General features: G+C 37.8%; 4 protein-coding genes across 9 annotated transcripts in view; 3 read left to right on the forward strand and 1 right to left on the reverse strand.

Annotated features, from left to right (window-relative positions):
- Positions 1 to 13,609: 13,609 nt before the first annotated feature.
- BTF3 (basic transcription factor 3) lies at positions 13,610 to 20,393 on the forward strand. The gene is made up of 6 exons (XM_058168974.1): positions 13,610 to 13,764; positions 14,181 to 14,249; positions 17,320 to 17,433; positions 17,571 to 17,772; positions 19,098 to 19,154; positions 20,114 to 20,393. The coding sequence occupies exons 2-6, from the start codon at positions 14,181 to 14,183 to the stop codon at positions 20,158 to 20,160; spliced, it is 489 nt and encodes a 162-aa protein (XP_058024957.1). The 5' UTR covers positions 13,610 to 13,764; the 3' UTR covers positions 20,161 to 20,393.
- Positions 20,394 to 22,361: 1,968 nt separating this feature from the next.
- On the reverse strand, positions 22,362 to 35,937 carry ANKRA2 (ankyrin repeat family A member 2). 2 transcript variants are annotated; one of them, XM_058168972.1, is made up of 9 exons: positions 35,438 to 35,936; positions 33,836 to 34,210; positions 31,984 to 32,142; positions 30,215 to 30,280; positions 29,236 to 29,333; positions 26,349 to 26,474; positions 25,258 to 25,324; positions 24,963 to 25,043; positions 22,362 to 23,815 (listed from the first exon to the last, which is right to left on the reverse strand). In XM_058168972.1, exons 2-9 carry the CDS (start codon positions 34,122 to 34,124, stop codon positions 23,760 to 23,762), a joined length of 942 nt encoding a protein of 313 aa, XP_058024955.1. In that variant the 5' UTR covers positions 34,125 to 34,210; positions 35,438 to 35,936; the 3' UTR covers positions 22,362 to 23,759. The 2 variants fall into 2 exon arrangements, with proteins under 2 accessions (XP_058024955.1, XP_058024956.1); XM_058168973.1 differs by lacking the exon at positions 26,349 to 26,474 and having other exon boundaries at positions 35,438 to 35,937.
- Positions 35,938 to 36,345: 408 nt separating this feature from the next.
- Positions 36,346 to 53,212, forward strand: UTP15 (UTP15 small subunit processome component). The gene is made up of 13 exons (XM_058168970.1): positions 36,346 to 36,501; positions 37,555 to 37,728; positions 39,027 to 39,119; positions 40,587 to 40,771; positions 41,798 to 41,976; positions 42,925 to 43,050; positions 43,454 to 43,589; positions 44,676 to 44,760; positions 48,463 to 48,609; positions 49,565 to 49,666; positions 51,190 to 51,323; positions 51,853 to 51,911; positions 52,466 to 53,212. The coding sequence occupies exons 2-13, from the start codon at positions 37,639 to 37,641 to the stop codon at positions 52,657 to 52,659; spliced, it is 1,530 nt and encodes a 509-aa protein (XP_058024953.1). The 5' UTR covers positions 36,346 to 36,501; positions 37,555 to 37,638; the 3' UTR covers positions 52,660 to 53,212.
- Positions 53,213 to 64,073: 10,861 nt separating this feature from the next.
- ARHGEF28 (Rho guanine nucleotide exchange factor 28) overlaps positions 64,074 to 71,899 on the forward strand; it is a 176,263-nt gene continuing 168,437 nt past the window's right edge. For 3 of the 5 annotated variants that reach the window (XR_009153436.1, XM_058168968.1, XM_058168969.1), the window contains exon 1: positions 64,074 to 64,385. Coding sequence is in view for 4 of the 5 variants with exons in the window: in XM_058168968.1 (XP_058024951.1) it covers positions 64,379 to 64,385 (7 nt within the window). In the remaining variant the exon portion in view is untranslated. The remainder of the gene's footprint in view (positions 64,386 to 71,899) is intronic. The other 2 variants (XM_058168965.1, XM_058168964.1) reach the window with 1 other exon arrangement.

The following is a 71,899-nucleotide window of genomic DNA, read 5'->3' on the forward strand; positions in this document are numbered from 1 at the left end:
AGAAAAGGGTTGCTGCACTGATGTTTTCAATTGTAGAGAAAGCCTTTGATAATTTGAATTGGATTTTTTGTCTATAATATATAAACCTTGGATATAAATTTATTAAATGAATAAGTTTGATTTCTATTTCTCAGAAAAAAAACTGTTAATGGAGAACTAACAAAACCATGCCTGATTTAAGAAGGGACAAGACAAAGATGTCCGCCGTCTCCACTTTTGCTCATTTTAGTTCTTGAAGTACTAAATAGAGACATAAGATGAGAGAGTTATGGGATTTAAGATTAAAAAACAAACTTATAAGAGCATTTGTGGATGTTAATTTTGAAAGATCCACTAGAGAGAGTAGAAACATTAATGCGAAAACTAAAGGACTTTGGTTTTAAGATTAATAATAATCAGAAGACAAGGATAACAAAAATATGAAAGTAGAAGACTAAATACAATTAATGGGGAATTAAGGGGAATTTACTTTTGAGAAAGAAGTAAAATGCTTGGGTATTACTATGATAAATATGAATTGTGTGTTATTTCAAAATAAATATATTAATATATGAAATAAAATTAAGACGAACATATGGAGATGGGAGGAATTAAAATTAATGTTTTTGAACTAATTAGAATTAGAATCTTTGTTGTAAAAATGAATGTTTTGCCAAGAAAGTTTTTGTTTGAGACAGTACCTATTCTGACAACTGATATTCCATTCAAATAATGGCAAAAAGACACATCTCAATTTATAAGGCAAGGAAAAAAAACATGAGATAAATATAAAGTGTTAAGAGATTCAAAGGAAAGAGAAGAATTGGATTTACTGTATTCTGCTGCTTGTTATTTGGTCTGGATGAAAGGATGAATGTTGCTGAGAAGCATGAGATTTTGTACAGTTTGAAGATCATGAGTGGCAATGATATTTATGGTAAAATAAACTTGAATTAATGTAGAGTTTAAAATCAATTTTACATGTGCCATATTGAGAATACGGAGTAAATATAAACCTGAGTCGTATTCAAAAACATGTTTATGGATCTTAACTCAAGTAGCTTTTCATAGAAGATAAACAGACAAGAATGAATGGTTGAAGTACTGGGATTTATTGGCAAACCATCAAGGAGATTTAAAATCAAATCAAAAGTGCAATTAACAGCAGAAGAATATAGTTTTCATTGGTTTTCCCATTTAGTTATCAGAAAGATTCAAAATGGACAGAATGACCCATGGCATGGAGCAACGCAGGACAGAATGTGAAATACAATTGTATTGATAATGAACGTGTAATTGCTAAAATGTATACACTTTTGTTGAAATTTGAAACAGAGGAAAAACAGGTTAAATAATGTATGATAAAGTGGACTAAGAATTTTGATTATAATATACAGATAGATCAATGTGATTAAAAGGATGGAAATTTATGTGTTATAATCCCAAACAGAATTTTTATAAAATGACGTATTGTTGGTACGATTTCAGAGAAGTAATCTAGAATGTATAAAGATACTTGAAAAGTATGTTAGAAATGTGAACAAAAAGAAAGGACAATTCCTTATGTTTGGTGGACATGTAGAAAAGCTTTAAAAATTGGTTTCAAATACATACTTGATACAGAGGATTTCAAAGATTAATATTCAATTGCAGTGAAAATTTTTCCTTTTAGAACTGCAGTAATGGATAAACAGTTAGAAAAAAGCCACAGAATATTATTTCAATGTATGATTACCATGGTGAGGTTACTACATTACAAGGATAGAAAGATCCATTGCTAACTACTATGGAGAAATTGTGAAATTGACAGATTCTGCTGACATAGAAAAATTGATTATATTTATTGGTGATTGGAAGCCTCTAATAGATGTAAATGAACTTGTGATTTATGCCTTTTATGACTAGACAGGACAAATTATATTAAGAATAGTATTATGAAGGAACTTTCTAGAGAGAGGTTAAAATATAATTATACCTACAGTTGTTGTGAATTATTATTATGGTTAATCTTGAATTCGATTCAGTCTGGGACTGGTAAAAAAATTAACAGTTCAAGTGCTAACTAAGGACCTAATAGCTGTTAAGGTAGCATCTGCGTATATAGGCAGTTCCGAGGAGGGTGGGTTTTTTTTGCAAAGTCAGGATATTCAGGTCTAATAAGTTCAAACTTTCCATGTAACTAGGCCAGTGGTTCTCAACCTTTATAATGCTGCGACCCCTTTAATACAATTCCCCACGATATGGCGACCCCTTTAATACAATTCCCCACGATGTGGCGACCCCAACCATAAAATTATTTTCGTTTTGAATTTATTGTGCCTGAAGCCGTATTGGCTAGCGATCTGAACTGCTTGCGATTGCCTTGAGGACGGAGGCATTAAATCGGAGACTCCTCCCCTATTAAGTTTATCGTGCCTGAAGCCAGATTAGGCTAGCGATTGGGAGTGATTGCAGCTGGCTTGAGAGGGAGACATCAGAGCAAAGATTTCTCTCTTTTTTAATTTATCGCGCCTGAAGCCGAATTCGGCTAGCGATTTGAAGAGCCTGCAGCTTGCTTGTGGAGTCAACCATTGGAGCGCGATTCTTCGACTCACAAGTATACTTCCCATATTTCCGATGGTCTTAGGCGACCCCTGGCAAATCGTCATTCGACCCCCAACGGGGTCCCGACCCACAGGTTGAGAACCGCTGATCTAGGCAGTCAGGGGCTTCTATTATTACTGGTGTAACCATTGATTTCTTCATCCATAATTGCTCAACTTCAATTTGCAGAACTCAGTATTTTGTTATTTTTTCTGGCTATTTCTCCTCAATTTGTGCATCACCTGGTATTACAATATCAATGATCCAGACTTTTTTCTTTTCCATAATAGTGAGGTTAGGCATGTTGTGGGTCAGGTGTCTGTCTGTTTGGATCTGAAAATCCCTCAAGATCTTGGCCTGTTCATTTTCAAGATCTTGGTCAATTTGGTGTTCCCAGTAATTTTTGCTGCATTCAAACCCAACTTCTGGCAAAACTGCCAATGTATGGTTTTGGTAACTTAATCATGATGTTGTAGATAATCAGTCTGTGAGGTTTTGCTACAACTACTAATAAGGTGATCTACTGTTTCATCTTTCTCATTGCATAAGCAGCATTTGCTGTTGTTACTGACATGCTGAATTTTTGCTTTCATGGAATTGATCTGCAAGACTTGTTCTTGGGCAGCCAAAATGAAGTCTTCAGTTTCTTTCAAGGGCTCAATTCAGCTTTTGTTTTTCTAAACAGTTTTAAATCATCTATGTAGAGCAAATGGGAAATTTTCAATCCTTTTTAGCCAATTCGTAGCAACAATTTGTTTTGATTAAAATGCTGTTAGTGATGCCATCAAAAATACAAATAATAGCGGTGACAATGAATTGCTTTGGAAGATTCCTTGTTTGATTATTATTAGCATATGGTGAGACTACAATACAATCGCACAATAGTAATTTAGCTGCCTGTTTACCAGCTCTGTCAGGTATACATTTGCACACTTCCAATGGTGCACCACAACAAGGCTAGTTGGTTTCACACCAGGAAGAAAGACAAGTGGCTCTTCTTCCCTCCCTCCCCTCCCTCCCCAGAGTAGCCTTACAAAAAAGTGCATTATCTGGGTTCAGAGGACAGGAATCTGACTGCCTGCACAGAACACCAGCTCATCTCCCCACTAAAGTGGTACCTATTCATCTACTCACATAGAACATGCTTTTGAATGGTTAGGTGGACAGAAGCTGATGGCAGCTCACCCTAACACACAGTGCTAGGATCCAAACTGCTGGAGCAGAAACCAACTTGAGCATCATTAAGCCATTGAGCCATTGTGCCTCTATTGCTATGAAGACTATCAGAAGCTATTTCTTTGTATTTTTCCTTACTTTTGTTTTTTTTTAAATCTTTTTCTTCCACTTCTTGCTTTCTTCTTGCTTTGTTTCCTTTTCATTTTTCTCCCTTAACTTTATATTTTTTTGTATTAGTTTTTATCTTCTTTTTTAAAGGATGCAATAAAAGTAATATTTTAAAAAAGAGTCATAAGGATGACTGATGATAATGATTTATGATGATAATACAAAATATTCTCCAGGATATTCGCAAGTGTGGAAACAGAGGTTTCATTATTTATCCTTAAATGTGAACTCTAGGCAGTTCCTTGCAAATAGGATCACCTTTAGGATTCTAGTTTACCTTAAACGTAAATCCTCACCAGCTATAAGGGGGTCTAGAAATAAATTGACCTGAAATAAATATTCTGCCTCAATTTCAGAGCCATTTTATTATTATTATTATTTATTATATTTGTATACCACCCATCTCCTGAAGGACTCAGGGCGGTTCACAGCCAATAAAACAACAGAAAACATATAATACATATAAAACAGCAAAAAGTATAGACAATTAAATTCAGTTGATGCCTTAAAACTTTTAAATACAAATTTAAAACCCATTTAAACCCCTGATTTAAAAACCCCAATTTAAAACTACGTTCAAGCTAGTTCAGCAACGTCTTCAGCTCGCGGCGAAAGGACCTGAGATCAGGGAGTTGACGAAGCCCCAGAGGGAGCTTGTTCCAGAGGGTAGGGGCCCCCACAGAGAAGGCCCTCCCCCTGGAGGTCGCCAGCCGACATTGTTTAGCTGACGGTATCCGGAGGAGGCCCTCTCTGTGAGAGCGCACTGGTCGGTGAGAGGCTAATGGTGGCAGTAGGCGGTCCCGTAAATATCCTGGCCCTAGGCCATGGAGCGTTTTAAAGGTGATAACAAGAACCTTGAAATGAACCCGGAAGACCACCGGGAGCCAGTGCAGATTACGCAGGAGGGGTGTTACACGGGAGCCACAAGGTGCTCCCTCTATCACCCGCGCATTCTGGACCAGTTGGAGTCTCCGGGTACCCTTCAAGGGGAGCCCCATGTAGAGAGCATTACAGTAGTCCAGGCGGGATGTAACAAGGGCATGAGCGACCGTGCATAAGGAAGCCCGATCCAGAAAGGGGCGTAACTGGCGTATCAGGCGAACCTGATGAAAAGCTCCCCTGGCGACGGCCATCATATGATCTTCTAAAGACAGCCGTGCATCCAGGAGGACGCCCAGATTACGGGCCCTTTCCGTGGGGGCCAATAGTTCGCCCCCAATGGTCAGTGATGGAATTAGCTGACTGTACCGGGCCGCCGGCATCCATAGCCACTCGGTCTTGGTGGGATTGAGTCTGAGTCTGTTCCTCCCCATCCAGACCCGTACGGCCTCCAGGCACTGGGACATCACTTCAACAGCCTCGTTGGGGTGGTTAGGGGTGGAAATATAGAGCTGAGTATCATCAGCGTATAGATGACAACTCACCCCAAGACCACGGATGATCTCACCCAGCGGCTTCATATAGATGTTGAACAGAAGAGGCGAGAGAACCGACCCCTGCGGCACCCCACATAAGAGGCGCCTTGGGGTTGATCTCTGTCCCCCCGTCAACACTGTCTGCAACCGGTTGGAAAGGTAGGAGGAGAACCACCGATGAACAGTGCCCCTCACTCCAAGTCCCCCGAGTCGGCGCAGCAGGATACCATGATCGATGGTATCAAAAGCCGCTGAGAGATCTAATAGGACCAGGATAGAGGAACAACCTGTCCCGAGCCCTCAAGAGATCATCAACCAGCGCGACCAAGGCTGTTTCCGTGCTGTGACCAGGCCAGAAACCGGACTGGAATGGATCAAGATAGACAGTTTCATCCAGGTACTGGGGCAACTGTCGTGCCACAAAGCGAAGGTTTGAGACCGGGCGATAATTTGCTAAAATAGCTGGGTCCAGGGAAGGCTTCTTGAGGAGGGGCCTCACCACCGCCTCTTTCAAGGCGGCAGGGAAAACACCCTCCATCAAAGAAGCGTTCACAATTTTCTGGAGCCAGCCTCGTGTCACCTCCCGGGTGGCCAGTACCAACCAGGAGGGACACGGGTCCAATAAACATGTGGTCGCATTCAATCTCCCCATTAACCTGTCCATGTCCTCAGAAGCCACAGGATCAAACTCATCCCAGATAATAACATCAAGACCTGCCTCCCCCACCCGTCCGGATCCACCCAATCTGTGTCCAACCCTTCCCGAATCTGAGCGATTTTATCAAACAGATATTGTCCAAATTCCTCAGCTCGACCCTTTAAGGGATCCTCTACCGCTCCCTGATGAAGGAGCGAGCGGGTCACCCTAAACAGGGCGGCTGGGCGGTTATCTGCTGATGCAATGAGGTTGGAAAAATACTCCCGTTTTGCCAGCCTCATCGCCACTAGATAGGTCTGAATTTGAGACCTAACTAGTGTCCGGTCAGATTCAGAGCGGCTGGCCCTCCAGATACTCTCTAGGCGTCTTTTCCGGCGCTTCATCTCCCTCAGCCCCTCGGAGTACCAAGGGGCTAAACGAGATCGGCACCGGGTCAGAGGCCGCAAAGGCACGACTCGATCTAGAGCACCAGCCGCCGCCCGATCCCAGGCGGCGACCAGAGCTTCAGCCGAGTCGTGGGCTAAATCCTCAGGGAATAGCCCAAGCTCCATCTGGAACCCTTCAGGGTCCATCAAGCGCCTGGGACGGAACCAGCGAGTCGGTTCCGTCTCCCTGCGGCGGGGGTCGGCGGTTCGAAAGTCTAGCTGAAGGAGTGAATGATCTGACCATGACAAGGGTCTGATAACTAACTCCCCTAATTCCAGATCCTTCAACCACTGTCCAGAGACAAAAATCAAATCCAGAGTGTTTCCCCCGATGTGAGTGGGGTCGTTCACTAACTGGGTCAGGTTCAAGGCCGTCATGGAAGCCATGAACTCCTGAGCCGATGTGGATGCTATCCCCACCGACGGCAAATTGAAATCCCCCATGACCATAAGCCTGGGGATCTCCACTGCCGTCCCGGCGACCACCTCCAACAGGTCAGGCAGGGTCTCTGTCACGCAGCAAGGAGCTAGGTACGTGATAAGTAAACCCACCTGAACCCCACGGCCCCACTTCACAAGGAGGGACTCACATCCGGTTATCTGTGGTACAGTGATCTCACTCGGCTCAAGACTCTCGTTGATAATAACCGCCACTCCCCCACCCCTACCCTGGGCCCTGGCCTGATGGAACGCACGGAAACCCGGTGGGCACATCTCTATCAGGGGAACCCCCCCTTCCGTGCCCAACCAGGTCTCCGAAATGCCAATCAGGTCCGCACCCCCCTCCTGTATAAGATCGGAGATGAGGGGGGCTTTATTTATAACGGACCTGGCATTGCATAACATCAGGTGAAGGTCCAGCTTCTGAGGATTTAAGCCACTCGGGGAACGGGAAACTATCAGGGGACCGGAGTGCGCAATCGCTCGTAAATAGCGCGGGCGCACTCCCCGAACCCGATATGGGCCCCCGCGTCCGCCATACCTGCCCCTCCCACCTACCGTGCAGATAGAGCTACCCTCAAGACCATGAGCTCTAGCCTCTTCTTCTACCTCAGAATCGATGTTTATGCCGAGAGCCGGCACAGGATCTAACAATGGCTCCGATAGGTATCCCCCTGAACCTAACTTCGCCGTCCCACCCTTCCCCCTGGATAACTTATATAAGAATTTATTATAACACCTAGTTAAAAAACCCCTAAGCCTCCTCTTAGAAGCATGCCACCCCTCGGGATTCCAAAATCCGTCATCAAGGTAGGCCCTCGATAAAGTGGAGGGCCATGCCCGCGAGAGGGGGGAGACTCGCAGGTTAAGAAGCTGCGATCGCGAGTAGATTTCGGAGTTTATAGAAGGTGGCAGATGGTAACAGTCTTAATCTGGCCAATCAGATGGTCACAATAGGTTCCAGACAATAGATGGAATTTAAAGCTCCTCCGGTAAAGCGATGCTATTAGATGATAAATGAACGTAGGGTGGTAGGACCCCATCGCCGCCGTTGTCATAACAAGAACAATGTCGGTCCCCGATCGGGCCCCCATCATAACGTCCCAATCGTCTTTAACCCGGTTCGGTCATTCAGACTCTTCCAAGTGGGGGGTCCGTTGATGACCCAAATCGGGCAGGCACAGCTGGCGCCTGAGCACCCTACCCCCTTTTGAAGGGGTTCTTTAGACAGAGTTCTCTGCCTTAGCTGTACAAAATCAAAAGCCCGTCCATTGTGCAAATGGGAAGCTATTTACTGTGTTGCAAGAATTGTTTTTTTATCCAAATCCCAATTTAAACCAATAAAGCCAAACAGGGAAACATTGCTTCAAAGTTTTGTTGATTTGTGACCACAGTGTGTTCTTAAGACAAAATTTATATGTAAACAAGCATTTTTATCAAACTATTAACGTACATCATTTATTTATTTATTTATTTATTTAGTCACAACAATATATGTAGGTATCATACAAAAAGATTATATAGTATGTAAACACACATATATGAGTAAATATAAGGAGGTATAAGCATATATATAGGAAGAAGAAAAGAAAAAAAACAATAGGACAGGAACGGTAAGCACGTTTGTGCGCTCATGCACGCCCCTTATCATCTTTCCACCTACCTTATTAAGAACTACACATAGTTATTTGCATGTGTTTGCTTTTATCTCTAGAAACACAGCAGACTTATTTTAAAAACAAAGAGACTTGCTTTTATTTGTAAATGTGAATATGTAGTCTGTTCTTCACATCACTTATTATCTTTCCAGCAAGTGCCGTGCTTTGGATACATTTTCTGCTTGACAATTGCTTCTAGCTTTGTCAGGGTGTAAAGAGTTAATAGCTGTAAGCTGATGGGAAGCTGTAAGCTGAGCCAGCCGGAAACTGATGCAATAGAATGAGGCAGCAAAGTTACTGCCACTTTAAGAAACTGGGTCAGAAGCTGCCTATATAAGGGAAACCATTAGTGGGCATTTCCCCTTCTCCTCAAGCCTTCTTCTCCTGCACTGTACTTCTTGTTCTCATGTGTGTATCAATTGCTCTCCGTGTATCAGTAGCTGTAAAGGTATTTAACCACGCATAAGTTTGTAAATATTTCACTGTAGATAAAACCACTGTTATTTATCTAAAAGGCGCCGTGTGTTTTGCTCCTGGGTTTATCTCAGAATACTAGTTACGCTGCTTAAACTCTGACAAACTTATTCAATTGAGCACCTTAAATATAGCTTTGGTTATAGTTGCTAATGTTTTCTGATACAAGGTCCTACAATGTTCATTCCCATTGAAATTATCCTCCTTCCATCTTCTGGATTTTATCTCTTTTCCTGTGGGGAAATGTATAGGGTAGTCTATTTCAGAAGATCTTTTTCCTTATTACTTGCTCTTATTTCATCAAGATTTCCTTGGTGGACAAATTATTTATTAAAAGTATTTTTTAACTGACTTTTATATCATCGAAGCTTACAGCTCACTCTATTTCTATACTGGCCCAGTCTCACCCTGCCTCTGGAACTCTACTTTGGTTAATTCTGGTAATTCACCTGGCATTTTGGTGCCAGCCCTATATTTGTTTAAATTAATTGGACTCTTGTGCATTCACTATGATGGCCTGAAATGTTAGCTTGATTCTGATTTTGCAGTAACTGATATTTATGCTATTGATAGTTGTAAGCTTCTTCAGTTGGATTCATTCAGCTGAACCATTGCACAGCAATGTCACCATCACCCCCCAAAAAACACCTTTTTTCAGCCCTTTGCAAAAGCCACATTTCTAAACTAAGTCAACATTGGAGCAAAAGAAATCTCAGTTTTCAGTTCTCCAGCTGTCACTCCTCTTCTGGAAAAAAACAAAAAGAAAACCAGAGAGTTACACTTAACTACCTCATCCACTGGAACACATGGACTCAGAATTTATACTTCTGTTAGGCCAGCTACTGTGACTTATTCAGCAAATCATGATTCAAGCAAATCATGGGTTAACATAATGCATTTGTTCAATCAGCCATGTTTATTATCTTTCTCTGTCTCTCACACACAAATACATTGTACACCCAGTATGGACACACACAGTTCCAGAATGTATTAATTGCTCCTCTCTCAGTGCATCAGATAAAAATATGTTCCTTCTATTTGCCACTTCAGTTTAGCTTTAAGTACTCATCCCTATTTAAATTGCATTCCTTCCATCTCAGTTGGTATTTCAACGGGCTTGGAAAATCAAGGCTCAGGCACAGCAAGGCTGTGGCGCCATGTCATTTAAGTGCTGGACAGACAATGTGCTTAGTGTAGGTCAGCTGGAAGGAATGACAGTGATTTTAGCCTTTGGGCATCCATTTCAGAATGGAAGAAATTGAAATCCTGCTGGTGGAAATAACTTGAGAGTGGTCATACCAGGAGAGGATTTCTACAGTAGGTGTAGTCGTAGCATTGACTGGCCAACTGCATTGCTAGGGCTGCAGTATCTGGATTGTAAAAATCCAAATAGTCACTTTACTAGATGTTAGCAAAGAAAGATGGAAAATTCTAATATTCTGCTGCCATCCTGTGGCTGTTTCGAGTTTTGCAGCTTAGTCATAGGCTGCCCCAGAAAGGTGAAGATACGGTAGCTTGAAGCTTCACAATAGACTCTAAAAGTGCAGATCTTTTCCCCTCTACCTTTCGGCCTCAAATTGCAGTTTCTTGGTTTTTCTTTCACATATTGAAATTGCACTCCCTGCTAAAAGGCAACAATTCAGTTGCATTCCCGCATTGGTTTTATTCAGAGTATTGTCCAATGATTTTGAATAAATTGGCCTTTAGCGTTACAAATAACTTAAAAGGGGCTCATAAATTCTGTAATCAGGCTTGTGACAGGGAAGCACTGTCAAAATTTGCTAATGGCTTTGTACCTCAGCTTGCCTTCACAGGCCCACAATGGGCAACTGAAGTCTGAGAAATTTCTGATAAATTAATTTTTCAAAGAAAGTACAGCATGCTGAACCAGGGAAATTATTGTTTCTGTGTTGGAAGCTGGTGCATGGGAGTATAGGCATTCATATCTACAGTGGTGCTAAACATGATTAGTGGCATCAAGATGCAAAGTCTGCCGTGCCATACTTGTATTAATGATTAAGCATACTTAAAATATGGAAGGAACAGACTTTGCATTGCAACACATGTTTTGACACTTTCTACTCTTGTAGATACCTTTTGGGGATCAAATGTTATTGCACCTTTTATTTTTTTTTTAGTTTACTTTTCTTTTTGTTTGGGTTTTTTGTTTACTTTTGCTTTTTCCCCAATTTTTATTTTTTTATTTACTTTTCTGTTTGGGTTCTTATTGTAAAATACCTTATACTTCTGATTCCCCCCCCCCAATTCCCACTGATTTTTTCCCAAAGTAAAATACGTCTGCAGATATAGGCAGTTGTCCTGAGAAATAAAATGTTTATGTTGGCCTGGGGCCCCACTGGGGGATCAGCACAGTAGAGCTGGTTGATCCAGTAACAACAGATTCCATCTCTCCGGATGCTGCCCTGCCCACCCCATGTGTCCTTATATTTTAATCTTTGGTTTTATTTATGTTCTAATGTCAATGTATTTTTGATGACAGTAAGCCATGCAGTTATTTATGGTAAGATGGGCAGCCAATACATTTTATTATTAACTTTTATTCATTAAACATGGAACTTGGTCAACTGAACATTTAAAAATGTATCACAAATATCATTGGCTGGTGCTGATGGTTGATACTGATTGCTGCCAGGGTCCTAGGTATCAACCAAGTATGTCCTTAAAATGTATGATGTTCCAAGTAGTGCAGTTTTTTGCAGTTCCACTGGTGTTATTGTAGGAAGCTGCAATTTCTTGATGTATTTTATAAAATTCTTGGACATGGTACCAAGTGCCCTGATGCCAATGGGTATCACTGTCACATGCTTCATCCATAATTGCATAGTTTCGATGACCAGGTCACAATATTTTGTGATTTTTTCCAGTTTTCTTCTACTCTGGCGTCTCCTGGTACAGCGATATTAATAAATTGTACACTTCAGTTTTCGACAACTGTGATATCTGGCATGTTGTGCTCCAAATGATGATACATCTGTATTTGAAAGTCCCACAAGATCTTCACCTTCTCATTTTCAAGAACTTTTTCCACTTTATGTTCCCACTGCTTTTTGGATAGAGGTAAGTCATATTTTTTTACATAATGACCAGTGGATTAATTTAGCAACTCAATCATGTCTAGCATTGTAATCAGTTTGCATGATTTTGCTGCACTCACATATTAAGTGTGACAGATTCAGCTTTGTCATTGCAAAGTTGGCAGTTTGGATTGTCAGTGGATTTTTGTATCTTCCATGGCAACAACAACAACAACAACAATAATAATAATAATAAATTGTAAGTGTTCCATTACTTACTGTATGAAAACAAACCACTTATCATGTGATAGGGTTTTGGCTCAGATGTACAAATAACTTGACTGGCCTAAAGTATTATATACCTAGTGTTGTGGTCCGCCAGCGGCCAGCAGAGCTGGGCAGCAGATTTGGACAGTGAGGAGGTTGGGGAGGAACGTGGGCCAATCCTGGAGTCTGGGGAAGGCTCAGATGAGGGCTCTGTGACAGAGGCAGAGAGGGGTCCAGGGCCATATGGTAGTTATGTGTTGCCTCTGGACCCTCTTCTCCGGAATCTGACATCAGCGAGGCAGAAGAACAGGGGGAGCCTATTTCCAGAGCTGCCAGGAGGCAGGAACAGTTAAGACAAAAGGGGTGACTTGGGAGTAAAGCTTGGAGATGATTGGCCCTTCCCATAACACATAAGAGAGGAGCAAGACGTGAGCTGTTGCAGGAAGCAATTTGTTCATTCTGGTTGGTTCAAACTCTGAGAGGCTCCATTTGACTGTGCTCCGTTTGGCCTTGCAAAACTAATTGGCAATTAGGTCTCTTGCAGCGTTTCAAGGGAGATAAAGGTGGGTGCTTATCTGCATTATCTTGAAAGACTATGGCAGACATCTGTTGGGACTCTTCCCAGAATGCTTGTGAATTATTATGGGCTGTGAATGACCATAATTCACAGCAGTTTAAATAAAAGAGGGTTTTTTGGGACTAAGCCTATGATTTAAGCTTTCTCAGGGAGCCTAGGTCAGAACACCTAGAATGGAACAAAAGGGACTCTACCTATTATACCAGTCGGACTTTAGATCGGCATGCAGAACAATGTTTTCTCCAACTTGGCAATTTTAAGAAGTGTGAACTGACACATAGCATGCTGGCTGGGGAATTCTAGGAGTTGAAGTCCACCCATCTTCAAGTGACCAAGTTTTGAAAAACACTGGTGTAAATAGAGTGACTGCAATAACTGATTGTGTTCCATCTCACTCCATACAAAGCTTTTTCCTTTCTTTCCTAGTTTTTCAGCAAGTGCAGGATCTGCTTTTTTCCGGATCAAAGAAACCAGAAAACTAGTCTCTTCTAGCCTGGTGGCTTAACCACATTAGACCAAACTGCCTCTTACTCTGCACGACGTTTATACCTCGGATCAAAACGAGACCCACCTAACAGGATCAGCAACTGGAATTATCGATCCACCTGCAAGCACCCTATAATTCCCAGCCCACTGGCGGAAACATAATGGGAGAGAAGACTGGGCTGCGGTCGGCAACTCCGCCAGGATCCAGCGGCGAACTGCGGAATGGGAGCTGCGAAAAGTATAGGGGCAAAGTTGAGCTAGTACGCATGCGCAGAGGCCGGGTTGCCTCACAGTGTCGCCGCTGCCTGTTTGTTTTTGCCTTTCCGGCGTCCATCTTGGTTCCCTCCGCGTGCGGCTCTCGGGCTCGGCGCGTCCCTCCTGCGGCTTTTCCTGTCCGGATCCTCCCGGTTCGTCCCGCCAAGGTACGGCAAGGCACCCGCTCCCCCACGAAGAAAAGCGGGAGGGAGACGAGACCCCCCCCCCAAAAAAGGTCGCCGGTGGCAGTCTAGATCCGTTTCTGCGGCAGCCCTCGTGGGCCTCTCTTGAGCCGGGAAGATGCCCGGGGCCTTGAGCGCGGAGTGAATCCCGGTGCAGCCTCCGGAAGTGGCCGCCTGATTTCGGTCGCTCCACAGCCGCCGGCACTCGGGGAGCGGACGTCGCCGCCTCGCATAAGGAAGCGGCAGTTGCTCGTAGGCTGCGCCGAGCAAGGCCGGGGATGGGATGGGATGGGATGGGGGATCGTTTGAGGCTCCTCTTTAATCTCGCCCAGCCCCGAAGCGGTGGGGCTCCACCCGTCTAACCCTCCCCTTTGCCTTTTCTTTTCTTTTTCTTGCCTTAGATGAAAGAAACGATCATGAATCAAGAAAAATTAGCTAAACTCCAGGCCCAAGTGCGCATCGGTGGGAAGGTAAGCCGGGCTGGTTTCTGGTCCCTCTTTAACCTCGCACGAATTTACGATCTGATAACAATAGCCAGGCGGAGAGGGTGGTGGGGAAGGAAGGCTTGCTCGTCTGGCTTGCTTGTTTTAAATCTTTTTTTCATTTAATTGTTCGTAGTAGGCGGCCTGACTTTGTAACTGGTTTGGAGGGGGGCGATCTGCGAGTTGAGCCTCGCCTACGGTGGTAGTGCAGGGGTCTCCAACCTTGGTCCCTTTAAGACTTGTGGACTTCAACTCCCAGGGTTTCCAGGACTCTGGGAGTTGAAGTCCACAAGTCTTAAAGGGATCAAGGTTGGTGACCCCAGCAAAGCTGGCTGGGGAATTCTGGGAGTTGAAGTCCACCAGGCTTAAAGTTGCCAAGGTTGGGGACCCTTGGTTTAGTGTTATGTAGGTCTTGTTAAAAAGCATTTCGTGAGAGTTAATCCCATAAGGTGTCATAGATAGGCCTGAGCTTTATGGGATTACATTAAGTCAGCCAAGTAAATCATAGGTTGTGAGGGGTTTATCCCCAACGGATAGCTTTCTAATATGATGTACAATCTCGCTAAGTGAGGACAGATTTGGTTAATACTTGAGAGAAAAACCACCAGAAAAATAGCCAAGAGTTGTAGGCTTGGGCTATAAAGTTGAGGGAAAATAACATCCCAGGAAGAACACAGTGTCCACCATTTTTCACATTGTTGCTACTAAAACTGTAAGTAAGAATAGAATAGAATAGAACAGAACAGAACAGAATTTATTGGCCAGTTGTGATTGGACACAAAAGGAATTTGTCTTGGTGCATATGCTCTCAGTGTACATAAAAGAAAAGATACCTCCATCAAGGTACAACATTTACAACACAAATGATGGTCATAGGGTACAATTTAACACTTAATGATACAACACTTAATGATAATCACAAGGCACAAATAAGCAATCAGGAACAATCAATATCAATATAAATCACAAGGATTACCAGGAACAAAGTTACAGTCATACAGTCATAAGTGGAAAGAGATTGGTGATGGGAACGATGAGCCATTTTTGAGGTGAGGAACCCTGTTTTGAGGAGACTGTTCCTTGCATAGCCATTAAATTCATTGGGTAATAAAACGAAAAAGGAACTAAGGCCATTTCTGTTTTAGAGAAAAGCTATGTATAGTTAGAAACAAATGTAACGTGGTTATGTCTTCATTGACTTAATCAAACATAGATTTGCTAATTGATTTGAAAACTTCTAAAGAAAAGCATTACATTCACCATACTGTATTTAAACTTTGCATGTGGTGATATTTGAATTGATGGTAGTGCTGCTAATGAAAAGGGATGGCTGGCCAGAGATGTTTTCATGTTTGAAAACATATTAATAGCCACGATTATTAGTATCTGATAAATATGCTTTTATTTCTGGCAATTTGTGAAAATAACCTGATAAAGATTATTTGTGAGCAATACATCATGTACTAAACATATATATTGAAAGAAATTAGGTGTAGTTAGTAGTCCAGTGGGAGTTCCCTGAGGTACTAGGGTTATAGGCCGAAAAGTCTAGAAAGATCTTGGAAGAAGGCAGTAGTGAATCAATAGTGTTACCAAGAAAATTGTTTGGACATTTTTTGAGGACTTCAGGAGTTGGGTTTAGTTAAAAGACTTTATCTTTTTATGCTACATGTTCCTAAATTAAATATTTAACAAATTCAGTAAGACGTAACTTTTTCATCAGACTGATTGCTATAATGCTGTGGAATATAGTCCTCTGGCCACTTATTTGGAAGAAAACTTATAAATTATATAGCCCTCTTGTATAGATGTGCACGGGATTCTGTTCAAAGATTAAACACGGTCTGAGTACAAAATGGTGTATGTTGTACTTTTCTGATACGAACAGCATTAGATTCAGTTTGCATAAGAAACCTATTCTTAATTAAGGGTGGAGTCTGGAATTTCAGGTCCCAGCATGTTTACAGCTAGAACGTATAATTTTCATTATACACTAAATGGTTATTCATTGTAAAGCAGTATAGTTTTTAGACTGAAAATAATGACTAAACTGTCTTAGCCTATGAATTTAGTTGATTTAATTGAATTAAACTGTTCATGTTTTCAGAGTACGGTATAGTATTGCAGGTTCATACTCTTAGCCATGAAACTTATTGAGCAGCATTCCAATCATTGTCTTTCTGTCCAGTCTATCCCTCATGGGTCATTACTGTTCATAAAATTAGAAGAGAGATTGCTACTGTACATTTGTCGCTTTATCCTGGTTGATTAATTGGCACCCATCATTTGTAACACTTCAGAATTGCTTAGTAGAATTTTACTGCATATACAAGAGCTGTGCACAAACAAAAATGTGGAAATCCATTTTTATGAGAATAACTAATGTGATTCAAAAAAAGGACTGTCTGTCTTAAAACATTGATTCATTCTGCAGTCATTTAAGCCCACTGACTTAAAATACAACTCCAACCTAGTATGTTTTATATTTTCCCTTTTTGGTCTCCTGATACAATTTTGCTCACAACTTTTTCCTCCCAAGAAAGAGAATCTGAACTTCGGAGCATGTTTTGTGGAAATGGGCTTTTCTTTTGTTTGCTTTATTGTATATAATAAATGCCATCTGCTAGTAACGAAAGGCTGATTGGTGCAGCAATATGTGCTATCATTTTCTTCACAGATGCTTTGTATGTTTGCCCATGAAAATTGAATTACTTAAAGAAAACAGTGTATAAAGCCCCCAGAAGCATTTAACAATGTTTCACATCTTATTGTTTCTTCTGTCAAGTTATTGAGATATCTGTGCTACTAATGTTCCTGTTAATTCTCTGAAAAATATATTTTCAGCATTTGGAATATTTATTTGGCTAATACTATGTATAAGTGTTTTCAGCTAATTTTGTTGAACCTGCTTCATTCCTGTTTATCAGTGGAATTGCTTAGCTTTTGCAGAAAGAAAATAGTGCTTAATGCATCCAGAAATAAAATTAGTCTGCCTGACATTTATGTGCTCAAAAGACATCATTTTGAAGAGACTTAAAAATGTACTCTTTCTCTGTAGGGTACTGCTCGTAGAAAGAAGAAGGTAGTTCACAGAACAGCTACAGCAGATGACAAGAAACTTCAGTTTTCCTTAAAGAAACTGGGAGTAAATAACATATCTGGGATCGAAGAGGTAACAGCTTTTTCTTTCACAGTGCTTTTAAAGACTTGATAAAATGCTGCTTTTAAGAAAATGGAGTTAGTAGGAAATGGAGCGCACTCATATAAAAAATGTATTTGTACAATTAATAGATATTTTTCTTATTATAGGTCAACATGTTCACCAACCAAGGCACTGTAATTCACTTCAACAATCCTAAAGTTCAAGCCTCACTAGCTGCTAACACTTTCACAATCACAGGACATGCTGAGACAAAGCAGCTGACTGAAATGTTGCCTAGCATCTTAAACCAGCTTGGCGCTGATAGTCTGACAAGCTTGAGGAGACTGGCAGAAGCTCTACCAAAACAATGTAAGACCCACGATAATTAAGAATTAATATTCTGGAAAGGGTTTAAAGCATTTCTATTAAGTACCTAGTCTTGTAATCTTTCTGAAAAAGGTGCTAAATTTGGATTTCCATGGGAATGCATTCTTAATTAAAACTTAATATATTGTTCATCATTTTCACTGATACCCAGATTGACGAAGACGATGTGATAAACAGGAGTTCTTTTTGACAAATGGATAAAAGATCTGTGTTAAAACTATATTCCGGAAGCTGATTTGTGTAGAGAAGATTTGAGAACAAGTTTTTGTATAATTGGCATAGATCAGCAAAGGCTTCACAATAGGTGTAGAGTTAGTGCTGCAGGGATTATAGTAGCGTAAGATGAATTAATAAAATAAAAATCTTTGTTTGGAGGAATTGGGCTTTTAAAAATAAAAGTGCATCAATCTTAGTAGACAATAGGATTATTTTGTAATCCACTAAAAAAACCTTTATTGTGTGGCTTGGATATAAATCAAAGCAAGAGGGCACAAATAAGCAGCTGGAGGTTCATATTTTGTCCACAAGAGTAAATGGCATCTTCATACTTCTAACAGAAAACAGGCAAAAATTGTTTTGTAATGGCCTAGTAATTAGAAAAGTGATTCAGTGTCATGCAAAAAAGTATTACCTAGAATTTTAGATAATTCAGATGTCTTTCATATTCTCTTCCAAAGAGTGGAATCAGGAAGGAGGATGATAGCTCTGTTCCTCTATTGACAAGACTTTTTTTAATGAATTGAGAAAACTGCAAGTACACTTTTTCTTAGTTCCTGAACAAAAGAGGAACTTAACGTCTTCTCTTGACTAATTAGTATGAATAGCCAGATTTTCTGCATACAAAAACCTAGTTATATCTGGTCTTTTCCAAGGCTAGGACAAGATATAAATTGGTTGAAAAATATTACAAGTTATGTTCTTAAATACAACATTGAAATCAGAAGTGTGTTTGTTGTTACCTTGGGAGCAGTCTGAATATTTTTTCTAGCTTGACTAACGTTGGACTGATTCTTCCTTATTTTATTACATGCAATTTTGGACTCATTCTTTCCTAAAAGCAAACTATACTGAATATGTGTGAGATCTAACTATTTTGGAAAACAGCAGACAACAAAATACTAGACATACTTTGGGTGGCTTATTCCTGTATTAAATATATTACATTCGCAAATTCTTATGTGTCTGTCTGGAAGTGCCATTGAATTCAGTAGGACTCATTCTGAAGCGAGTGAATAAGACACATTGTGATGGAAGGTTAAAATATTAGACAAGAGATGCGTCATCCATGTTTTCATATGTGATTTCAGCTGTGGATGGAAAAGCACCTCTTGCTACTGGAGAAGACGATGATGATGAAGTTCCAGGTAAGAATTGTTAGCCTCATTTATTTTTCAGGACAGAATTTGAAAAGATTTGAATATTTTGTGTTCCTACCATTTTATCTGAAAGTATTATTGGCCCAATTTTTGTTATGTCCAGAAGAATGGAATATGGATTAGACCTGTGGTGTATACAGGTAGCCCTCATCTTACAACGGGAGTTGGGACCGGAATTTCCATTGCCAAACAATGTAGTTGTAAAGTGCAAAGTCAGCTGTCTGTGATACTGAGGCACAACAGTTCAGGCATTCGTGGTTGCTGTTAAGTGTATCGCCCTGGGTTGTCCAGTGAGGACATCACACGGTTAACTTTTGTGACTTCCTGTCAGCTTCAAATACTAAATTTGAAACAATTATTTAGACATTGGTACCTCAGAGGAATAACTTGTAAGTACAGTAGACATCCACACAGTAATGTTCACAAGTGAACATTCGCTTGCTGGAAGCTGGCAAAGATCACAGATGGCAGCCATATGATCATGGAATTCTGTGACACAATTGTGGACAGGCACCGAATGCTTGCTTGCAGTTGCATGACTGTGGGGACATTCCAACATTCCAGCTGAAACTCAAGGACAGGCTCCTTGTTCAGTGCTCTTATAATTTTGAACGGTCACTCAATTTTATTTATTTATTTATTTATTTGAATTTATTTGAGTCTCCGAAGACTCAGGGCGGCTTACATTGCGTTAAGCAATGAATGGATGTAACCAAAGGACTGCAATTGATCAAAAATAGTTGCATTACAGTGCATTGCTTCACTCAGATCAGTTGCGTAAATATATGAGGTAGAGATAGTTGTATAGTTATGCAGGAAACTTTAATAATTAATGCCCTGTGACAAATATACAATTCTAAAATGCTTTAAATGTTAGCATAAGCATTGAAATAGCACAGGACTTTTTTCCACTTAAAAAAAACTCATTCCATTTTTTTTCTTTGCAGATCTTGTGGAGAACTTTGATGAGGCTTCCAAAAATGAAGCAAATTGAATTGTCACATTCAGTAAAACTTGAAAATTATGTGGAGCTGCTATTTTATATTGTGACTTTTATTTGTAATATTTTGTACTGATCTTAATCTTAAGATCTGTAATATTTGGAAACTTGGTTCAATGCAGCTCTCTTCAGTTATTATTAATGCACAGTGCAAATGGGCTGGAAATGCGCAAAATGGAGAAGTACTAAGTCCAAAAGCTAATAAAGACTAAATCTTTAGTCAAATACTTTATTAGTATTTTTGTATATAATTAAAATAATTACTTGTGATAGTGGTGGGAAATGAAGTTCTTGGCGTTAAATTTTACTTTGATAATAACTTAAAATCTTCCAGAGCCACCTCTTTTGCATTACTTATTATGATTTATGCCAACATATTGAAATGGATTTAAATTCACAACTAGATTATTGATGGTGGTTCAGCTTTTATCTGAATAAAAGACAGGTTAGATTACTAAGATACAGATAGGCTGGTACTAACCTTTTAGTTAAAGGTTTCATGGTTTAATATAACATTCATTGGGTCTCCTTGATATGCTGGACTTCAACTCTCCAAATTCTTAACAATAGGGCATCTATTTTAGCTGGGAATTATAGGAGAAGAAATCTGATGTTGAGGAGCCTAAAATGGAGAAGGCGAACTTAAAAGGATGTTATTTAATATACATTTTTCCCTTCAAGTTGTTTATTTAAATGAATATGTACGTATGATCTTTACTAATACATCTATAAAGTTTGGACAGTGCAGAAGAATAAGATCACAGGGCTTCAGGTGAGCCTAAAGGCATCTACAATAATTGGGAATAATCTTTGAATTGCTGAGATTTTAGTGATAGGGTGATTTTTTAAAATGTAGTTTATTCTTTACAGCAATTGTTGCCATTTTCCTTTCAGTGTGGAAGTTAATATAAAGAATTGTTCAAAATCACTACACATTGATACAACTACCATCAGAAGCTGTTCTGGTTTCTTTGCTTTTACTTTTAAGACAGCAGTTTATTAACAAAGCACCAAATGACTATATGTTGCCTTGGATAACTGGATCATTAGCAGCAGAATTGTGTTTATTATGTCTAGATGCAAAGAATATTGAATTTGAAACAATTATTTAGACATTGGTATCTCACAGGAACAACTTACAAGTACAGTAGACATCAACACAGTAATGTTCACAAGTGAACAGTTCATGACAGTGGATACTGTCTCTTAGTTGAATGAACCTTGAGTTTTAGATAAAATAGCAGCTGTAATTCATCAGCTGCACTAGTGCTTGGACAAAAGCTGCTTGTAGAAATATGTATTTCAGTTTTAGACCAGAGAAGGCTTTTGTGATAAGTTACCTGTTTGAAAAAGATAGGCACAGGCAAGTTGAGTAATTTGACATCTGCTATGCCCTAAAATGACACATAAAGAAGCCTTTCTTTCCTGGTGTTCTTTTTAGAGATAGTAATTAATCTAGTCCATGGCTAAGTAATCTACCTTGGGTACAATTTGGATGAAAGACCACCAGGAAAATCTAGAACTTGTAGGCTGCACGGAAAAGTTGAAACAATTTCCTGGAAGAAGTTCATGGCAAATCAGTTTCACTTTGCCACTAATGAAGAAATGGATGGCAAATCCTTGTCTTTGCCTTAATTATAATGAAAGCAATTAAGATACAGGAAGTATACAGCACCCTCCCCATTTTTAACAAGACTTTGCTCCTTAAAAATTGACTACTGTAGATAAGTTCTTAAGATTGCAGTCTGTCTGGGAAGGTTATACAGTAGGAAAGTATCCAACAGTGCCATTTACCCAAGTACTACAAATAGCTATTACTGGGTAGTGGCAGGAATTGCTTCTATTTTACCAAACAGCTATAATTGTGTTGGTACAGTCTAGCTGCTTTCAATAAAACTCCTGGGACCAGAACTGCAGTCTTCAACATGCTATTGCAGAAGACAAATTATCAACATGACTTACTTAGTATTTTTATTTACCTGGTAATGAATACTGTGCAAATGATTTGCTAACATCTTTTACAATTTCATTGAACTACAGGAAAAAACTGATTACTATTTAATTGTGAATTGGAAGTATGGAATAACAGCAACCTGTAGCTTGCTATTAGTTATAAACACTGAGAAAAAGCTATTTCTAAAAAATACAGTCGGAAAACAGATTTGAAAAGATCATGATAGACAACAGCTCAAAAAGACAATTTGTACTTTATATAAAACAACACTCTGAAAACAGTTTAAAATGTAGGCTTGCTTTCAAGTTGCAATTCTATAGAATCAAACAGCATTTTATCTCAAAGGCTTGAGAATATAACAACATATAGCATATTAAATACACACTGAGAGGTACACACGTTTTCAGCCACCTAAAAAATAAGTAGCAGAAGCTAAAGAATTCTCTTTGGCTAGTAAGATTCTCATAGGTGAATCTACCATATATTAAGTATTGCACAATTTCCCCACAGCAGTTTAGAGGCATGTGTCTATTTTCAATGAAACATGTTTACCTCATGTTTTTTGTGTTTTTATGTGAGAATTAACAATTCCATGTAACATGCCATAAAGATCATTTTCAGGATAATATCAATGCATGGGTTGCAAATTGTTACAATCCAGATTAATTTCATTTAGTGGTATTTTTTGTAACATTCCTAAAACAGAAGGCTTTGAACAAACACTACAATAAGATACATTTATTTTAGATGGTTCTTATTTAAAACACCAATATTTTAATTGTAACAGTGTGCTAATGTTAACAATTCTTTCAGTCATTCCAGGTTATAGCTTCAGCCAGCTATATTTTTGTGTATATATTATTTATCCAATTCAAATACTTAAATCTATAGTAGAAAATCATGTTAAACCTGTATATTTCAATAGTGGCACTGAAATAAACAAGCTATTTGCATTAAAAAGTCTGTTCTTCTAAGATTTTAGAACTTAGTTGTAAACATAAAAAAATCCTTTCTAAAAAGAGCAAAGAATATTGTTGTCTACATGAAAATAAATAAGAAACAACTACACATAAACCCCTATTGGCGCCAACTGAATCGAAGTATTGGATTAATACAGTCTGAAAAACTACCTTGCTATCAATTTGAAATGTATAAATAAATCATACATCAGCATGGGATATAATTTTGTATATTGTCATAGCATTTTACAATTCCTTTTTCAAGCGCTTACATGAAATAGGAATAAGATGAGCTTGAATTTTAAACATCTATGAACATCACTCAAATGAACATGGTTCACCTAAAATATAACTCGAAAGAAGAAAAATAGCTTGAATAAAACCTCATATATTTTTTTTGAATTCAGCTTTCAAGTGCTGTGTTATAACCCACTCTTGCATCTAAACACTGAAACAGAAATTCTAATGTCATAGACCCTACTATGAAATATTGGAACAATAAACCAGCACTATGGTACAGGAAAAGTTTGCTGAGGCAAAAGGCAGTCTTTTCTACTTATAAATCAACTTAGCTGCTAAGTATGCATGCCACTAACCTACCATTTCAAGCACAATTAAAAAATGCTTTTATACTGATCAGTATTCAAATGAAATCCATTTCTTCTTCCATAGCTAAAATATTATTCCTTGATATTTTGAAGGAGTGTTAATAAATGAGTCTCAATAACCTGTTGGACTGAAATAGAGAGGAAAACATGGTTAGTATTCAATTCTTTAAACTGGGGACTCTTCTAAAAGCATTGAAAGATGTGAGGACTAGAGTGAGATTTTGTAATAGTTGATATATGCATTAGGCACACACCTATCAGTTTCCAATACACAATTGACTACACTTGTGAAGAAAAAGAGCCAAGTTATACCCAGCAATACACTTAATTCTGAGAGGCTGTGGTAAGCGATGTTGGGGGGGGGGAGTTTATACTCAAGATACTAGATTTTCTAGCCTTCACTTCAACATGGAAAAAGTAAGGTTTTCTCTTTGGGTGTATTGTTAGGAGTAATGGCTGTTCCCAAGCCTTGACATTCTAATAGCAAAGCTACCATCCTGTCTGTATATGTATATATATGTACAATGTGTCACTGCAAATATGTGTGTGCCTTACGTAGCTACACATCTGATGGTTTTTTAGATTATTAAAGCAAGTTCTATTGTATTATCTCTTGAACATGCTGTACTACAACCAAGCCAGGGCCTCTGGTGGCTCAACAGACTAATGCAGTCTGTTATTAACAGCAGCTGCTTGCAATTACTGCAGGTTCAAGTCCCACCAGACCCAAGGTTGACTCAGCCTTCCATCCTTTATAAGGTAGGTAAAATGAGGACCCAGATTGTTGAGGGCAATAAGTTGACTTTGTATATAATATACAAATGGATGAAGACTATTGCTTGACATAGTGTAAGCCGCCCTGAGTCTTCGGAGAAGGGCAGGAAATAAATGCAAATAAAAAAAAAAAGCATTGGTGAAAAGCTTAGTCCTCATTGTACATTGTATATATGTACATTGTCATTGTGTACACCCACACCCACACCCGTTTAACAAACAGCAATTTATAACATGTTAGGAATCACAAAAATATTTTTATCTTGACATTAAAAGGGAATTGATACACATATATTTATCTTTGCTTAGCTATGTAAAGAGTAAAGAATGCTGTTCTTTAAAGAAGCAGCAAGAAACACTTAGGAAGACTTCTGATTTAAAAGGCCATGGTTCTAAAATGCCCATTCATATACGCATAACAAAACCTAATAAGTGGTTAAACTAATCAACTGACAGTAAAAAGGACAGCAGTAGCGTGTTAAAAAGCGTTTGAATGCTCACCACTACGATGGCCCAAGGCTACAGCAAGATCCATAGAATTATATCCAGAATCAGTTTCTACAGTTGGATCAGCACCATGTTCTTTTAAAAACAAAATGACATTTAAGAATATGTACATGGATGTTAAATCTCATTGTTTAATCCAGAAGTTCCCAAACTTTCTTATTTCACAATGTCCAGTGAACACACTAACAGTTCCATTTATTTAGCAAAATACCCCACAGTATCTCTGTGAGTTCACTACCATATACACAGTTTGGGCACTTTAAGTTTAATTTGTATTAATAATAATTACCCAAGAGTATTTTGACACATTTCACATGATTCCCATGAACAGCATAGAGCAAGGGTGCACCGCCATTCTAAGGAAAAATAAAAGAAAATTTAAAATTTCCTTTGCACAACTCAATGATAAAACTATTAGTCCTAACATTTTAATTTATTTATCAGCAAAGTGTATTATATGGTCCCAATTCATCCTTTCCTTATCAAATCATGTCTATAAAGCAATAGAAAGGTGGATTTTCTTCTGTGAACTAGATTTTAGTTCGTACCCGCTAATTAGGTGGCTTTCCTATGGCTGGGCTACAACTCAGCCTGGTGACCAGAATACTGCAGGAAGCATTTGGGTGTCATGACCACATGGAATGTGGGAAGGAACTAAAGCCACAGGTTGCCCTCAGATCCTGGGGCAATAACAAGAAGAAAGGGCTTGAGAACTAAAACAAGTCAGAGAGTTGCCATTCTGGTATTCTAATGGTTTTATAAGATGACAGAGAGCAGAAATTGCAGAAAAATAAGACTCAATAGGTAGTCCTTCCAAAGGTTAATTGGGAAGGCTACAGAAGAGGAAGAAGCAGAAAAGATGGATGGACAAATAAATTGTAGGAATGTTGTAGAAGAATTCCACCATTACGTTAAAATGGTAGACCTTTGTCTATCTAGTTACTGTATCAAGCTTAACTTGATGGCAACCTAACTAACATAACTGCCTTGAAAATTATCTTAGTCATTTTGATTGTTACGAAGAGCCAAAACCCTGAATTATACAGTCAAAGAAAATAAAGTCAAATATGTTTATACAATCCAATTTGCCATATTAGAAAACTAAGAGTATCATATAAAGAACATAAACTGAAATAAAATTTCTAATAAGGATGTTCACCCTTTATGTTCTGCTAGGGGCATATCAAGTGCTGTGATATGTTCTCCCAGAGGGAGGCAGTTTTAAAATGTGATAGATAGATAGATAGATAGATAGATAGATAGATAGATAGATAGACAGACAGACAGACAGACAGACAGACAGACAGACAGAAAGACAGACAGAGAGAGAGAGTTCAGTGTTACATATTATGGCACCTGCACTTCCTCTGACAAACTTACCCAGTCATATTCATTTACGTCAACTCCACAATCCAGTAACATCTTGACAATGTCTGTATATCCTTTACTACATGCTAATGACAATGCACTCTCTCGTCCTTTTCCCAAGATTTGAGGGTCTGCACCCTATCAGGAAAAACAGCATTGGTTTCATTAACAAGATCCTTCATGTGTGGAATCCATAGATCAATCAAATGGTCTTGTAAGTCCAAGGGTCAAGCCCCCATTATAAAATATAGCCATTTCCTTCTTTAAAATGAGTACAACATCTCCAAACAGCCAAGGAATAATTTACTTGAATGAGCCACTCTTTCTTATGCATAACTCTTCTTCTGTTGCAGTTTATAAGGTAAAGGTAAAGGTTCCCCTCGCACATATGTGCTAGTCATTCCCAACTCTAGGGGGTGGCGCTCATCTCTTTCAAAGCCGAAGAGCCAGCACTGTCCAAAGACGTCTCTGTGGTCATGTGGCCAGCATGACTAAATGCCAAAGGTGCACGGAACGCTGTTAGCTTCCCACCAAAGGTGGTCTCTATTTTTCTTCTTGCATTTTTTACATGCTTTCGAACTGCTAGGTCAGCAGAAGCTGGGACAAGTAATGGGAACTCACCCTGTTAAGCGGCACTAGGGATTCGAACCGTTGAACTGCCGACCTTTCGATCCACAAGCTCAGCGTCTTAGCCACTGAGCCACTGTGTCCCTTTTAAAGTAATTGCTTCTTAAATCTGGCCCTTTATATTCCTAACATGGCTATATGTTATAATGGGGGTTTGACCCTTCGACTTAGGAGACCATTTGATTGATCTATGGATTCCGCACATGAAGGATCTTGTCTTATCTTCACTCATTATATTTCCCACTATCCCTCTTTTAGAACAGGAACGCAAAACAATAGTTTAAGTCAGGGGTGAAATCTAAAAATTTTCCCTACCGGTTCTGTGGGCGTGGCTTAATTGATGGGCGTGGCTTGGTGGTCAGATGGCTTGGTGGGCGTGGCCAATAACAATAAATAATAAAAATAATAAAGTATAAAAAACAATAAGAGGTACCAAAAACCAACTTTCACACTTTACACACACACACAACACAACACAACTGACTCACACACAATGTAAAAGCAGCTGCACTTCACACTTCACATAGCCACAAAAAGCTCAAAAACCAACTTTCACACTTTACACACACACAACTAACACACACACACACACACAATATGCCACATACAGCTTTCTGAGATTTTGTGTGTTTGTGTAGTTAGAGTGAAACACTACAGAAACACACCAAATCTCAGAAAGCTGCACAAATATTTTATTTTATTTTATTTTATTGTGGATTTCAAATCCCAGAGTTCCTCAGCAAAGCCAGCCAGTTGATCACCGAGGAAATAGATTAGCTGAGCAATTGATGCTGTCTGACTGAAAGTGAAACTAGAGCTTTCGGGCTGGAAAGAGAGCCATGCATTCATCAGTAATCAGGTAAGTGCCTTAAAATCTATTTTTACTTGTAGAAAACATGTTTTCTACAAGTAAGAGTACAAGTAAGGTTCTGCTGTTTTTTACTTTTAAAGGCCTGTTTTGGTTGAAGCAAAACCGGCTTTTAAAAGTAAAAAAAACAAACCTCTGCAGACGGTGCGGCTCAGCAGAGGCAGGGAGGGTGGGGCCAGGAATTTTTGCTACCGGTCCTCCGAACCAGCCGCCGCCATCGCTACCGGATCGCGCGATCCCCTCTGATCCGGTAGCATTTCACCCCTGGTTTAAGTACTGATGAACCTATCATTTAGTATGATTCTGGGAAAAAGGTTTTTATTGCTCCAATGAAAGTATTAGAGATAGGTCATATAGAAATAGAGAAATGGGCAATTAACAAACTGGACATGAAATTATTTCTATAAATGGAAACATACTTAATAGGTGACTAATGCAGTACCACTTATAACTGCAGAACAAAACACTTTAAGCTCTACTGATGTTACCTACTTGCCTTAAAGAGACTCACGCCCACAAAAGGCTGATGGTCCTAAACCTTGTTTCCCAGATGCGCTCTGAATTTTTATGCCACCATCTGTTTTGGGGCAGCAGCTTGATAGTTTCTGCTGCCACCATTTATTGTGGTAAGAACAGCTCTGGTCATGATAACAAACAGCTTGCAAAATAGTTTATCCAAAAGAAATCCAAAAGAAAATATACCATTCTTGACAGGTAACAAGGTAGCAATGGATTCCTACAAATTAAAAACCCTCTGCCCAAAAGTATTACAGACCAGAAGGAGTGGGTTCAAAATATTACAGATCACCAGAAAATTCTAAAGGAAAAAATTCATCTTCATGTATGTAGCCTGAAATGTGGATGAACACTGAAATTAAACACCCAATTATATAATTTGTATCAAAAATATAGAATACAAAAATAATTTAAAAAAAACCTAATTCAAATTCCTAGTTATATGTTTTACATATTTCTATAGCAACCAAAAGTTTTCTGAACCAAATGGTCCTCTCATTCAATTTCCTGCACTTTTCCAGTTGTTTGAAGATCCAAAAATCGATCATAGGCTGCTGAGGAAGATAGAAATGCTATTTTACATCCAGCCTATATCTATAAACTTCTTTCTGGCTTCAGTAAAACCAAACATTTACAATACTCAACAGGAGAAGTTAGAAAGTCTGGCTCTGTACTAGACAAGGAAACCATTTTCACTCACAGGGATTTGGCTTGTGAATCTGAAGTCCAGCATGCAGGCTATTCACAACACTTGCATACTCATTTCTCAGTTTTTATATTTTCTACTGGTACTGATACAACTTCTTTAACAATTTACATTCAGATGGAAAGAAACATCTGTTCATAGCATCATTAGGCATATATAAAATACAATACAATTTCACTTACATTTTGGAGTAGAAATTCTACTACTGCAATTTGCCCGTGAGCTGCAGCCCACATTAGAGGAGTAAAGCCTTCTTCATCTACATGATTGATAACATTTTCTGTTCAACAAAACATACAGATGAACTCGCTTTCCACTTATTCTGCCCCTAATTACCCAAACTGCTGCCAAAACTTGCATCCCATTCATAGTACTTTGGGGGTTGCAAAATATGCTCTCCATCTACATTTGGCTCAAGGTTCAATCATATCTGAGCTACATATATATAGCATATATATATATATCTATGACATGTTAAAACAGCTTTTTGTGTTTTTCTTTCTTTTTAGTGTAAATAAATTATTATTTAATCAGATAGAAATTGAAAATATAAATACTCTAAAACATTGTTAGTTGTTTAAATTCATCAAACAGTCATCAAAAAGGTGCAGAGATTGAACTCAGAGGTAAGAAACAAAATTATCTGTGACAACACTTCATTTTAAGCAATATTATAGGAAATCCTGTAAGAACTGAACAATAACGACATAAGAAGCAGCTTGTACAATACAAGCAAAACTCTATGATTAAAGAGCGTGTTCCCTTGCTCATGTTATATGATTCACCAAAATTTCAGGATACCTTGGATAATAATTCATAGTACTATAAGAAAAGATTTGCTAATGAATATATTTTCACAAGAAAAAAATGTAGAAGCCCCATAGTGCAAGTCTATCTACTGCTTTTAAATCTTTTGTTTCTGTAATTCTGGTACATAGCTGTAAGTATATCAGTATTTGTATCAATGCTGATATAAAATGATTTGACATGATTAACTGAACTCAAATGATTTTTAACTTATTTCAAAGTAACTGGAGAAAAAGAATGGGTGCAAGGAAGAAAAGGAAACTTTCTTTAAAAAAACAGCCCCGGTTCTAACTCCACCTAACACCATATTATCTGTGCTAAGAAACCCACAAACATCCAGAAATCAATTCTTACCTTGTTCTATACGTGTAGCTAAATACAACATTTCTCCCTGAGCTGCCAGCTGGTGAACAGACAGAGCTGCAAAGGCAACAGCAGAAAATTATATAACAATTCAGTAAATAATCAAATTCGGTGGATAACCAGGAATCCATAGCCACATAAATTAGGTTTATACTACAAATTGTACTAAGATATAGTTTGTCTTTAACTACATTTATTATATTATATTACTTAAGTTCACACATTGAACTATAACAGAGGTGGGCTTCAGCAGGTTCTGACCAATTCTGGAGAACCGTTAGCGGAAATTTTGAGTAGCTCGGAGAACCAGTAGTAAAAATTCTGACTGGCCTGATTGGGAAGAGATGGGGATTTTTGCAGTAACTTTCCCCCGGAGTGGGGTGGGAATGGAGATTTTATAGTATCCTTCCCCTGCCATGCTCACCAAGCCATGCCACATCCACCAAGCCATACCCACAGAACCGGTAGTAAAATTTTTTGAAACCCACCACTAAACTATAACCAAACCCCACCAATCCTCACGTTGGTTTGGTATATGAAGCCAGCCACAGGGGTTAGATACTGGTAGGACATGTATTAAGGAAGTGAGAGCTTCACTTTAATAATCTTTCAGTTATAAAGCAACATAGCTGTACAAGTCTTAAAATATATTTTTCCTGAGTAAAGCACTGTGTGAATTCTTGATGGTCTCAGTTTGGTTGTTTGCTTGCAGATATTTTATTATCCAACTAGATAGCATCAATGCTAGTGGGTGTGGGATATGCTCCATTTATATACAGTACCTTGCCCTGCCAGTATTGATGGAGATGTGGTCTTCTTCCTGGTACTGTAGTTTATTGTTTTCTGCTTGTCTGCAATTAATCCCTATTTATTGGATGTTAACAGGATGTGTTCTGGTCTTTTTGTTCCATCCTTGGCTTTATTTTCTCTTTTGAATGGTAGGCAAACGTGATATATCTTTACAGATAGTCCTCCATTTATGACTGTAATAGAGCCTGCCCATGATGGTCATAAATCGTGGCAATTATAAAATGGATCAGCCACATGACCAACCTGATTTTACAGTGTTTTTGCTGCAATTAAGTAAACTAACGGTTCACTATGGATGTGGTTTTTGGCAAAACTATCATAAAATGTAGTCATGTGACTGTGGGGAACTGCAAATAGCCATAAACGCAGCCATGTTGCCATGTCTCAATTCTGTCACATCTGTGTCAGTTGGAACTTTGAATCCAAGTCATAAATAGCCCCAAGGTAGGTCCACCATAACTTCAAATGGTCACTAAGCAACTGGTTGTAAGCAACCTATATGTGTCTATTGATGGCTATTTATCTGAGTGCCAACTTAAATGAATTCCCTAGTGATTTTGGATTTATTTTGGTTTAGGATGCGCAGTTTTTAGTTGAAACTAGGTCGAGTCTGTTCATGCATTGTAAGATTAAATTTTTATTGCTAAATGGTAGCAGTGAATACCCTCTGCCAGTCTTCTGCTTACTTGTCCTATATAATGGCTATTACAGTCCTTACATTGTATGTTGTAGGACTTCTGTTTTTCTTTCTTGGGCTACTTGGGTCTTTTGGTTTACTTATGATATTTTAACTGAAAGGCTTACATATATTTTCTTCAATTGGTAAAGCACTTCTCTGGGTCTGTGGTACAAAGCAGCCAAAGCAGCTTGAAGGCTCCTGAGGACTTCTGTATCAATATGTATTTCTGGGACTGTTCCCAAACTTATTCTTTCTACAGAAAAACACGTACAGTTTACAAGCAAAGGTGTTGTAGAAACTTCATTTCCTCTGTGCTTGTTAGTTAAGGTAGTTGACTGCTTGATAGGTGAAAAATGCTTAGTAGTTGATGGGGTATAGACGTGTCTCACTTGAATCCCAGGAGAAGGAGAAGTGTGGATATTGCACTCAGCTAGGTAAAAAAAAACAACCTACTGTCAGAATGTCATATGGTACAACAGTATTTTATTATACAAAGCAATGTGGTTGTTTCATTCAGATAACACCAAAGGTTATTCTGTTCAACATTTGCGTAGTTAGAGCAACATGTAAAATGCTAAATAAATCATACTCAGGCAGCCAAAGGCAAATGAGATTATGTAGGCAATCTTCATAATATGCCTGATTGAACATAACCCGTTAAAATATGTTTGGATCCTAGCTTGTAATGATATTCTAATTATCTGACTGAAAGAAATATTTACCATATTTTTCAGAGTATAAGACGCACCTTTTTTCCCCAAAGAGGGTGAAAATCTGGGTGCGTCTTATACTCTGGATGTAGCCCCACCCAGCTTCTCACACAGAGGTTTCAGAGGCTAAAAAAAGCATCACAAACGAAGCTTCAGAAAAGAAGCTCCCAAACAGAGCTTCAGAGGGTGTTTTTTCTGAAGCTGTTTCAGAGGCTTTCAGAGGCAGAAAAAAAAGTTTTTTCTGAAATGGAGTTTCAGAAGTTTCAAAGGCAGAAAAAAAAGCAAGGCACAGAGCTCACAACCAAGGAACCTGTTGCTAAAACTCACTTCTGGGAACAGCTGATTGGGGGTATTCCGGGAGGCCAATCCACCTGCCAATCAACTTTTTTTTAATTTTCCTTCCCAAAAACTAAAGTGTATCTTATACTTCAGTTCGTCTTATACTCCAAAAAATACAGTAATTAGGATTCTGGTCATGGTATGGGACAAAGATGGCATTGATCGCACTCTTGGATGGCCTGTAGTGGCAGTGGGATAGTCATCCTAGCTCTTCTTAACCTCTCAGTGGTCTTCAATAGTACCAGTCATAGTGTTTTTCTGGACCTGCTCTGGGAATTGGGGGGGTGGGTGGCCTTGTGCTGTGTTGGTTCCCTTCCTTCCTCTGAGGTCTGTTTCAGTTGATGTTAATAAGAGGGGAGAAGTCCAATCCTCAATCCCTACTTGTGTGATGCTTCAAGCCTTCGTTCTTTCTCCCCTCTTGTGTATAATCTACATGAAACTGCTGAGTGAGGTCATCTGAGTTTGGGATGAGGTATGATCAATATGGCTGGGGACACAAATATAGGCAAGGATCTATTTTGTAGTTAATGTAGTCATTATAATAGGTGCTTTATTCTCAGCTGTCATATATTTTAATGTTTGCATTATTTGATTATTACTATTTAAATATTGTTTCCCTACCGAGAGTGAGATGGACAGCCATATGAAATAAATATTACTGTATTTAGTAGCTTGGATTGGACTGACCCAATCATAATAGAAAATAGCAGGAGCTTTTATTTTTATTCCTAAATTATTGTTTATATATATGAGACCAAATATTAAGTGGATCCATAAATGTGGAAAGTTCAGGTCACTTTACATATAAGAATGGCAGAAAAATGACAAATTTTTCACAAAAGTAGAAAATAAAAGGAAAGAATATTAGATATACTTGCTGCCTTGAGTCATTTATAAAAATAATGTACAATAAATAATAAATAAATAATGGCAATGAAAACAGAAAAAAATGTTGGGTCAGATAAGATGGAACTTCAAACCAAATTTAAGTCCATTCTTTATAAAAAAATATGCAGTGTTCAACTGCACCCATTTCCTTTGATAGCATTATTGATTTTTTTCTGAAAAACTGACCTTTAAATAATACTGAAGCCACTTCAAGGTCAGAATTCACTTGATCTTGAATATTTTTGCTTTCTTCTTCATTCAAGGACTTGACAAATCGAGAACATACATTCATATCAAACCTATTGGGCAAAATGAATTTCATTCCCATAGCAACACTCTGAGGTGATCCTTCCTCCACACTGGACTCAAGGTGATGTTCAACTTTAATATCTGGCATATGAGACAAGCTAAAGGTGCCAGCACAATCGTCCACAATTAGCTGGGTATCAGTATCTAGATTGGTTGAAGATTCCATGATCTGATTTTCAATTATATAATCTGTTTCTCACGGTATTTGATGTATTCTCTTCTTCAGTATTAATGTTTGAGATTTCTAATAATCTATAGTTGGAAACAAAATATCAGTAAATTAGAACATTGAACACTGATTCAGTTTACTGTGCAAAAAATAGCAGTTACCACTGTAAACAACTTAATTAATTCTGAATAGTGCAGAATATTCTCCACCTTCTGCGTATAAGGAAAATCCCAAGATAGCCCCTAAAATTTCTATACTGAACTCTACTCAAATCAGATTTTTACTATGTTACAAGGGAATCAGCTCTTGATAGAAGTTTTATTTGTTTATTTATTTATTGCATTTGTATACCGCCCTTCTCCCGAAGGACTCAGGGCGGTTAACAGCCAATTTAAAAGATACAATAAATATACATTAAAAACAGACTAAAAATTATATAAATAATGGCCAAAATATTTAAAAAACTAACTAATACAAAAAACTAAAACCCCATTTAAAATTACTTATTTTAAAACTTGAGAAGGACCTCTTTTCTTAAACAGCGATTGATGATCTCACATAGAACTACATACTAAACATCCATGGCAGAGACCTTTGGGGATTTATCTTTGCCAGTTTTGCTGCTATAGCATTACTAGTTTCACTATAGGCAGGCTAATGCATCCTAAACATGACATTTAAAAAAACTTTAAATTTAAAAAAGTTTAAAACTGCACTTTTAAAACCATTCCATTCCATTAAGTTCTTTTGGGAAAAAGCATGTAAAAAGACAGCTTATAGAACATACGTGGAACATAACATTTCATAATAGCAATAGTACTTACATATCGCTTCACGGCGCTTTATGGCCCTTCCTAAGCTGTTTACAGTCAACTTACTGCCTCCAATAAGCTGGGTCCTCATCTCATTGTATTTTCCTTTATTCAGAAAGCCTCCCTCTGAATTGCAACTCAAAACCAGTACAGGTGGCCCTTGATTTAGAAGTTCATTTAGTGACCGTTCAAAATTACAACAGCGCTGGGAAAAAGTGACCTGACCATTTTTCATACTTATGACCGCTGCAGCATCCCATGGTTGCATGGTTTACATTCAGAGGCTCGACAACTGAACTCACGTTTATGACGGTTGCAGTGCCCCGGAATCATGCAATCCCCTTTTGTGACCTTCCAACAAGCAAAGTCAACGGAGAAACCAGATTCACTTAACCAACCGTGCTGCTGATTTAAGAACTGCAGCGACTCACTTAACAAACGTGGTAGGAAAGATCGCAAAACGGAGCGAACCAACACATTTCTCACTTAACAACCTACCTCTGGAGCTGAACTGTGGTCCTAAGTTGAGGACAACCTGTGTTTTCCAACGGAAAGCCGACCCGGATCTCTCCGCTCTAAACTTCGCCCCTCGAGATTCCTCTATGGCGCGGAGAGTTCGCCACCTGCCCGCCTTCACTTCCACAGGTCGCCGAATTCCCCCTCAGCCACCTCGGCATCCTTCAGCTCCATTGTCTCGCTTCGCTCCTCGCGCTGCAACGCCAAGCCGCGGCTGTTGTGATTCCGTCCCATGACGTCACTTCCGCCGAAGCACAACGGCAGACTCAGAAAACTCGGGCTACGGTGACCCGTCATCTGGGCTGCAAAGCCTCCAGAAGGTCACGAGAGGGCGATGCGCGGCGGTAGATACTAGACTTAGCTGTTTGCTTGCTGCCCTCTCGTGGTGTCCTGGAGATTTGCAGCTCAGGAAAAGCTCAGCCCGAGACAAAGAAGATGACCCGTTTAGTCCAGGGGGTCTCCAACGTTGGCAGCTTTAAGCCTGGCGGACTTCAACTCTCAGAATTCCCCAGCCAGCAAAGTTGGGAGTTGAAGTCCGCCAGGCTTAAAGTTGCCAAGGTTGGATCCCCTGGTTTAATCTGCACCATCAATTCTTCTATCCCAGGGGGTCTCCAATCTTGGTCCCTTTAAGACTTGTGGACTTCAACTCCCAGCTTTGCCGGCTGAGGGACTCTGGGAGTTGAAGTCCACAAGTCTTTTAAAGGGACCAAAGTTGGAGACTCCTGTTCTATCCGCTCTTGTATATTGGATTAAGAGTGGATAAAAATTAGAGCAACGCAACTCCCTACCAAAAAAACAAAAACAAAAAAACATTTGTCGAGGACAGGGAGGATTTGCAAAGCGGCTTATTCTGCCCCCTTCTGGCAGAAGAATGTAACCAGAAGCGCCAGAGCGGTTGCCAACGAGAAAAGCGCTCACCCTATGCCCATGCCGGCGCAGAAGTTAGGGAGGAGGCGCGGTGTGATGACGTAGCTCTGAGCCGCTACCCTGTGCTGCCATGGCGGCTCTCTCGGAGGCAGCGTGAGCTTGAAGAACCGGAGGTCCAGGTAACCGCGGGCTTGATTGCATGCGTGGGGGACGACGGGACTCCCAGAGATGCGAAAGGCCTTCAGCCTCTAGCTCTTGCATTTTTAGCCCCAGTTTCTCCTCTCTTAATAGATAGGCTGCAGCGTTTTAGTGGCAAGGAAGGCAGACCAGGAACAGCCGCTACTTTCCCCACATTGTCGCCTCCCTTTCAGAAAATGCCGCAGGACCATTAGATTAGATTGACGCTTCTTCGCTTGCCTGGATTGCTGTGCAGGTTGTCCTGGAAAGCCTTAAAGTGAATTCTGAAAGCAGCGCTCTTCCAAGCTTGCAATCATTGGTATTTGGGCAATGTTGCTTTTGAATAAAGTTCCTTTGGGGCAGTTGTCCGCTGGCCATTCCTGCTATCAAGGAACTCTAAAAGTAATTGCAATAAGAAAAAAGTGCCCCATTTTATTTGTTTCTAATCTTCTTTCTTTTAAAATGGAAAAGCGGGTGGCCAGTATTGAGCATAAAACCTGTATGGTCATAAACACAGTTTATGAAATCTGAATATATCAGCTATAAATTGTCATTTGCAATTTACTAAGTGTGTAATAGTTGACATTGAGACTTTTGCTCACTTCTCTCTTCGGAGCTTGTTACTATTGACTTGAAGGAAAAATTTAAATCTTCAGTTGGCTTAGAAGAGTTTGGGCAAATTTTCTAGTTCAGATTAAAAAAAAACCTAAATGGAAAAATATAATAGGATAACAGAATTGGAACATACCCTTGAGGTCTGGTTGTCTAACCCCCTGTTCAAGCAAGAAATCCTATCTCATTTCAAATAAATCATTGTCCAATCTCTTCTTAGAAATAGAATACTTGTTTTAGATGGTGTAACAAATATATTGAGGATTATTATAGAATGTTACCACCTCCCATTTCAAAATGAATGAAACAGGCTAGTCTTCAACAATAGTTTGAATTGTAAGATTTATCTTGCACATTCATATTTTAGATAAAAGAAGATGGGAGAATTGTATCCTTACTTGTTTTGCTATTTTAAACAACCTGTTTGCTTTTTATTTTAAAAGGTTGCATCTAGAAAATTTTATCCCTATGAAGTTTATAGGTAGAAGATTGCTTTCTGCTCCTGGAGAAATTTCATTTAAGAAACAATGGCAAATTACAAGCCTGTAATAGTTCAGACATTTCCAAAGCTTGGAGAAAAAATTACAAAGGATACTTTGTATTGGAAGAATTATAAGGTAATAACACATACTGTTGTTAATTATAGGAACTGAAACTGATGATGTCAATTCTTTGTAAATATTACCTGATTTGTTTTTTTAAGTGAAAAAACAAAAAATGCAAAATTTGAATATCACTTCTGCACTCTCCCATTCATGCGTGAACCTTGATTTAATGAATCCTTAGTTTATCTAACTTTAGAATCAATGGATCAGATTCCTTCCAAACATTCCCCATAAGTGCCAGAAGTTGGTTGCATTAGAGAGTGGTCTGGGTGAGATGGTTGAAGTTATGGTAATTTAACCTACATTTTACAAAACTACAGCAATCATAAAAAATATGTTAATTTTTGAGAGCCAGTTTGGTCTAGTGGTTAAGGTACAGGGCTGGAAATCAGGAGAGTTTGAGTTCTTGTCCTGCCTTAAGCATGAAAACTAGCTGGGTGACTTTGGGTAAGTCACTCTCGTTCAACCCACAAGGTCAGCCTTGGTTGTCAATTCCTGTCTCAGATCACTACACAGTTGATCTGAAAAAAGGAACTGGGCACTTGATAGGAAGAAAAAAAAATCAAAATGAAAGTACTACACCAGTGTTGGCGAACCTTTGGCGTTCTCATGTGCCGGCACCGGCACGTGAAACCATCTCACGATGAATGTGCGGCCTTGCTTGCTCCTCTTCCACGTTCCTGTGCTCAAATGCGTGGCGGTCAGCTGGCCTTCACACGTGCGGGAGTGACAATACCTGGAAGTGCGGTAATCCATCACACATGTACAAGCCGGCACCCAAACACCCGATGAACAGCTGGCCATTGCGCATGCACGCAACTTCAACTTGGAAGGTTGGGTGCCGGCCTGCGCATGTGTGCTGGAACGCCACTCTTCTGGGGTCCGCCACCCCCGCACGTGTGACGGCCAGCTAACTGGCGTGCGTTTGAGCACAGGCACGCGAAAGAGGAGCCGGTGAGGCCGCGCATTCATTGCAGGATGGTTTTGTGTGCCGCTTCTGGCACGCATGCCATAGGTTCACTGACACTATACTACACAAATAAAGTAAATCATCATGAATACCTATTTTCTTATTTTATGAAATTTTGGAGTAATTGACATTCCTCCCCCCTGAATGAGCTATTAAAATGAAGTTTCACTGTACATCTCTCCCTGTTACAATTTATGATGTTGCAATGCTGTGAATAAAAATATTTCATTTTTAAACTTACAAAAGATTGTCACTTTTCTCTTTCAGTCTTTTGTAAACAGTTTTCTAATAACATTGTCTTAAAAAGGATAATGTTTAACATTGTCCCACCTTTGTTCAGACTCCCATTCAGATAAAGGAATTTGGTGCAGTGAATAATATACACTTTTCTCCAGTTCCTCCATATAATTATGCTGTGACAGCCTCATCAAGGGTAAGATTTTAAGTTAAATTTTTGGTTTAAAATATCTAAATTTTCACACTAATTCTACTTTATATTATGGTGAATTTCTGCAAATTCATTTGCTGTACCATCCTATTTTTACTGCAGTGGAATAAATGTGTACATTTGCGGAAGCAGGCAAAACCATGCATAGGACATTCAGTTCTGTTGTATGGAAAGGACTTTTATAATCCTATAGTTTTTCTTTGGGTGCATATTTTTACTTAGATTGCTCCTTCCACTTACTTTAGCAGCAAGAGCAAAGAATTTTCTTTTGTAGCCTCTAGGTTGCCACAGAGAACTGCCTCCTAGTTGTTAAATTCTTCCCTACCTGATATGCAAGTTTATACACCAGCTCCCAGCTCATCTTGATTTCTGCTCTTTTTATCTTTATTTTTCATTGAACATTTTCCATTGATTGACGGGTCCTCTCAGGATTTAGGAAGCCCCACATCCTCCCACCCCTGATTCTTCTTGGCTGCTTCACAGTAGTTATCGGAAAGTTGGAACCACCATTTTCAGAACTTAATCTTTCAAACGGCTGCTTTACTAGAAGTGTGATTGCCATCCCATGCCCCTACTGCATAGCTTTCCTTCCCTGGAACTATTTTCAACAACTGCAGTGGAGACAGCAAATATTCACTCAATTTATTTACTTCTCAAAGGAGATAAAATCATCCACAGTCCTTTTGAGGAGCTCAGAGATCCACAGATAGAATGAGGAACTGATAGTTTCCTTCCCTGTCAGGGGACTAACCAGTTATCCGCTGCCCATACTGTACAATAACTATGAGCTGCAGGAGCCTTAAACTAATTTAGTCCCCTTTTCATTGTGGCAGAACCACAATGAAATTGTGCTTAAAACTCTAAATTGATTAATCTTACTGAAATTTTGTTCCAGGGAAAAGTTTTGTAGCCAGTTGTGGAAAACTGAATTAGTTTAGTTTAGTTTAGATTGGTTTAGATTAGTTTAGAATAGAATAGAATAGAATAGAATAGAATAGAATAGAATAGAATAGAATAGAATAGAATAGAATAGAATAGAATAGAATAGAATTTTTTATTGGCCAAGTGTGATTGGACACACAAGGAATTTGTCTTGGTGCATATGTACATAAAAGAAAAAGCATCAAGAATTCTAAGGTACAACACTTAATGATTGTCATAGGGTAAAAATAAGCAATCAGTTTATTCATTGGATTCATAATTCATAACAAACTAGAAGAAGGAAAATAAGACTTTTTTTGGCTATCTAGGAAAAGGAACATGTAACAATCCCCTTGGGTTCCTTGTGATACCAAACAATGGATCCATATGCCCTACATGAATAACCATGACCTTCTGACCTTCACTGCACAAATATTGATTCTTGCACCACCTGAGACCATAAGCAACAATGCTTTTGGCTTTTTCCTATGTCATTATGAATGAAAATTTGTGCATTGTATGTTGTTTTAGATTCACATATATGGACGATATTCACAAGAGCCAATCAAAACATTTTCCCGCTTCAAAGATGTCGCTTATTGTGCTACCTATCGAGAGGATGGCCAGCTGCTTGTTGCTGGCAGTGAAGAGGGCAGAGTTCGGATCTTTGACATTGGTGGGAGAGCACCATTAAGGCAATTTGAAGGCCACTCCAAGTAAATATGGGAACATGACTGTACTTGATTCATTGCCTAATTGTTTCAATCTACAATTGTACTTTGAAGTAATTCAAATTTCAGATGTGAGAAAACGTATTTGAAGCATCTATTTTCTCAGTTAATTAACAGATGTGTTAATTATGTTGCAGATATATTTACAAGCAATAAGTTGCCATTGTTTTATCAATTGTTTTTTTCTCTATTAATGACATTAGTCACAGTTCATTGATTTAAAAATGCTTTCTGTATAATTGTGATGTAAAATGTAGTCTTTTGGCATACATTTTGCACATAATTGTTCACTTTTGCAGCATCAGAATTGATTTGTTTAATTGTGACCGAAAACTTAATTATTAATTTAGGTTTTAATTAATGTTACTGAAAATATTAACAACCTGGAAATGTTCTACTATTGATCCAAGAAGTGTTTTCATAATTGTATGTTTTAAAAATGTGGCTAGAGTTTGTCTCTTTTTATGAATAGTGCAGAATTTTGAAATATGATTTTTTGAATATATTTAATTTGCTAATTAAAGTTTAATTGGTTAGTTGTTTATTTGCAGATCTTATAGGGTGCTCAAATTCGAACTAACTCTGGCCTATAAGCCACTTATAATATCTTGTTTAGTACATCATGCTTAACCCAGAATAACTGGATCATTATTGTTACCTTGATGGGTGAACCCAACCATTTTATTTGTATTCACTGTGGACAGCTTTTCCCTATTATTTTCTTAGATCTAGACCTAGATATATCTAGACCTAGATATATCTAGACCTAGACCTAGATATATTGTTCTAAAGTCTTGTATTAATTTTGTAAAATGATAGAGATGATTTCAGATTCAGATTCAGACTTTAAGTATCTCAGATAATCTTCAAGTAATTCAGAAAACTGTGCTAATCAGTACTCTGAAATAGTAGAATACACACTGTTTCATGCTTTGAAGGGTATGTATTGACTATACTGGTAGCAAAAATTGAGATGGCTTTATATTTATTGTTTTTTGTTGTCATTTATAGAGCAGTACACGTTGTAGGATTTCTGTCTGATAAGTACCGAATAATGTCTGGAGCAGATGATTACACAACACGGGTCTGGGATGTTTCAACCTCGTCTGAAATAGCATGCTACAAAGAGCACACAGATTATGTAAGATGTGGCTGTACTAGTAAACTGAATGCAGATCTTTTTGTAACAGGTTTGTGATTAACCTTACATTTACTGGTGGCAAAATGACTTCCTGAATGATGTTTTCGTTTCTCTACCGTTACAATATTTTCCTAATTATAAATTTCTTAGTTATTTATGTTCAAATATATTGATTTTCCTGATTCACCTTGGTTTACTGCTCTGTATTTCTTTTCTTTTTCTTATTTTTTTGTAAGAATAACTTAATTAAAATGGTAGGCTGGTAATTCAAAAATTCTGCAGACATGATGAAATCCTTAGATGGCACATTTGACCTCGGATTATAAGACACTTTATGTTGAAAACTTGGTTATTGTCGAGTGTTTTACTCTTACAGATGTTTGTAAGATGTTAGACATTGTAAGACAGCCAGTAAAGATTGTCCTTAATTTACAATCATTCATTTAGTGACTGGTTACAACAGCACTGAAAAAAATAATTAATGAGTGGTTTTCACACTACTGTTGCCACATCCCCATGGTCATGTGATCAAAATTTAGGTGCTTGGCAACTTGGATTATTTGTGATGGTTGCATTGTCCCAGGATCAGGTGATCACCATTTGTAACCTTCCCAGCCAACTTCTGACAAGCAAAGTCAATGAGGAAAGGCAAATTCCCTTAATGACTGTATGATTCACTTAACAACTGGCAAAATGTTAAAATGAAGTGCAACTCAATTAAAAACTGCCTTGTTTAGCAACAGAAATTTTGGGCTGAATTGTCGCAAGTCAAGGATGACTTGTAATCAGTTTTCCAAATTGGGCAGTTAGAAACAGGCACCTAAACTACAACAACCGTGATCAAGACAAGTAGGACAAGCTGCCACATAAAAAGCCAAATTCTTTGTGTTAAAGTATTAACAAAATTAGATTGTGTTTTAGGTCTGAAGAAAGGCACATGTGCTGTTCCTTCATGTGTTGTGAAGCACTAAATCCTTTCTTCTGGGATACATTCTAGGTTCCTATGACCATACAGTGAAAGTATATGATACACGGACAGACAAAAGTATTATGAGGATAGAACATGGGCAGCCAGTTGAGAGTGTTAATCTGTTTCCTTCTGAAGGTCTTCTTGTGACAGCAGGTATTTCTTTCAATCATAAGTTTTTTTTCCGTCTCTCTTTGCCATCTTTATTTTAAGCAAAACATCCTGTTTTTATTTCCATATGCAAAAACTCACTCACTCCCCCCTTCCTTCCTTCCTTCCTTCCACAAGCGTGGGCTGGAATAGGATATCAAGTCCCTGTAAACTGTGATTAGTGACCTGCAGTTGCTTAATGCACTTTGGGATTTGCAAGCCTTTTTTAGGTCACAGTCTAGTTTCTTCAGCACTTTCTCCAAGTGAAAGTGCTGAATCTATTACAAGCTATTTTGTTAATAAAAAAATGTGGGTGGGTGGGTGATTAATAGATTGGGAAGAGAAGTAAACTATGGAAATTGCCTTCCAAAAATGTATGTATAAAATACTATTTTTTTAAACTTTGCAGGTGGTCGCTACATTAAAATCTGGGATATCCTTAAAGGAGGCCAGCTATTAGTGTCCTTGAGAAATCACCATAAAACTGTAACCTGTTTGTGTTTGAGTAGTTCTGGTCAAAGGCTGCTTTCAGGCTCCCTAGATCGGTTTGTATTTTTCAGCATTTTGTATCAAGCTTCTAATAGTTGTGTGCAATGAATGCATATTCAATTGAAAAATTGAAAACTGGACATACAGCTTAGTAGCCTTCCCAAAATATTGTGCGTGCATTTCTTTCATTTTCTGAAGACAAAGCTGAAACTTGAAAGTTTACTGAATCTCCGAATCAGGGCTAGAGGTCTAATGATGTGGTTTTGGTGCCATTAATAAATTGCTGTCTTTCCATTAGCTGAAAGGAAATGTGACCATTTTATTCATATATATGAACAAAGAAACTCATTCTCAGGAAGGGGTACATAGAGTTACAGCCATATACAGAGATCTTTTTATGGCAATTGCATAAATCAGTAATACAAGGATCACTTTTACAATCTGAGGTAACTTTTGAAGTTATTTTTCATCCTAATTCCTGATGGTCTGATGTTGTCATGGCATGATGTGTAAAAAGCCTGAAGATATTCTTCAGTGTTTGGCTGGGAAGAGTGGGAGCTTTAGGGGTTGTTGTTTCAGGTATATTCAATTTTTCAAAGTAAAAAAAGTTGGTCTTGCCTGCTTGAGCAGAAGGAAAAGTAACCCCTCAGATAAGGATATTAAATGATATGCTTATTGTGTACTTTATTTTATTAAATACGGGGGGGTCCTCAACTTACAACTACAATTGAGCCCAAAATTTCCGTTGCTAAGCAACAGTTGAGTTTTGCCCCATTTTACAACCTTTCTTGCCACAGTTGTTAAGTGAATCACTGCAGTTGTTAAGTTGGTAATGTGGTTGTTAAGTGAATCTGCTTCCTCACTGACTTTGGTTGTCAGAAGTTTAGAAATGGTGATCACATGACCCCAGGACACAGCAACCACCATGAATACATGCCAGTTGCCAAATGGCCAAATTTTGATCATGTGTGCCTCAGGGAAGCTCCAAGGGCTGTGCTTGTGAAAAACTGACATAAGTCACTTTTATCAATGCCATTGTAACTTTAAATGTTCACTAAACAAATGGTTGTAAGCTGAGGACTATCTGTATTGACAAAATTACAGCAGAGGGCTGACTATGGTATGGACATTTTCTTTTTTAGGCATGTGAAGATTTACAGTACAACTTCCTACAAAGTAGTGCACAGTTTTAACTATGAAGCATCAATTCTCAGTCTTGCATTAGCAGTAAGTAGTATAATCTGATGGGTATACAGATAATAGGAATTTGTATGTCTGTATTGTTCTAGGCCAAAAAGTGTTTTGGCTTGCTTTTTGTTTAACATAATGCAATGAACCCAGCTATTCTTTTATTTTGTAGGCCTTCAGATTTTGTCAGTAAAAATGCTTATCAGTTTTAAGTTTTTGAATATAAGATGCTGGATACAAAGACATTGATAAAAATAGATCTCGTTAAAGAAGGCAGTTGTGCATATGCCATGCTTTTCAATTATATTTTTTCAAATTTACATGGCTGCCCATATAAATAATATACGTGGCTGGCTAATAAAGAAGTAGAAGCAAAAACATGCAAATAAGATAACAATAAAAGACACCAATTAAAAGTACTGAACTCCCCAGTCATTTCAACACCTATAATCTGGATTCCACTGATATCCTGACTCTACTAATCTTACTCAACCCGATACCTCCAAATCTATTGGACTATAACTCTTGATTTCTGGATAATATAGTCAATATCCTAGCTCCCGGAAATTTGGTAATGTAGTCTAGCATAATCGGAGGACATCAGAAAAGATAACATAAAATGTAAAGTCTTTAATGATATTAGTTTGTTGCAGCACAGATACAGAAAGACATGAATGTTTTAGAAAAGGGCTCTATCAGGAGTGTTGCCTCATTGTTTATTAATTAAACTTTAGGGCCAAAGATAAGGGATTCATTGCATTTTTGAGATTGTACATGCATGAATAATTGAACAAAGCAAATAAAAGAGATTTAATGAGCTTTTAGCCTCTTTAACACAATGGAATACTTACTGTATTTACCAGAGTATAAGACGCACCTTAGTTTTTGGGGAGGAAAATAAGAAAAAAGCTGATTGGCAGGTGGATTGGCCTCCCAGAATACCCCCAATCAGCTGTTCCCAGAGGTGAATTTTAGCAACAGTTTCCTTGGTTGTGAAAAAAAAGCCTCTGAAGCTGTATTTTGGTGCTTCTTTTCTGATGCTTTTTTCGCCTCTGAAACCTCCACTTGAGAAGCTGGGTGGGGCTACATTTGGAGTATAAGACGCACCCAGATTTTCACCCTCTTTTTTGGGGGAAAAAGGTGGTCTTGTACTCCCCAAAATACGGTAATATATGAATTGAATAGTTGGGCTAAAGAATTTTTTTTATACAAGTTTTTATTGATTTTTAATTTCCCCCCCTCCACACAAACACAATTCATAAACAGTGTAGTGACCTTATCTTATACCGTTCAAATTATTCAAATATGTTTCTTAATTACAAATTTTGCCAAAATATTTTTCCCCCTAACTTTTTATTCCTTTCCTAATATTTCTTTGCTTGTTTTATTAAATGACATCTTTTTTTGCCCTTTGTTTTCTAATTTCTTCATTTTTATTCATATTCATTCCCTTTCATTCCTTTTCTTTTTTTTAATTATTTCAATTTTTATTCTTTGTATATTTTTGGGGTTGTCATTTCTCCATTTCCTTTTCACAGCAACCTTTTCTTACATACCTTTCATTCCCTCCTTTCTTCATTCCTACTTTCTTCTCCCTTCCTCTCCTATTCCTTCCCTATTTCCCTTTCCTTCTCCTCATCCACCCCACTTCCTCCCTCTAACCTTCTCTCCTACACTTATCTCCCTCACCTTACCTCCCCTCCTTTTCCCTTTCTTCTTTCTCTTTCCCTCTTTCTCCCTTCCACCTCTCTCCTTATCTCTTATCTCTTGCTGTATCTAGTTTCAATTTCTCTAATGTCCAGACATCCCCAATTCTCTTATTTATTACACATATTTTTCCAACCTCCTCTCCTATATTTTAAACTTTAACATTATCTTCATCTTATTCCATTTATATCATATAATCAATTAATATAACTTTCCACCTCTTATTATTTTAACATTTCTATTCAAAATTCAATACTTATATTTTCTTCCAACAATATACATCATTTACTAACATTTCAATTTTATCCCATTTTACATCTTAAAATTCAATTATCTTCATTTATAAACCGTGCCATTCCAAATTTCCTCTCTGAATTTTCCATTCTTTTTTTAAAAAATTAACATTTCTTTCTTAATCATCAACTTTATTTTTCCCTCATTCCATATATTAACCCACACACATACACAAAAAGAAAAGAAAGATAAAGAAGCAAATCTATCACTACTTTAATTTCTTTTCTTTTATCCATTTTTCATCTACCTCTAACCATTTTCTTTCAGTCTCTCCCATATCCCTTCTCTTAATATTTTCCTCCCTTTCTTCCCTTCTTTCATTTTCTTTCTCCCTTTCCTTCTTTCCCACTTTTCTCTAACTGTCACTCTTTTGATGCCCCCCCCTCAATTTTTCTCTATTTCTTCCTCTTCTCTTTCGTCTTTCACTGCTAAACCCAGTGTAATCATCTATTTTTCTCACTATCTTTTTCATTTTTTAGTTGTCCTTCTCAATCTTTTCTTTTTCATTTTCCCCCTTTTTAAAAAATTTTTTCCTTCTCTCCATTTTTACTTTTCCACTATCAATCCCAATATAATCATCTGTATTCTCCTCACTGATTTCTTTTCCAGCCATATGTCTCGCAGACTCTCAGATCATCAAAAGCATCTCCCACAATTCCTCCCAATTTTCCATATTTCTAATAAAAGGAGAAAGACTTTTTAAATCTGTTTATAACCAAAATTCAAGTCCATATATTTCTTTTCTTCTTTATTTCTGGAAGAGTCTACCCAGTATGTCTTTAAAATATTCCGATAAGTATTTATCAGTTGTACTTCCCCTCCTTCCTGTGCAAGTTCACAGCAGATGTCCAAACAATGCTTTTTTCCCACGCTAGTCTAAATGCTCTGATACTTTCTCTTCCAGCAGATGATTCTTTCCCGTTCACAAATGCTTCAGCTACAAAGTGTCCATTATTAGTCCACCAAATTTATCATTTCCTGAATTAGTTTTTGTTAGCAAACGAAGTTTTCTTTCTGTTTTTTGTTTCTTTTAATATTTAATCTCTTCCACAGTCAAATTGAAATTCAGATGAAAAGTTTTTCTGGGGCTTTAATTTCCAAATTCCATTTTCCCCCTCTCTCTTCTATTTATACTTCCGCATGCCAGTTTAACCGCTGATTCAAATTAAAAACTTCTTTCAAGCCTTAGTAATTTTTCTTTTTACCTATATGGTGGCAAATCACTTTTCCGGTAAGAGTCCTCCGTTCGGTCACCTCTCCTGCTCCAATCTTTGGGTGTGATCACCCCTGCTAGTGACAGCTCAATGGCTGTCTTTCAATGCCGCCAGGTCGGAGGCTAATGTCAGCACTCCAGGGAATTTGCCACTTCCCTGTTCATGCCGATCTGTTCCTCCTTTCTTCGCTGTCTCTATAGGACAGCTATGATCCCAAAAAGGGATCCCCAGAACAGCAGGAATATTGGCGATCCTCAGGTTCCTCGAGGAGCCCTGAGAATCTCCGTCCCGCAGCCACGTTGGCCACGCTACCTCCTCGTTGGGCTAAAGAATTTGATTGGGCTTAATTTCATAAGTCTCTTAATTTAATATAGTTTTATTTGATTAAAATCTTTCAGCCTGACATTGTAGAACGCCTCTTCATGTTTAATATGAGGAGTTAATTTCTCTGTGAGGCAGTATTTTCAAAAAATTAATACCATTGAACTTAATGTATCGATTAAACCAACTTTGTTTTCCTTTATAGCCTGAGGATGAAGCTTTGGTTGTAGGTATGACAAATGGCATATTGAATGTTAAACATCGGAAGCATGAAGGAGTAAAAGAGGTTTTGCATCGGAGAAGGCCTGCATACCGAACCTTTGTGAGAGGAAAAAATTATCTGCCAAAGCAGGTATGCAAAAAAAGGTGCTCAGAGAAAGCCCTATTTTTGTTAATGAATAGCATGAAGAAGTAAAGATGTGAAGGGTAAAATTGGGCTATATTTCACTGGATATTAACTCTTAATGCGAAGGGAACCAGGTTGAAAAAACTGATATGGAGTAGCCAATTAAAAAGAAAAATAAGCAAAGATGCTATTGGTAAACTGGATACTAAACATTTAAAATGTTAAGCATTAAAATATTATGCATTTAAAATACAGATGTGGGCAGGTGGGAAACATGGTGATAGAAATAATCAAGTTGTAACCATATTTGTTCAAAGCCAAGTGAACAAAGTTTGGAAGGCCTTAGAAAAGTCTGTTGTCTACTGAGACCATGTCTCACTGAGTTAATTGGATCTTTTTTAACATGTAAAAGGATCTGTTTTATTTATATAATAATTATCCTGCCTGGTCTTGTACTGCATAGATGACAGTTTAAGTAAGTGAAGAATTAAAGTATAAAATGACACAAATGGATGATTATTTGAAATATTGAAAAGCTTGTGGTGGGGTTTTCACCAGGAAATTCAAAGTTTACTTATGGTCACTTTTGTCTTGGCTTCCCCAAATGAGCTCTGTCATTGCTGATATACAGAAGAATATTTCCACTTTTTTATATGGTCTGTGCAGGGAGTTTGGGGAAATAGTCCAGAAGGTATTCTGGATTGCAGTGATATTGTTTAAGATCATTGCCTAAAATTACCTAGTTAGGTGAGAAACCAGAAATCAGTATCTCTTTTTTTCCATGTTGGGAATATGAAGCAGTACACTGAGGGAACAACCTTGCAAGAACAATCTGTTTGTGTTATGGATTCCAGTTGGCAGAGGAGATTAATTAAGACAAGAAGAAAATGAAGCTAAAACGGGATTTTTTTTAACCACTTATATGTTGTTGACTGTTCTCTGACTCTTTTCCTGTCATTAGGATGATTTATTTGTCAGCAAGCCTGTGAAGAACTATTTGAAGAAATATGACAAGTTCCTGCGAACTTTCCAGGTTTCCAAGGCTCTGGATGTAGTACTTCAAGTAAGATTATGTTACCATCTGCTTTATACATTTATACATTGCAGTGGATGTGGTCAATATTTTCACAAATATAAGCCTTCTGCTATATATGCAATAACATTGGTACTATTGTTAATAGTGGGGAATAACAAATGTAATATTAAAAGGTATTGGAGAAATCCTTTGTAGATCTTATGTGAAGAAATATGAAGGATTAGGAAAACAAAGACACAACATTGTTTTGAGTATTGCTTGTTAGAATCTCTTTATATTTTAATTGAATTTTACAAATTGATCACATTGTAAGTTGCAGTATTTCAATGTTTGTACAGAACAAACATTGTCTTATTACTATTTTACACTTTTAATTCCTAAAGTAGCAAAGTGGTTTTAGATTGGTAAAAGATGCTGCTAAAAGCATTTCAGGTTTTCAGATTTGGTTTATATCCTCCAAAGGAAAATAAGAGCCCTTAATATTTCCTCAAAATTTCCATCTTCAGACAGAGCAACCTTTAATCCAAATTGTGGGTGGGGAACTGAGTCTGGCCTGGGGACTGGCTTGAGTTCTCCACTGCTCTAACAAGTTGAAAGATAACAGGTTAAGTTCTCCCTTCCCAAAGGACCTTTATGGACAGTATCTCTTCTGCCCATGAAAGGAGGTGAGGGCCATTGCTTTCCACTGCTCTTGCATGGACAACGGGCAGTGGTAGAGAGCATCTTTTCTTATCTTTCACTGCATGGAAAACTTTTGTTTGCAGGAGGAAACAAAGTGGTAAAAGGTAGACATGGTTCTCACCTCATGTGTTTCCTTCCTGAGAACAAAGCTAAAACAGAACTGTTTGAAAGCAAATCACACAATAATGCCAGGGAGGAGAAGGTTGTTTGAGGAAAGTACTGAGACTTACTTGAAGCCATGTGGGCCAGGTTAGATCAGTTAAGTGGTTCCTCCACTCAGGTTGGCAAGTGCTCTGTAGGATTTCATATTGACGCCTTTCCTTCATGGAGAAGCCAGATTTTGAATTAAGTACCATTGGTGTGCAAATCATATATACTGTGCCACTGACTTGGAATCTCCCCACTTCAGGTTCTTATATCAGCATATAATTATTTTTTTAAGGAAAAGTAGAACTAAAAGATTTTAGTGCACTTTTTATATGTAGTTGTTACCTGCTTTTCATCATTAAATATGAAAGTGGAATGAGCCATTTTAAAAATATAATTTATTCATATGAGAAAGCAACATATAAGATTACCTTGACCTAGAAATAACTGTAAATTAAATTACGTTGGTTTGGAAAACAAAACTAAAGTTTCATTAATGATCCTTGAACAGCTGCTTGCAATCAAGACCCTTAACAGATGTGTCCTTGGCACAGCAATTAGACAAGATTGCAACAAGCTGCTCTGCGAGTGGCTTTTAAATGTAAACTCTTACATTCCAAATCAACTCATTTTTCTTTATGTATTAGAATACATCTGAGTTGTTGAAATACCTGAGAACATTTTATTGTAAAAATGTGTTCTTGAATACTTTCTCCTTCTAGGGCCCTGAGAAAAAGAATCCACCTGAAGTTACAGTTGCTGTCATGCAAGAATTAAACCGCAGAGGAACCCTGAAAAATGCACTTGCTGGCCGGGATGAAAAGCAGCTCAATGTCCTCCTTTCTTTCTTAATAAGGTAATTTACCAGGTTAGTTGTCAGAGGCAACTACATAGTAATCCAAATTGGAATAAATTGCCTGGGATATTCTAATTTTAGAATGATGGGGTTTTCCAATTCTTTTTTTAAAGTTTGGATGAGTTTTATTGGACCAAAGGGGATGGAGAAATATCAGAATACGAAAGAACTTAATACAATGATGCACTATAGTTTGATTTAAAATCACAACTTAAAACACAGAGTCTCAGCCCAAGTGGCCCATAACATTTAAACAATTATTATAAATCAGCTAAGCATCATTTTGCATGAAGAATTAATACTTAAAACCATCTTCATGGGTAGCATCTTGATCCCAGGCTATAATTTTGGGGAAGGTTGGTTCCAGGGGACAGGTGCTAGGTGGGACAAAAGCTCCTAACCATGTAATTTGGAAGTTTTTTCCTGATAAAGAAGAGCCGAATTTCCTTTTTTTCTCCAGGAGGTCATTAAAAGTGAAAAAATGGGTATGATAGGAAGTTTAACATCTGGCTATTAATTACATTTGCAGAAATGTGACTGATGCAAGATATGCTCCTGTACTGATAAATGTTGCAGAACTCATTATAGGTACGTTCATATATCAAATATGTGAATAAAATTGACATTTACCCAGGTATTTCAAAACTGCATTCATTTTGTTGCTCGTGAAAGAATACAATCCACAAATAAGCATAAAAGTAGCTGTAATCCAATGGGAAATTGAATGTTTGCATATAAGGAGGTTCCAGATCTAAGCACCCAATGGGCCGGATCCGACTTGGGGCTGAGTTTGACACCCCTGAACTTTAGGGCATCTTGAGCTTTTAGGGGGTGGCTCAAGAAGGCTCATGGATAATTTTGTGTCTCTTTGTTGCCCTGTCTCTCAAACTGACATTGGTGTTTTTCAGCTGTTTATTTTCAGTTAGTGAAGTGGCAAGAAAGCAAGGAATTAGAGATAGAAAAAAACTCACTTGCTCCATCCCTTTCTGTAGTAACAAGACGCTGGCTACCAAATTATTTTTTTTATTTATATCTGGTTTAAAATTGTTCTAGAAAAGAGGCAGTTGGGAATTCTTAGTATGTATTTAACCTCATGAGGTACATACTCTAAATGCCATTAATTTACATATTTTCTTTTCCAGATATATATATGCCTGTGATTGGACAATCCCCAGTTATTGATAAGCAGTTTCTGAAACTTCAAAATCTTGTAGAGAAAGAGATTGATTATCAAGAGGAATTGCTAGAAGTTTTGGGAATGATGGATGCACTGTTTGCTACCATGACAAGAAAACAATCCAGTTCCATGGATGTGAACAAAACAGTTGAGCTATAAAAAAAAACACTGGAACTGTGCTGAGAAATTTCACCAGTGGAATCTACATTTAAGCTCTTATTTGCACCCAAAAGTAAACATTACTTTTGACTGGAGAGTGACACATCTTCTGAAATATTTTAAGGCAGCCAGGGTGGATTTTTAAATTCAAATGCTATTTTATTTTAACCCTTTTATTTATGCAAATTCATCAGGCTTTCTGTTTTAGATTATCCAAATATTTTTCTAATCATTAAAATTGTCAGCTGCTAAAGTAGAAATGAATGCCAGAACTTGAGGAAAACTGTTATCATATCTTACTTGCAAACTCTCTCATGGGACCATTTGTATTTAATCAGGTCTGCTTTCATTTGGAAAAACCAAGCCTTTGGAGATGTTTCTGTGCCAACTTTCAACAAAATTATTTCTATAAAAATATTCTGTATATGTATCGTATCTAAGGATGCTTATGCTGACTCTTTTAAAATTTTAAATTCTAAGAATTTATCATAAACATGTACTTTCTGTTGATACCTCAGTAGATGAAAATAAATGATAACAGTTGGCTAAACAATATCTTTTTCCTCCTTCACATAAGAATAAGAGCATGTTGTCAGCCAACAACTAGGATTATTTAGGAATCTAATCCAACTAGCAAATTATTCTTGGACAATGTGGGATTGTCTGATTATTATTTCTAATTGCAAAGAATGCATATTTAAGCTTAAACTACTACTGACTGACTGTATCATCAAGCAGTCGCTTAGTGATTATATGTTTCCAGCCTAGTCCTTCAAGTCTTCCAATGGTGCACTCATTGCTAGTATAATTGAGTCCATTCATTTTGCTGCTGGTCATCCTGTTTTGTTTTTTTCCCCTTTCCTTCCACCTTTCCCAGTGTTACATACTTCTCAAGAAAGCTAAACTTGTAATTGTAGTCTGGACATTTGTGCTTCAAGTGAAAACTGGATTGATTTGTTGAATTATCCATTTGTTTGGATTCTTGGCTATACGTGATATTTTCATGAGTCTTCTCCGATGTCAAAGTTCAAAATCATCAATATGCTTTCCATCTTGCTTCTTAAAAGTACAACTTTTCCCTTCCATAAATTGTCACAGGAAAACCATTGCCTGCATAATTATGATCTTTGCTAGACACAGATATATCATAGCACTGAATATCTTCCAAGGCCTTCATTGCTACTCAACCAAATGCTAGTCTGTAGCATACTACTTGACTGCTGTTTCTTTTGCTGTTGATAATTCTTAAAAACAGAAGCTATCAACAGTTACTGTTCTTGCTATCATTAGCATGGCCTTTTTTTTTTAGTATTAATCTCATTTTTTTTCACCATGTTTCTTGACTTTAATACTAGAATTTGTAAATCATTTACATTTATCTGAAATAAGTCCAGCACGGCATAGATCATTTATGTTCTTTCCTGTTTTAAAACCAGAGTCATCTTTCAATCCAGTTTCCTTCAGTATAGATTGTCTCAACCTTGGTCCCTTTAAGACTTCCAATGGTGCACTCATTGCTAGTATAATTGAGTCCATTCATTTTGCTGCTGGTCATCCTGTTTTGCTTTTTTCCCCTTTCCTTCCACCTTTCCCAGTGTTACATACTTCTCAAGAAAGCTAAACTTGTAATTGTAGTCTGGACATTTGTGCTTCAAGTGAAAACTGGATTGATTTGTTGAATTATCCATTTGTTTGGATTCTTGGCTATACGTGATATTTTCATGAGTCTTCTCCGATGTCAAAGTTCAAAATCATCAATATGCTTTCCATCTTGTTTCTTAAAAGTACAACTTTTCCCTTCCATAAATTGTCACAGGAAAACCATTGCCTGCATAATTATGATCTTTGCTAGACACAGATATATCATAGCACTGAATATCTTCCAAGGCCTTCATTGCTACTCAACCAAATGCTAGTCTGTAGCATACTGCTTGACTGCTGTTTCTTTTGCTGTTGATAATTCTTAAAAACAGAAGCTATCAACAGTTACTGTTCTTGCTATCATTAGCATGGCCTTTTTTTTTTAGTATTAATCTCATTTTTTTTCACCATGTTTCTTGACTTTAATACTAGAATTTGTAAATCATTTACATTTATCTGAAATAAGTCCAGCACGGCATAGATCATTTATGTTCTTTCCTGTTTTAAAACCAGAGTCATCTTTCAATCCAGTTTCCTTCAGTATAGATCAGGGGTCTCCAACCTTGGTCCCTTTAAGACCCTGGCTGAGGAACTCTGGGAGTTGAAGTCCACAAGTCTTAAAGGGACCAAGGTTGGAGACCCCTGGTATAGAGCCATCATATATGTTAAATAACTTAAAGGGAAAGCTTTGTCTCATAGAATCACAGGACTGAAAGGGAGGGATCTTGGAGGTCTTGTAATCCAACCCCCTATCCAATCTTGAAAACCTCCTGAAAACTTCCAGCAATGGAGAACCCACAACTCTGGGAGGCAAACTTGTTCCTTAATAGTTCTCACTATCAGGAAATTTCTATTTCCAAGTTGGATCTCCCTATGACAAGCTTCCATCCATTGCTTTTTATCCTACCATCAAATGCTATGGAAAATAAATCAATACCGTATTCCCTGTGGCAGACTTCCAAATATTGGCAGACTGCACCATATCATCCTTCACTTTTTATTAAGATAAACAAACATAGTTTCTTAGTCACACTCCTTTGCTGACATAGCAATTCGTTTTACTATATTTCATCTATATCGTGTGTGTTTTTTACCCGTGTATAGGTTTTCATGAAAACAAACTATCCTGGGATTCCAATTCTCCTAAAGACATTTTACAGTTTTTGATGGTTGAACCACTGAAGAGCTTTTTGTAATCAATGAAGCACATACTGGTTTTTTAGCATTCTTTGTCTTTTTAAATTATCCAGTATGTTTCAGTATAATGTTTCTTATTCCTCAGCTTTTCTAAAGTCATCTTGAAGATTTAGCATCTCCTTTTCCATGTTGGGCTCTAATCTGTTAAAATGATCCTAAACATTATTTGCCTAGCATTGTAATTTAAGGATATTGTGCAACAGTTTGCATACTTTGTTAAACAAAGTCTTTTATTGGTATTGATATTGTATATTGATATGTCTCTCAAATGACTGATTATTGCATTATTTTTCAGCTTCGCTAGGATAGTTTGGTTAGAACCTTTACAATTTTTTCTTCTGCTGCTTGATAGATTTCTGGACATATTCCATCAATTACTGTAGCCTTTTGATGTAGGTATGACTGAGAGATGACTTAACTTTACCTTCTAATAGTTGAGGTTCTTGCAAGGTATATCTTCCAAGGGATTCTACTCTAGAATTTTAATAGGATTGATACAAAGAATCAATAATTATATTTATTTGGTAACCTTTTAATCTATTACTGTCTGTCCATTGGCACTGTTTAGTAGATTGAGGTTGGAACATTTTTATGGGCTCTGAGATCTTTTGGAAAGGTTGCCTTGATATTCTTTGTCTACCTTCGGTGTTTACAGATATCATACTACCACTTGTTTCTTTTAACAGTTGTCTGAAATTCTCTGTTAAGCTTCTTCGGGAGATGTTTGTATTTCTTGGCTGTGACTTTTCTTGGCAATTTCCACCAATTGTTATGACATCCAGGTTGCTTTCTTCTGGTTTTTTTCTTTTTGTCTTTGCAGCCTCCTTTCAAATTCATTCATAACAATCTATTTGCTTTCATTGCACCAGTTTCTTTTTTGTTTCTCTATCAGTAAGGTTAAGAACTTCAGTGTGGTTCCTGATGTTCTTGAAAATGGTGGTAGGAATTCAAGATATACTGTAGAAATTGGTTGAGCAATCTCTAACCACATCTTGCTTGTATGTTCTATTTCAGATTAAATATGATCCTAAAACTCATCAAGTTCTTCAAATTCTGCATCAGTGGTTGGAGCACAAACTTGGATAATCATATTAAAGGGCTGTTCATGATGTCTAATTGATATTCACTATTGATTGCATTGTCTTCATATACTGTTCTCATTGTATCTTCCTTGATTATGAAAGCAATGCTATTCCTTCTTTGAGTTTTGAGTAGGAAACAGTATAATATTCTGACTAAATATGTTCAGTTGTACTGCAATTCAATTCATTTATGCCTGATTTGTCAAAATGGAGTCAATTTATGCATGGTTTCGTTTCATTTCACTTTTTACACTCCACCTATCTATTTGATCTTACTATCTTTAGTTTTTCTTTTTCTGTTAAGGCAACATCAACAAGTACCAGTTACAAGTAGTTGTCTTGTGCACTTTAGTCATGTCCCAAATCATCATTGGTAATTTAAATTTCATCAGCAATTCCTCAATAGAATAGAATAAATTTTTTTTATTGGCCAAGTGTGACTGGACACACAAGGAATTTGTCTTGGTGCATATGCTCTCAGTGTACATAAAAGAAAATATATGTTCATCAAGAATTCTAAGGTACAACACTTAATGGTAGTCATAGAGTACAAATAAGCAATCAGGAAACAACATCAATATAAATCATATGGATACAAGCAACAAAGTTACAGTAGCATGTTTGATACCTTCTGACTTGATAGGTTCAGCATTATATCATCAGTTATTTTATATTGACTACTTATTACTCTTGGTAGAATACCAGAATGGTTTACCATTGACATCTCCCATGCAGTATGAAATTATGCTTTTGCCATTGTCATTAAAGTAATCGTCTGCCTCAAAGATTTTTTATATCATTCTTGCCCAATATTGGTGCCTGCTGAGGTGACCCTCGTGCCTAAGGTAACCCCGGTGGGGATTATATAATCTCAGCATACTTTACTCATCCTATCAATGAACATAACACCACCATGAGACAGCTCAGCAGGATTTGAGGGAATCCACTCTTATACTGCACTTCAAATTAGTAACTTTAGAATTGTAGGGTTGGAGATACTTGTTTAGTAAATAAGAATACTTAGTAGGTCAGAATGTTGTGTATCTCTTAATTGCATTTCTAAAATTCTAAAATTGCAGACCTTCTTTCATCCACCTGGTCATTTCTAGAGGTGTTGGTCATAATGCCTCTGACTAATGGGAACTGTTGTTCAAAATATTTATTAAGTACCAGTTTGTTATCCAGATTAAGCTATTTTGTATGCTGTGACCCAGTATATAGATGCAGCATTCAGTATATAATTACAGCATGATAAAGGGCAAAATCTTATACAGCTCAAGGAACAATCATGTCCGAAGGAACTTGCTTATTTGCTACCATCCTTGTAAACGGGAAAAATGAAGTTTACATCCTTGTAGGTAAGTTTTTCTGCTGTAATAGAATATTCACAGCTAAGTATGTAGTGTTGCTTTCTGCTGCCAGTAACCTGATGACAGCTACTGCAGTGATAAATTCCATTTTAAGATGAGTTCGTGTTTGACTCTATCCTGTTAAACCCTCAACAGCAATCTTATGATATTTATTTTCATTGAATTTATTCAATGTTGAATTTATTCAATGTTAACTCACAAAATGTTCCCTTACAGGAATTTATGAATAGAAATGTCAGGAGATTGGTTAGACTTTTTCTTTTTTTTCCCCTTCTCCCCCCCCCCCACCCTCCCTGCATTGCATAGTGACACAGACATGATCATGAAACACAACCCACACAGTTTCAGTGAAAGATAAGAAATACAAGATCCCTCCAGGGTCACTGGGAATGCTGGCTGGTCCAGTGCTGCAGCTTAGGAATGAAATAAGCAAAGTTTTGTAATTTACCTGTAAACTTTCTTGCTCTGAGTAGCTGTTCGGAGAAGTTATGTATATTTCTCTGAAATATTTTTAGTTGTTGAACAAATGTTATGACTCACAAGGTTATTGCTTTCAGCACGAGACAATATTGGTGGAGAGAGAGTCGACCTGACAAAAACAGGACATTGAATACCCTGAAACTAGAAACTGACAAAAAATATGTTACAATAGTCTTATTTCTTAACATAGTCCCACCCCCTACTTCCAGTATCTTAAACAGACATCTATTGTTTGATTTTGGTGTTATTCCTACTGACTTATTTAGGTGCAATTGATTAATGTGTTTTAATAGTCCAAGGACTAGTGACAGAGTTAATTTTGAGTGAGCTTTGCTGGCTGAGGGACTCTGGGAGTTGAAGTCCACAAGTCTTAAAGGGACCAAGGTTGGAGACCCCTGCCCTATACCATTTCAGACAAGTAATAATACTTGCACAGAATATCATGGAATAGTATTATATTGCAAACTGAATATGAGTCAATAGTATATGTAGCTTCACAAAAGTTGAATGCAATTTCTGGCTGCATCCATAGGAGTATAATTTCCAAATCAAAGGAAGTTATTATTCGTTTTTATTCTGCTTTGGTCAGATCTCACCTTAATTACTGTGCTCAGTTCTGAATATTATAGAAATGTAGAAAACATGACAGAAAATGGTCCATTAAATCTACCTTTTGAGAGTTTTAAAAAAAAAATTGTACATTTGTGTCAGATGTGTTTACCCAAAGCATGTTTGTAAAATCATCCTTTTAAAAAGTTGTATCACCATCTATAATTATTACTGCAGGCTACTTCTGCTGATAACCAGCTGCCAGCAGTTTGAATCTCACTAGGCTCAAGGTTGACTCAGCCTTCCATCTTTCCAAGGTCGGTAAAATGAGGACTCACATTGTTGGGGGCAATATGCTGACTCTGCAAACTGCTTAGAGAGGGCTGTAAAAGCACTATGAAGTGGCACATAAGTGTGCTATTGCTATTGCTATTCTATTCTTATTCCATTCCCTCCCTCACCCTCTGCCTCTGATTTAATTTTTGTTTTCTAATAAGTGATCACAGCATATGTTTCTGCTACATTTCATTTTATTACTTTCAGCCAATTAATCTATTCAGATAATTTTTAATTTCAGAAAAAAATCCTATCAGTTCAACAGTATACCCAGAGAGAGATGCTAAATTTTCCTTCACAGAATCTACTTAAGCAGAGGCTAAACAACCATCTTTTTGAGATGCTTTCATTTTAACTTTTGCACTGAATAAACATTTGGATCTTATGGTCTAAATTGTTCCTTCCAATAGTATGGTTCCAGCTTATTAATACCTTCAGTGCTCATCTCAGCAGTAAATCAAATTATAAAACTAAAAAGAAATAATGTCTTTTTGTTACTGCAGCCAAGAGTATATTTAGCTGCCAGTTTAGGATATCATTCCATATAAATGATGTTGTTGTCCACATCTTATGGACTGGCAGTTAAAACTTATGAAAAGGTTGCAGGAATTAAGTATGTCTAGTTTAATGAAAAGAAGGATTAGGGGTGACATCGTAACAATGTTGGAATATTTAAGGGGCTGCCACAGAGAAGATGTGGTCAGCCTATTATCTAAAGCACCTGAAGGCAGAACAAGAAGCACAGAACCAATCTAGAACTAAGGAGAAATTTCCTGACAGTGAGAACAAGTGGAATGACTTGCCTTCAGAAGTTTTCAATGGTCCAACACTGGAGGTTTTTAAGAGGAGATTGGACAACCATTTGTCTGAAATGGTATAGGGTTTCCTGCTTGAGTAGGGGATTGGACTAGAAGACCTCCAAGGTGCCTTATGACTCTTATTCTGTCTATGTATGAAATATATATGTAATGAATTGTTTAGGGTGTCACAAGACTTCTACTAATTTCCTTTGAATCTGCTTCCACGTATAATTTATATTATTTCATTAGTGGCTCTGATTAGAATTGCTAAATCAATAGTAAGCACCAAAGGCAGTCATTTTCATAATGAGGAAGATCTTTAAACATCCTCTTGTGACTTGCTTTAGTAATAAAAAGGCTAATAAGTTTCTTAATTCATAAATTATTCTGAAAGCCAAGTTGGGCAGGAGATTCAAAGTATATTTTGCCCAAAATGTGTTGTTACAGAAGTTTCATCTATGTTATTATTACACCAGAGTGGTAGTAAAGCTTTACCATGAAAATTTGTATACAATCTATACAATCTGTGTTAGTTCTTGCAATCCTGAGAACAACAATTTTTGCCTGTTATGTTGCTTTGGAATTATTAAGCAGCAGTATCTGCCTGAGTCAACAGAACAACCCAAAAACTATTTAGGTGTTAGTCTTTTGTTTTGAACATTTACTCTTGAGCACTAAGATGCAAGAAAACAACCAAGAAGAGAACCTTCTGCGCATAAATTCCAATCGTGCCTTTTATAATTTTGTTAACAATAAACTTAAAGACTCTAGATCCATCCCACCACTAAAAGATTCTAACAACAAAGAATGCAATGACGAAACAGTTAAAGCAAACCTCTTCAACATTTTCTTTGGCTCAGTTTTTGTTAACTCCGATAACAAAATCCGACATTCCACAAACATACCAGCAATGATTATGATGATTTAACTCATATAGATTTCACAGAAGACAACGTTGGAAAAGCTCTTCATAACTTAAAACCATCGCTATCTATTGGACCCGATGGACTATGTGCATACTTCTTAAAAAAACTTTCCATTAATATAGCAGAACCCCTAAGTATTATCTTTGATAAAGCTTTCACTACCAGTTCTCTTCCCAAACTTTGGTCACTAGCCACAGTCATCCCTATCTTCAAAAAAGGAGACCCCAGCTTAGTCGAAAACTACAGACCGATCTCCCTTTGCTGCGTCACCTGCAAAGTCATGGAATCTATCATCAACCAATCCATTACCTCACACTTAGAAACAAACAACCTACTCTCCAACAAACAATTTGGTTTCAGAAAAAATTATCATGTAACTTACAACTTCTCCACTGCAAAAACATATGGACTTCAAATCTTGATCAAGGCAAATCAATAGATGCAATCTACATAGACTTCTGCAAAGCTTTTGACTCAGTAGTACACGATAAACTTCTCCTAAAACTAATATCCTATGGCATCTCAGGACCCCTCCACAAATGGATATCTGCTTTTCTGTCTAACAGACAACAAGTGGTCAAAATTGGCAATGCTTTATCAAATCCTGTTCCTGTCAAGAGTGGTGTTCCTCAAGGCAGCGTTCTTGGACCAACACTCTTTATACTATACATTAATGATCTTTGTGACCATATCTCAAGTAATTGTGTTCTCTTTGCTGATGATGTCAAACTATTTAACATCACAGACAATACTTCTATCATTCAAAACGACCTTGATCATCTAACCGCTTGGTCTAAAAATTGGCAGCTCCAAATTTCAACCAGCAAATGCTCAGTCTTACATATAGGAAAAAAGAACCCAAAAACTAAGTACATACTAGATGGACATTACCTTACAGACGACCCCCATCCCGTTAAAGACCTTGGAGTTTTCATGTCAAATGATCTAAGTGCCAAAGCCCACTGCAACTACATAGCAAAAAAAGCTCTAAGAGTTGTAAACCTAATCTTGTAGTTTCTTTTCCAAAACACCACACTACTAACCAGAGCATATAAAACATTTGCTAGACCAATTCTAGAATACAGCTCGCCTGTTTGGAACCCTCACCACATCTCTGACATCAATACAATTGAACGTGTCCAGAAATATTTTACAAGAAGAGTTCTCCATTCCTCTGAAAACAATAGAATACCCTATCCCACCAGACTTGAAATCCTAGGCTTAGAAAACTTGGAACTCCGTCGCCTTCGACAAGACCTAAGTTTAACTCACAGAATCATCTATTGTAATGTCCTTCCTGTTAAAGACTACTTCAGCTTTAATTGCAATAATACTAGAGCAACTAATAGATTTAAACTTAATGTCAACCGCTTTAATCTAGATTGCAGAAAATATGACTTCTGTAACAGAATCATCAGTGCTTGGAATACTTTACCTGACTCTGTGGTCTCTTCTCATAATCCTAAAAGCTTTAACCAAAAACTTTCTACTATTGACCTCACCCCATTCCTAAGAGGACCATAAGGGGCGTGCATAAGCGCACAAACATGCCTACCGTTCCTGTCCTATTGTTTTTCTTTTCTTCTTCCTATATATATGCTTATACCTCCTTATATTTACTCATATATGTTTATATACTATATAATCTTTTTGTATGATTCCTACATATATTGTTGTGACAAAATAAATAAATGAAAATGAAAACCAAGCTCAGAGAGCACCAAGGATAATCTTCTAATATTAAAGAGAATTTAACTTCATTTTGGGAATTTTGGTATTTATACTTTAAATTTATTATCTTCATAATAATGTAAGACTATGATTTTCTCTCCCACCATTCCTAAAATATAAACGTCTTTCTGTCCAAAGAATGTTATTGAGCATTTAGGAGATATGGAGCCAACTTAGTTTTTTTCTGATTCTTTCCTTGCGTGTCCTTTGCCCCCATTTTGTGTAATAAGTCCAGGGCAGTTTTATACACAAGATTAACTGCAGTGGGTACGTAGCAAATTCTACTTAGTGGCAAAAAGCTTTAAAGCTCTATACTACCGTTAAGACTAATTTACTCAGAACCTTGTCCGACCTAGAGGACTGCAACTAGTCTATTAGTTTTTTAGTTGTTTCATCTCTACTTTGTTTTTTGTATCTTTATTATTGTGAAATTTTGATTAAATAATCTATCAAAATGTGTGCATTTAAAAAAATAAAATAAAGGATAAAAAAAGAAGGCACTGTTCATTGCCCTAATCAACACAGCTAATTTCTATATTTAGAAAAAATAGAATAGAATAGAATAGAATAGAATAGAATTTTATTGGCCAAGTGTGATTGGGCACACAAGGAATTTGTCTTGGTGCATATGCTCTCAGTGTACATATGTAGGGAGGGAGAGAGGGCGGAACACAACTTTAAGATTGAATGCTCAGATGTATAAAAGTTTTTGACTTCCCATTTTCTCTTGTTACATCCAGCATACCCTTTAATTTTTTTCTTTTTTGTTCACTAAATAAGGATGGGGGGGGGAACCAAATGTAGCTCCATTGTACAGTGGAGACTTAAAACTTAAATTCTTTTCTACATTTTAACTGATTTGTTTTATTTTTTGAACGAGAAAAATAACCATTATAAGTTGGCTCTTGGTATTATAACACGCTAGCTCTCAGGCCCAGTCTAGCCTGAATCAGTCTAACAAGATGAATTCATAGAATCCCCGCAGTCATAAACTAGCTATATTTTAGATTAACCTAATGGACAAATAGTCTCATTGAGATCAACTAGTCCTTCTCCATCAGGCTCTGTATGCTGGTTCCTCCGTCTGAATAGGGCCTAGGAAAAACGTCTCCATTCCCTTTCCCCCATCTTTTCCGACCGCAGTCTAGACTAGCGCGACCTCGATCGCTGGTGGTTCCCGGCGGAGCAGATCCGCGTCTGGTCCCCAACTCTACCCGCCGAGATCCGCTGGAGGTCGCTCGCTCGCTCCCTCCCTCCCTCTCCGACGAATCCACTGCTGAACGCCGGCTCCCCGTGGAGAAGCTAGGGCTCTTTCACACGCCAGAGACCGAGCGGGCAAGTCGTCGAAGGAGCGGCCTGCCCAGCCACTCCTTTTCACCGCTTGGGGCGGCTTTGCCTGCGCTCAGTAGCAACAAGTCTCTGAGTGGGGAAGCTCCGCCCCGCCAGGAACCCGGGAGCCCCCGAGGTGGCGAGAGCAGCAGCCGGCGACGGAGCGAGGCAGCCGGCGACTCCCGAGGGCGCGCGCTTCTTGCTTTTGCGGGGCTGGCGAAGCGCTGCGGCTCCGGCTCCGCACCGGGGGCCGCTTCGGGACTGTCCCGGTGGAAGGAATGACAGGTAACGTCGTCGGTGCGGGGGAAATGTGGCTCCGCTTTCCCATAGAACCGGGAATCGTGCTGGGGGGGGGGCGGCGGTGACGAAGGAGGGGTTCGCTGGGATGAAGGAAGGCTCCTGCTTTTTCTTTTGAACCGATGGACGATTTATCCTGATTCCGCCTTGCTACCTTCTGCCCCCTCCCTTTCTTCGGTAAAAGTTGCTTTGCTTCGAATAACACTGATCCAGCAGGTGCAGTTCTGGCTATTTAGCGCTTCTAAAAAAAGGCTCACCTGGCGTCTTGGGGGGGAGGTCTTCCCACAATTGGACGAGGGGCTTAGCTGCCTGCTTTGACTTCGTGCGGTCTTAAGAGTGGGTACCATATTGAACGTGGCAACCCGGGGCAAAGGGAACAAAGCTCTTTTATCAAGTTTAGACCAACCGTATTTTTGTAGGCTAGCGGGATTTGCATTTGCAAACAGGTTTTCTGTGTGGCCTGAAAAAATATTACTTTTCCATTTTGGGCACAATGAAAAGTTTTGTGCAAGTTCAAGTCTTAAATGCATTTCTATGAATTTCTACAAGAGGCAGATCTCATAAAGTTATCCATCTCAAGCAGAGGTGGTATTGTTATTATTTAAACCACACGGGGTAACAATGTTTACTTTTCTGTATTTCCCAGTAAGGAGTTCTGTGTGACTCAGAGGCTTGTGTTACAGCAGCCATTTTCTACCTTTAGCACAAGAGCAGCTCCTTAATTGAAATGTAGTAGAATGGGTCTGATTTAGGACTTGTCTGCACTGGTGCCATAAAACATGTTAAACTTGATTTCACAGTGAAATTCATGCCTGTTTCACCTATGCTATCTGCCTTAGGCATACCTGAAAATCAGTTCATGTTTGGAAACCGCTGACAAAAAAAAAAAAAAGAGGACCAAGGTAGGTTTCAATTATTTTTATAGTGCAACCAATTGAAGTACAACAAACTTTTAAGAGGACAAAAGGAAACTATATATTGTAAGCCAATTCTCTATCTCCGTGCTGCATTGTGCCATATTTGTTAGAAAATCAGAACTAATTCCTTTTCCCACATCCTCCTTGATTTCTAACGGAATTTATTTGTGAGGACTTCAGCCCTGTGGGATGCAGTTTTCATTTGTCAACCTGGATTGCGGGGAAAACCAAATGTTTAATTTTGTTAAATACATTTGATAAAGTTTTCTTAACATAATTTACCACCTTTTCTTGTTACCTTGACATACAGTATTAACATAAATGATTTTGCATAGCATGCCAATGTAAAAATACAACAAACAAATGAACAAAATAAAACAGTTCTAAACTGAAGCATTTTTGTCATATCCTCATGGCTGACCTTCAGTGGAAGCTTATAATTCTTCAAATTGCTTTGTTATTTGTTGTAGAGAAAATAAAGACTCCAGTAACATAAAAGAAGTTGTATATTTTATCCCTTGTTGTAGTTAGTTCTCTTATCATGTCTGGTAGGGTGATTGCTACTGCTATTTCTTTGTGTCAGGTGTGAGTAAGTGATCCATTATCTCTGTGCAAAAACATAGAGGTGTTTCAGCTCACCAGAAGAAGGCTTACTACAACCCCATTCACTGCTATGGGCTTGCACCTTGCTGATTAGCATCTGCTTTGTTTCACCTATGTATTATGTGTAGTTGCATCATTTACTTGCCTTGATGAAGAAGCACAGAAAAATCAGGAAGCCTCATATGGCATTTAGATTTGCTCTTCTACTCCAGTTTGAAGAATACAGGCATTTTCATTTCCACATGTTTAAGAATTAAGCAATCCATGTAGTAATTCAGTAGAGCTGGAGATTGCTGATGCAGCTCTGTGTGAGTGACCAAGTGGTCTTGTTTTTTCCCAGTGAAAAGTTGCTCCAGAGTTTTTTCATAGTGAGGTCCAGCAAATAGCTCTCTTGAAGAAGTGTTGACTCCTTTTTCTTTACATCTGCTGAAATTAATGGTATGTGAGTGAATAAGTGTCCTTCTACACTTAATTGGAAGGGAAGAAATTGTATCATTAGTTGGACTTTTGCACTCATGGTGGAGATATGAGTTACGGTACGTTTTGTGCTGTGCATGTCTAAAGAAGTAGGGAATGCAAAACATGTTCATTTCTTCAGCTTATATGCAAGCTATATTAATAAAATAAGAATAGAATAGAATAGAATAGAATTTTTATTGGCCAAGTGTGATTGGACACACAAGGAATTTGTCTTGGCGTATATGCTCTCAGTGTAGATAAAAGAAAAGATACGTTCATCAAGGTATGGCTTTGTTTTAATGGCTTTGTTTTAAAAATACCTAGAAGAGGGGCAGCAGTGAACCTTTATTAGCAAGTCTATGTGCTTGTTGAGGAAAACAAAACTTTCTTTTCTTGTCTCTGCTATAAACTGATTTCAGGAAGGTTTACAACAACTAAATGCAATAAAGTAAGTTTTAACCAAATAAACATCAAATAAAAAATTCATGCATATAGTTGAACACTTGGGAGGACCTGTAGACAGACTGGGATTTGGCATTCATTGAGATATTTTGTAACCCAAATAAAAATAACTGAACCAGATTGTCCTTGGATGGAACAAAGCAAGTGATAGAATAAGGTTGCATGCTTTTTAAAGGAATTGGCTGCATTAAACTATTGCATAAAGTCTATAGCTTTAGAGCTTCATTACTTAAATGCTATGTAAATTCTCTCGGCATCTGTTCACTCAGCCTTGCCATTTTGAGGGTAAGATGATGTTACAGTATATTAATGTGTAAATGGGAATTACTGCCACTGTACTTGGCAGTGAAGGTGATGGAGGAAAAGATCAAACAAAATTTCCTCAGTAAAAAGATCTTTTAAATGCATAACTCGCTCACCAAGTCTTTCCCTTTTCTCCCAAAGTGGACCAAGAGTACTTTTCTTTGTTGGCTTGTAAATGCTATTTAAATTTGAGTCCTGTTTGTTCGATAAAACTTCAGTTTCTATATGGATTAGTGAAAGTTTTGGAAGTAAAAATATTTCCCTCAAACACTTAATTTTAGAAGGCAGAAACTGGAATAATTCGAGATGTTTTATGTAATCTTCTGTTGTAATTATGATAAAATGTGGCTATAGGATTCCTGAAAATTAAATGAGGCTATAGGATTCACTGAAGAGTCTACTTAAATGGTGGGTTGCTCCTGGTTTGGTCCGGTTCTTGCGAACTAGTTGTAACGACAGCAGGAGGCTCCGCCACCTGGCCGGACGTCATTGCAGGCAATCTGCGCATGCCCAGAAGCGCGTGCGCGCACTCCTATTGCAAACCGGTAGCGGAGGTAAGTAGAATCCACTACTGATCTGTTTGCATGAAGTGAGGCCTAGTTTGCTGACCCTGAGAAGCATAATTTAAACCTAGAAAAAATGTGAAAAAAATAAAGATAAAATTGGAAATGGAAATAAATATAGTGGTAGGAAATAGGGATAGTGTCACAAAGTAACCAGTGAGAGTTTTTATTTAATTTATATTCTACCTTTTAAATGAATAACTCAAGATTTACTTTCTACTCTTTCGTCTTCGCATTTTCGCCACAATAACCCTGTGCGAATTGCTAAGATAGTTACACAAAGTGGCTGTAACTATTATAGAAGAGGTTGGAGGATTATGTTCCAATCTAACTAAAAGCAATCATCTGTGTGATGAAAAATGATCCAGAAATATGGAAAAATATTAGAAAAAAGATAGAAATTATAATAATGGTATCATGCTATAAGTGAATAAGTTTATTTGTGTACATATCTATGCATATGCAGTGATATATACAATATTATATATGGGTTAGGTTACACTCTTCCTAAAAGAATGTCTTAGGGTTTGGAAAAATTATAGAATTGAATAATGAAAATAATGATTAAAGTTGATAAAGCTGGACTTTAGTGAGGAAAACATGACTTGGGGAGAAGAGGGATATATTTAATAAAAGTATATTTCTCTGTTCCTTTCACATCATAAAAGTTTCACAAAGAGTTTCCCCTCCCTCTCAAAATCCTAGAATTTCTTTTGGAAAAAAAAATAAGTTCGTTGTATTAGAACAAAAGGTACTGTTTCAACCCATGTATTGCTAATTTTTGGTATTTACCACCACAGGATGTGATAGCCAGTACAGCCAAGACTAGATAGAAAAAGTTTTTAAAATTCTAAATTGGTTTTTCTTTTATTTCTTTGTTATATTTATTTCCTAAATCTTATGTAAGGACTCAGATGGCATGCCTAGTAGATTTTTCTACATTTCTCCCCCAAACAGCTGTGTAAGGGCAGAATTAGATCGCTCTGAAATCACTCAGCATCTGTGGCTGATTGTGGATTGGGCCTAGTTTTCCCCAGTCTTGCTTTGACTGCTATTTCATATTACTGTTTCAATAGTGAGATGAGTGGCATATAAATTTCATTAAAAAAGAAACATGTTGACAATTTTGGACATAATAGCTGTGGAGGTAAGGGTTGGATTTAGACTGCCATTCCACATGGAGATTTAATTCCTCCATCTCTGAGCAGCAGCCATAAATTAATTATATTTCAGAGAATAGTCCTCTATATGTTTGCTTTGTTAGAAACATTTTGATACTCACAGTTATGCTGTGCATTTCCAGTACATTTAGTGAAATAATAGAAACTCTTTAGTATTAGAATATATAGAGAAAAAAGGCATACCTATAGAATGTCTATAATCTATTCTACGATGTTAACATAATTGTAAAGATATAAAGCAACAAAACATTAATCTATATTAAAATATTGATATTTGTGGATACTTGTGATGAGTAACAAAGCAACGCATCCATAAAATGCTGAATACCAAGGTAAAGAAGGATACATCCAGCACATGCCTAAAATGAAATAAGATTGACTCACGTTTTGTCATTTTGGGAGGATGTCCATAATAGAAAAGGCCTTCTTCTTGAAGGAAAACAAATTCCTAGCTTAAGGCATCTTTTAGCTAAAGCTGAAGTTCAGTTTAAAGTGTACATTTATGTGCAAATGCAAATATATATAGAGAGAGCATGCTATGCATATGTGCATAGGAATCTTGCTCTTCTAGAATTAGCATTTGGCCAGCAATTTGAAATAGCACATAGATCAGTCATTCTTCCTCATGGTAGCATGCTGTAGAGTTGAGCAGTGCCAAAATTGAATTAAATGAATAAGTAAATAAATGTTTTGAGAGAACAATTTATCTCTAAATGTGTGTTAAATCTGTAAATATATATATGCAAATAATGTGTGCTTGGAATCATACAACCTGGCAGGTCAAAGCCAAATTAATGTAAATGGAAGTGAGACTAAGGTAGAAGACCCAATGTGGTGTAGTGGTTAAATGTTGGATGAAAAGTTGGGAGGCCCAAGTTCTGCTCTGCCGTCAGCTGTGAAAACTTTCTAGGGCCATGATAACGAACCTATGGCATGCATGCCGGAAGTGGCACGTGGAGCCATGTCACCTGGCACATGTGGCATCACCTGTTCCTCTTCCGGATTTCTGGCATGCATGCGCCTGCACTGTTCAGCTGGCCTTTGTGTGTGCGGCAGTGCTGTAAACCAGAAGAGCTGGTCTTCCATTTTCCGGTGTGAGCATGTGCGCTGGCCAGCTGATCGGCACGTGCGCATGCGTGGCAATAGCCAGAAGACTACCTGGCATGCATGCTGGAAACCAGAAATACCTTATCCAGCATGTGTAAAGTGCTCCTTTTTGGTACTCGGTGCTGAAAAGGTTCGCCATCACTGCTTTAGGGGATTTTCTCTAAGCCCAACTTATCCACAGACTTGCGGAGAAAATAGAAGGTAGAGCTGTATATGCTTCCATCAGCTCCTAGATGAAAGGTGGGATATAAATGAACAAACCTTCAAAAGTGCCTTAACTTCATCAGCTTTGCAGCTGCCTAAAACTTCTAGGGAGGTCCAACTCTCCATCCTGTGACTGGCAGAATGTTGGTTGGTATCAACGGAAAGACATCCTTTCTGAGACAAAATTACTGTTGGAGTGATCTCCCTTCTGTGATAATGCTGGTTCCCTCCCATATTGATATATTTTAGACAGTTTAAAAATACATCTTTCTATGTTGGTCTTCCCATCAGTACAATATATCTATATTATTTTTAGAAGATTATTTTTTTTACTCTATTCCTTTTTTTCCTGGATTTTTAATCACATCGTTTGATTATAAGCAACTTAAAGTTTTTTAAAATAAAAAGTGCTACATAAATACTTTTAATAAAATAAAACAATCAATAAATATGATTCGTGAACATTAATTGGCTGGCCACTATAGTTTTTTGCTAGTTCTTTGAGCACTAGTGTTCTCCTTGCAGCAGCTGAAATGTCAAGATGGCATTCAGGGACACCCCACCAAGCATGCCTTGTAGAAGTACAGTAGAGATATAACTATTGCCTACAGTATATAGAACTGCAGCCAAAACGTACAACTTCTGTTGAAAGCCAATAAAAATGATGACTGGAACTCGTAGTTTATGTACTACTATAGGACCGGGTGAGATTTTAAAATTAATACGTATGTCCCAACCACAAAGAGGTAGTCTTCCAGCTTCTTAATCAACTTTTACTGTAATGCTGCTTCAAAAAAAATAAGTTGCAGAAGGGTAGGACAAAATGTTTGTCTGCAAAGGAGATTGGGTCAAGGTTAGGCTGTAATCTTTGTATGCAAATAAGTTGATATGTTCTCCATCTTTAGCCCTCATAATTAGTGGTTGAGAGATATTGGAGCTTTAAATGTAGGTGATAAGAGAAGTTAATCTTTCACTGCCGTATCAAGACAGGTCAACTTAGAATCTTCGTATTGTTGTGTACAAACTAGAGAAATAAATATGGTTTACTTTGCTTCTTCCCTTATCTGTATCTGTAATTTTGACATGCTCATACTTCATTTGACCATGATTAGAATTATGGAGTTGGTAAACTACCATTTGTTGTTCCTGAACTCCTTTACATCTGGATTTGCAAGTTTGTGGGCATCGTGCTTCTGTGTGTGGTGTTTGGTTCTGAGATTTTCATTCGTTCAATATTTTTCAGTCATGTTTTAGGTGCTGTTTATGATATGCAAGTGGATTAGGTTGGAATAAGTTTATGATTCAGATTCAAATTTAATTTATTGAGGAAGAGGAAATGAATTAAACATTAGGCTAAAGGATAAAATTGGTCTTATGCTTTAGGCTGGAGTATAGGTTCGGAAAAGACTGAAGAGACCTACATTTGTCAGCACTACGTCTGTTTAGGCAAGTTGCTTCGTATTAGCTACTTAACAGAGGTGTCAAACAGGAAGTAGATAAGAGCCAGTTTAACTGGGTTAGAGGAACTTCTTTTGAAAATTTAGCAAAATCATTTTGAAGAGTCCCTGTCTTTGGGTTAAGCTGTCTGCTTGACAAGTCAATAGGAAAGTATGATTGTTCCACATAATGTAAAAAAAAATGATGCAAAATATGCAAATGTACATGACATGTATCTGAGCTTGGGATATGTATGAAACTGAAGA

Source organism: Ahaetulla prasina, chromosome 2 (genome assembly GCF_028640845.1).
Source record: "Ahaetulla prasina isolate Xishuangbanna chromosome 2, ASM2864084v1, whole genome shotgun sequence".
NCBI lineage: Eukaryota > Metazoa > Chordata > Lepidosauria > Squamata > Colubridae > Ahaetulla > Ahaetulla prasina.

Excerpts from the sequence above, each read along its gene's own strand:
- BTF3 (XM_058168974.1), top strand. The coding sequence starts at position 14,181 with ATGAAAGAAACGATCATGAATCAAGAAAAATTAGCTAAACTCCAGGCC. Across the intron at positions 17,773-19,097 it reads AGAAGCTCTACCAAAACAAT|CTGTGGATGGAAAAGCACCT; the intron begins GTAAGACCCACG and ends ATGTGATTTCAG. Across the intron at positions 19,155-20,113 it reads CGATGATGATGAAGTTCCAG|ATCTTGTGGAGAACTTTGAT; the intron begins GTAAGAATTGTT and ends TTTTCTTTGCAG.
- ANKRA2 (XM_058168972.1), bottom strand. The coding sequence starts at position 34,124 with ATGGAATCTTCAACCAATCTAGATACTGATACCCAGCTAATTGTGGAC. Across the intron at positions 30,281-31,983 it reads AACACCTTTGCTTGTAAACT|CTCTGTCTGTTCACCAGCTG; the intron begins GTACGTGTTTTT and ends TTGCCTTTGCAG. Across the intron at positions 23,816-24,962 it reads AGCCTTGGGCCATCGTAGTG|TCCAACAGGTTATTGAGACT; the intron begins GTGAGCATTCAA and ends TCTCTATTTCAG.
- UTP15 (XM_058168970.1), top strand. The coding sequence starts at position 37,639 with ATGGCAAATTACAAGCCTGTAATAGTTCAGACATTTCCAAAGCTTGGA. Across the intron at positions 51,324-51,852 it reads CTCCTTTCTTTCTTAATAAG|AAATGTGACTGATGCAAGAT; the intron begins GTAATTTACCAG and ends TTACATTTGCAG. Across the intron at positions 51,912-52,465 it reads TGTTGCAGAACTCATTATAG|ATATATATATGCCTGTGATT; the intron begins GTACGTTCATAT and ends TTTCTTTTCCAG.